The sequence below is a fragment of the Rhinopithecus roxellana genome, chromosome 16 (genome assembly GCF_007565055.1).
Source record: "Rhinopithecus roxellana isolate Shanxi Qingling chromosome 16, ASM756505v1, whole genome shotgun sequence".
Lineage (NCBI taxonomy): Eukaryota > Metazoa > Chordata > Mammalia > Primates > Cercopithecidae > Rhinopithecus > Rhinopithecus roxellana.
In genome coordinates, this window is record NC_044564.1 from 107,105,809 (window position 1) to 107,177,897 (window position 72,089).

A 72,089-nucleotide genomic window follows, 5' to 3' on the forward strand; every position below is an offset into this window, starting at 1 on the left:
GCTAAATATACCCACCTCAGAAAAGTAGAAAAACTTCTAATAAGCAACCTAACAATGCACCTTAAAGAGCTAGAAAAGCAAGAACAAACCAAACCCCAAATTAGTAGAAGGAAATAAATAATAAATATCAGAGCAGAAATAAATAAAATTGGAATAAAACAATACAAAAGACAGATGAAACAAAAATTGGGTATTTTGAAGAGATAGACAAAATTGACAAACCTTAAGCCAGATTAAGAGAAAAAGAGAGAAGACTCAAAGAAATAAAATCATTAATGATAAATGAGACATTATAACTGATAGTGCAGAAATTCAAAGGATCATTAGAGGCCACCATGAGGAACTATTTGCCAGTAAATTAGAAAACGTAGAAAAAATTCCTAGACACATGAAGCCTACCAACATTGAACCGTGAAGAAATCCAAAACCTATACAGACCAATAACAAATAATGAGATTGAAGCCATAATAAAACTCTCCCCCTGCAAAAACCCAGGACCTGATGGCTTCAATGCTGAATTCTAAAGAAGAATTAACACCAGTCCTACATAAACTATTCCAAAAAAAGAAAAAAAAAAAAAAAAAAAAAAAAAGAGGAGAGAATACTTCCAAACTTATTCTATGAGGCCAGTATTACTCTGATACCAAAACCACACAAAGATACATCAAAAAGTGAAAACAATAGGCCAATATTCATGATGCAAAAATCCTCAACAAAATAATAGCAAACCAAATTCAGCAACACGTTTTTAAAAAATCATTCACTGTTACCAATTGGGATTCACGCCAAAGATGAAAGGATGGTTCAACATATGCAGTTCAATCAATCTGGTATACCATATCAAGAAAATGAAGAAGAAAAACAATATGATTACTTCAATGAAATGAAGTGCTGAAAAACCATTTGATAAAATCCATCTCTTTATAAAAACCCTCAACAAACTATGTTCTATGTATGTAGAAGGAACATACATCAACACAATAAAAGCCATATATGACAGTCCCACAGATAGTATCATACTGAAATGGGAAGAACTGATTCTTTAATATCTGGAACACAACAAGGATAACTACCTTAACAACTATTACTCAACAGAGTCCTGAAAGTCTTAGGTAGAGCAATCAGAGAAGTGAATTAAATGAAGGGCATCCAAATTAGAAAGAAAAAGTCAACTTAGCCTTCTTTGCAGAGTACATAATCTTATGTTTGGATAACCCTAAAGACTCCACCAAACAATATTCAAACTAATGAACAAATTCAATAAGTTTACAAAATAAAAAAAATCAGTAACATTTCTATATACCAACAGCAAACAGTCTGCAAAAGAAATCTACTTTGTAGAATTGAAAGAGCTCCAGAATAAAAATTATAAAACACTGATATGAGAAATTCAAAAGGACACAAAAAATGAAAAGATTCCATGTTTATGGATTAGAAGAATCAATATTGTTAAAATTTCCATTCTACTGAAAGAAATATTCAGATTCAATGCAATCTCTAATAAAATACCAATGAATGCCAATGACGTTCTTCACAGAAATAGAAGAAAACAATACCAAAATTTATATGGAACTACAAAAGAGACAGAAAGCCAAAGCTATCCTGAACGAAACTGGAGGAATCATATTACCTGACTTCACAATATACTACAGAGCTATAGTAACCAAAACAGCATGATACTGGCATAAAAATAGACACATAGGCCAAAGAAATAGAATACAGAACCCAGAAACTAATCTATGCATTCACTGTGAACTCATTTTCAACAGAGATGTCAAAAACATATATTGGGAAATGGACAGTGTCTTCAATAAATGTTGCTGAGAAAATTAGATATCCATAAGGCAGCAGAATGAAACTAACCCCTATGTTTCACCATATACAAAAGTCAACTAAGAATGAATGAAAGATTTACATGTAAGACCTCAAACTATAAAACTACTATGAGAAAACATTAGGGAAGCTCTAGAACACTGAACTGGGCAAAGATTTCTTGAGTGATATCTCACAAGCATAGACAACCAAAGCAAAAATTGACAAATGGGATCACATCAAGTTTAAAAGCTCTACATAGCAAAAGAAACAATAAATAAACTGAAGAAACAACCCACAGAATGTGAGAAAATATTTGCAACCCACTCTTCTAAGAAGGGATTTATAACCAGATTAGATAAAGAGCTCAAACTACTCTATAGGAAAAAAACTAATAATCTCATTGAAAAACTGTCTAAAGATCTGAATAGATACTTCTGGAAAAAAAAGACTTACAAATGGTAAACAGGTATATGAAAAGGTATTTAACATCATTGACCATCAGAGGAATGCAAATCAAATCTACAATGTGATATCTCACCCCAGTTAAAATGGCTTTTATCCAAATGACAAGCAATGACAAATGCTGAAGAGAATGTGGAGGAAAGGGAGCCTGTCTACACGGTGGGTGGGAATGTAAGTTAGTACAACCACTATAGAGAACAGTTTGGAAGTTCCCTAGAAAACTAAAAATAGAGCTACCATGTAATCCAGCAACCCCACTGCTAACTATATACCAAAAAGGAAGGAAGTCAGTGTATCGAAGAGAGAGATAGCTGCCTCGCATGTTTATTGCAACATTATTCACAATAAATAAGATTAGGAAGCAAGCTATATGTCCATCTACAGACAAGTGGGTAAAGAAATATGGCACATACACACAATATCATACTACTAAGTCATAAGAAAATGAGATTCTCTCACTTATAACAACATGGATGGAACTGAAGACAAAGTTTGCATGATCTCCTTATTTGTGGGAGTTGAAAATTAAAGAATTGAACTTACGAAGATGGAGAGTAGAATGAAGGCTGCCAGAGGCCGGGAAGGGTAGTGGCAAGGGGTGGGGGAAGTGGGGATGCTTAATGGGTACCAAAAATACAGTTAGATAGAATGAATAATATCTAGTATTTGATAGCACAACAGAATGAGAACAGTCAACAATAATTTATGGTACATTTTAAAATAACTAAAAGAGTATAATTAGATTGTTTTTAACACAAAGAAAGGATAAATGCTTGAGATGATGGATACTTTATTTACCCTGATGTAATTATGACACAGTGTGTGCCATATCAAACTATTTTATATATCCCATAAATATATACACTTACTATGTACCCATAGAAATTAAAAATTAAAAAACAATAAAAGTTATTTTTAAAAATTTTCTCTAAATTATTTTAATATTTTCCTGATAACATTCAGTGGATGAGAAAATTATAGAGTTAAGGGGTATTTGGGAAGATTTGCATTGCATTTCCCAGCACTATCTATCTATCTATCTATCTATCTATCTATCTATCTATCATCTATCTATCTTTTTCTCTGTCTATATACCTCTAGATAAATGTTTCTATATACATGTATTTGTAACTTGATAATTTCAATAAGATATTCCTTCTTATCTCTTTGTTCATTACTCTAACATGCCACCAGGGCAACAAATAATAAAGAGGAGAGAGAATAATTTAAAGATTTCTATTATTTCTGTGTATTTTCTTTATATTATAGGATGTAATGAGAACTGCAATAGCAGTAATGAAATTCTTCATCAAGAAAGGTGATAAAACTTACCTGTCTTTTCAAAAGCTTTCATTTGGTAGTATTCTCTTAGTGTCCATATGAATACATAACTTTAAAAATTATTTTAGTGTAAATATAATTTTAAAGTCATTTTAAGTATTTTTCAGTCTATTTTCTGTTTCAATATCACCTCAATACGTGTATATTTTATTGGTCATACAATATTCCATTTTAAATATTTCCTTATTAAGCTTAACTTGCACCCTCTTGGCATATGTAATTAAATGACAGTGAAAAAGTGGCAACCAGGTATCCTTCAATAAACACCTTTTATGTGCAGAAACCTTTTTTTCCTTCAGAGTATTTTAAATACTCTTTTAGAATGTTTTTAGTATAAAACAAGTGGCGTGATACAACAGTATCATGGATACTGGATAACACAACAATCTAATCCATCTAGTAACATGGGAAATGTGAACCGTGAACCTTTTTTTGCCATTTACACTTTGCTCAAGATGCATATTTTATAAATTATTTTCTGAGTATTTTCATAAGTACTAGCCTTTTCAAAGAAAATGTTTATTTAAATCTTGTAGCAATTCTTAAGAGAACTGCTATATTTCAATGCATGAGTTCATATTAACCAATCTTTTGAATTAAATATTCTAAATCCACAATAACTGTCTACTGACCCAATGACTTAAGCACTGATTATTTATCCAAGAAAATGAGCTTTTAATAAGAACCGTGAAATAAAAATATATTCTCATTTATTTTGGCATTTGGGGAGAAACACTGTAATAACCAAGAGATTTAATTATGAAAAATGACTTCTGTGAAAAAGCAGCCACTACTTTTCATGAAGATAATGTGACTTTTTAAAAGCAGCCCAATATATAGGCTACTGAAACAAGGGTCCCAATGGAAAACTTATGATGATCAAGTACAGTAAATTTTTTAAAATGTAATTCAGTTATCTTCCTTCTAATTAACATGGGAACAACTGTATAGAGTCAAGTCATAAATTGCATCAGTATTAAAGAAGGTCTTCGTTGTCTACTGAACCAAAGATTATTTGGGGTTATATGAATTATAACTTTGTCCACAAAATTCACAATGATGAGGTGCAAACTTCTGAAATATTTTGCTATACTTGATCAATATAGATAATTATTTTATGACCATTCATGAAGGTGATGATCACTCATCAGGGATGATTCTTGACTCAAATGAATGATTCCCCTTTCCATCATTATAAATTCACTGAATAATTGTCAATATTTTTCTTCACTTGAAGCTTGAGAACCCATCAACATTCCAGGTATCTACATAGACTTTTCAAGTTTCATTTCTATTTTCAAAGCTATTAAACATTAACTTTCAACAGCCATTCAAATTACAGCTAGTGTTACCTCCCACACTGCTGGCTGAAATTTAACAGCTGACATAGAACTTAGTATCTTGGCATAAGTGTGAAAGCTATTTTCTATGTAATTACAGAATAAAAACTTCAGTGTAAAAGCTCATTTAAGGTAGCTAATCAAGCTCTGGTACATGTCAGTAATGAACTTAAATTTCAGTGCTTCCAGAAGTAAATGGCAGATTTATTATAGTAGCACACATTTGGCATTGTGTAGGTCCTCTTTGACTTTAAAATGGACTATAAAACAGTCATATCTGCTTTTTCCAATCAGGAACCAGCCTCCTACTACAAGCTGAGTAGGAAGGTGAATGTTCTTGAGTAGGTAGACATTGTGATTCACCTTTGAAAAAATAGCCCTGGGTCCTCCCCATGGTGTTGTGGGTGAGAATGAAGCAAAAGATGCTTTGGTGCTTGGATTTTCACTTTGAATCTTCAAAGAATATTTGAGCTGTCACTGACATGTTTTCACTTCTGTTATCAAAAGTCTACAAACACACACTCGCAAATTATGAATTTTCTGGGTCAGTTCCTCATAATGAAAGGGGAATAGAATCAAGGCTAGTATCAGTGAGAACAAAATAGAATCATTCTATAGCTTAGATTACAAACTTTTTCATTTCTTAAATTTTTTTTTCATCTGTCTTTCTCTCTTTTACCCCTTTTAAATTTTTGCTTTGTTTTGTTTGTCACCAAGTCTTGCTCTATTGCCCAGGCTGGAATACAATGGTATGATCTCAACTCACTGTAACCTCTGCCTCCCTGGTTCAAATGATTATCCTGCCTCAACCTCCCAAATAGCTGGGATTACAGACATGTACCACCACACCCAGCTAATTTTTGTAGTTTTAGTAGAGACTGAGTTTCACCATGTTGGTCAGGCTGGTTTTGAACTCCTGGTCTCAAGTGATCCACCCACCTCGGCCTCCCAAAGTGCTGGGATTATGGGTGTGAGCCACTGCACCCAGCCTCCCTTTTGAATTGTTTTTATGTAAAGCCTAAATATCAAGGCCTTAGATTCCTAATGTCTGGATTCAAACTCTGGTTGCACTGCTATTTAGTCAACTGCACATTTCGTCTATACCTTAGTTTTCCCATCTGGAAAGGGACATAATAAATACATTGACTTCATGGAATTGTTTTGAGTTAATATATGCAAATAAGTTAAAACAGTGTCTGGCACATATCATGCCACATAACTAATGCTATTATTGTTACATAGCATTTTCAGTAAAGTTCCATTTGTGGCTTTCCCTTTATTTAGCACTGGAGAGTATAATAAGAATCAACTTATGAAAGAACTTCTAGTCCCTGAAATGCTGGTCATGAAGATAGCTTTGGAAGAAATATTATTTTAAAAGGGTACTTTCTCCTAAAGCACAAATCCATTGCAGGCCTGAGCTGAAGAAAAAAATATGCAGAAAAGCATTTTCACAGCCAAGGAAGAAGTGATTTAGTAAATCACTAATTTCATTCTCTCAGAACATCTTAGCTGTATAGGCATTACATTAAACCTACCATCAGAATTTATCTATTTAATGAGCAAGATCAAATGCCTTAATTTCCAGATTGCTTTTTGACAGGATATTTAATTGAACCATATCCTGCCATAGAGGTTTTAAGCCGGTGTTCCTGCTCCCCTGTTGTACCATAGTCCTCTTAAAGGTGAACTATCAATTTTTTATCAATTTAAAAAATAAATGGAGATGACAAATTTTGTGTGTGTGTATGTGTGTGTGATGGAAATATCAGGCACAGAGTGGAGGTGGAGGGTATAATTTGCTGGTATTAAGAGTTGTTAGTGTGCTAAAACACTAACAAGCCTGCTGCAAAACTGTTTTTGTTGTTGTTGTTTTAAGAGCAGGCAAGAACACTGCCTTGTGAATACATAAGGGCAGTTAACAGTTCTGCTCAAATGCAGTATGGTGCTAAAAGGCCGCAGAGTGAGTAGTAAGTAAATAGAGATGCTTTTAAAGGCAATGTGAAACACTGTTTTACTGTGGTTGTTATCTCTTGGCAATTATGCTGACATGTTTTAGTGTCTCTTTGAGTTCTTTTTTAAATCCCATTAAGAATGGGAAGTAATGCTCCAGTGTTCAAGGAGTGTGCCAACATAAAAGGGTCAAGAATCTTGGCTATAGCAGGAAACAAATGCACACATATGTGCACACATACACTCATTAAACTTTGAGTCAGATTTGTCTTCCAATTGTAAAACAACTAGCTTTGTGTCTTCAGGCATGGCACTAGATATCTGTAAGCTGAGGCATGATGATCGGTAAGCTATACATGATACCTCCCAGACAGCAAGATCTTTTTAAATAGAATAAATGAGACATTGCATGTGAAAGAGGTTTGTAGATAGCACACACATTTAAAAAGAAGAGATTCCCAGAGATATTAAAACAGAACTCTGCGGGAGTGGGATATAAAACAGATTGTTATGGGAGAACACATGGACATATAGAGGGGAACAACACACGCTGGGGCCTTTTGGAGAGTGGATGGTGGGAGGAGGGAGAGAATCTAGAAAAACAACTAATGGGTAGTGGGCTTAATATCTGGGTGATGAAATAACCTATACAACAAGTTTACCTATGTTACAAACCTGTACTTGTACCCTTGAAGTTATTATGAAAGTTAAAAAAAAAAAAAAAAAAAAACACGTGCAGACTATATGGCTTTAATGGTAAAGGGAAGGCATTAGGGCCTGTTCAGTTGTCATGTTCAAAGCAAACGGGTAGTAGTCATGGAAGCCAAGTATTTGGGGTTGTATGAGTCTCATTTTTATCAAAAGTTGATTGCTGGTAGGTCCAGCCCATGAGCTATTGCAGAAGGTGTAAAAACTACAGGGAAAAATCTGTACCTTGACTAAAGGACAATTGTTCCATGTCCTCTCTCGGGAGGTACAAGCAACTGCATCAAATCAGATGACTGGCCAATGTTCCATTTAAAATAGAATTTCCTAAATGTGAATAAACCAGAATAGGTAATGGATTATTTAAATGAACGTTGAGAACATTATGGCATAGATCAATACCAGCTATTTTTTTAATCAATGATTACTCTGTTCCTAAATGTACCCATTAGCATGTATACAAATGGCCCTAAGAGAAAAAGTTATGTGGCCTTACTTCTGCTTTCCTAATGAAAATGTTAGCACTTAACAAAATAATTTCTCCATATCTGAGAGCAGAAATTTGAAACCCACAAAGAAAAACATACAGCACTGATAAGGTTTTTTTTTTTTTTTTTTCAATCCCTTTCACTTCGTTATTCTAAACCACTCTCAATAGATATGAAAAGGTTGAAAAACCTAAACTTGTGTCCCTTTTTGAGTGATGTCTTATTTAGTTAAGTCTTCCCAATAACATAGTTTTTATGTCTCTAAAATATTATTTAAATTATTTCCATTGAAATATTTTGGGGTGTTAAAAGAAAAACTTCAGCCAAATTAAATTTAAAGGAGTTTAATTGAATATTGAAGGATTTGCAAACTGGGCAGCCTCCTGGGCCAGAATAAGCTCTGAGACTCCACACAGCCATGTGGTAGATGATTTATGGAAAGTAGAAGGAAGGTGATATACAGAAAATGCAAGTGAGGCACAGAAACATCTGGATTTGTTATGGATTGATGTTTCTTATTTGAACACAGTTTGAACAGTTGGCTACATTTGACTGGCCAAAACTTGGTGATTGACACAAGTGTCAACTACGGGTCTGGTTACACTTTCCTTGTTATAGTTCATGATGTACAGAGAAACCTTTAGACCTAATTTAAACATGTAAGGAGGCAGGTTTAGGCTAAACCTGATTTAACAATTCCCCCCATTTTGGTTATCTTCTCAATTTTGAGAGATTGACCAAAACTTCGGACATCGATGTTACTATCACTATCATAAATGTACTTATTTGGCCTTGAAACCCATTGGAAAATAGCAAAACAGTGGGTTTTGTAAGGTAGAAGTAAGGACTTCAGGTTATTTCTTTTTTTGTTTTTTGAAGGATTAAAGTAGAGGGTACTTCTTTATTCTGCAATGTCCTCTTTGCGGGAGAAAAAACACCAGGTCTGTTCTAGGATCTATTTGTTTCGTTAATGTCTTAGCTTGATTATGCCACATTTAGCGTGAGTGACTCCACTTTGATTTGGTCTGGTCTGTTAGGACCTAGTGCATGAGCTCAGTACAAAACAATGATCTCCCATCATTTTGTTTAAAAATTCCCCACTGTTGGTCACGATCTCACTTAGGTGAGAATGTGACCAAAACTTAAGGCCTTAACGCCACTTTCATTTACCAGCATTTTGGGTTTCCAGTCTCAGCATATCATTCATAGTTTATGGTGTGCTCATGGCCACACATGTCTGTCAGCTCTTGTCATTCCAGTTGAAGAGATACCATTTGACATTCTAGAGATGGCTACATGCAAACATTTAAAACGTTTCAGAGAATACAGTGTACCAGGAAAACTATTATGACTATCAGGAGAATAATACCAAGAGTTTGGTGTATGTTTCTTACCCAGGGTCCCCAGGAACCAAACCACCTAAAATTAAAGAAATCAAAGAATGAACTAGATAAGAGACCACTCAATTAACTCAGCAGTCTTTTTGTTAATCTATAACTGAATCCCTATAATCTACATTTGAGGTATTTCTCCATAGGCCACAAGTGTCGGCAGCTCCTCGGATACTTCTCTGTTTAGCTAGTGTGTAATCTAGAACAATTCTATTTCAAAAGAGAATTTAAAGTCTGTCGTGTAACCACAGCCTTTACAGTAGAGTCTGCAATAGAGTCTATAATGAAGGATACATTGCTTTTTTTTTTTTTTTTTTTAACTCCAAACCATGAAAGAAAAGGACCTAACAAATGATGCCTTTCTAGAAGAGTGAAGGCCCCCTGACAATGTTCTCTTTAACCATGATGTGGGCTAGGAGGGGTGAATCCATGTTCTGTTTCTAATTATCTGACAATGTAGATACCATTAAGGTTTCTCACCTACATTGGACCTTCATCTTTCATCTGTCAAGATATAAGGTTATCTACATATAAGGCTGGCTGCAAAATTATTCGCAAATACATGTACACCCCATATGTGTACAAAACAGCCCCTCTTTTCACTTCTATTGTTCATAGAGGCATAAGCAAAGGAAAAAATATTCAAGGATAAGAGTCTCATGATAGTAGAAGTCTTGATCCATGATTTTGGGAAAAGCTGTTCATATTAATAATGCCTTCTTCTGGGGAGAAAATTCCCTGGTTAGCTTCACCTGAAGGGTTCCCGTGAGTGTACAGTTCAAAGAGCGTGGAGGAATCCTTCTCAGTTGTAAGATTATGAACCCAAAGTTCAAGGTCCTGAAGTTTTTGCTGGAGTGTACATGGCAAGGACAGTATCTCTGTTGTTCTCAGACGATTCAGTCCTCAGGTTCTAGATTGTGAACGGGAGGATTGTCCTCAGTCAGTAAACCATTAAAAACTTTTTTTTTTTTTTTTTTTTTACCTGATGAAAATACACAGAAATAGAAAATACAATCCTAGAATTCCTGTAAACCACAAAAGACTCCAAATAGCCAAATCAATCTTAAGCAAAAAGAACAAAGCATGAGGCATCACACTACCTTATTTTTAAAATCTGCTACAAAGTTGTAGTCATCAAAATAGCATGGTGCTGGCATGAAATCAGGCACCTTGGCCAACAAAACAGAATAGATAGCCCAGAAATAAATCCTGCAAATATAGTCAGCTAACTTTTTACAAAGGCATCGAGAATATACAACAGGGAAAGGATAAACTTTTTAATAAATGATTATTGAGGAAACTAGAAATCCACATGCAAAAATAAAATAAGATTGGATGCTTCTCTTACACTATATACAAATATCAACCCAAAATGGATTAAAGAATTAAACATAAGGTCTAAAACCTTAAAACTCCTAGAAGAAAACATAGGAGAAAAACTCTTTGACATTGTCTTTGGCAATATTTTGAATACCAAAGTAAAATATCAGATAACACAAACAAAAATAAATAAGTGGGAAAACATGAAACTAAAAAGTTTCTGCATAGCAAAAGTAGCAATTAACAAAATGAAAATGTTACCTACAGAACAAAAGAAAATATTTGTAAGTCATGATTCCAATAAGGAGTTAATAAGGAACTTACACAACTCAAGAGCAGGAAAACAAACTGATTATAAATGGGCAAAGGACCTAAATAGACCTTTCTCAAAAGAAGACATATAGGCTGGGCATGATGGCTCATGTCTGTAATCCCAGCACTTTGGGAGGCTGAGGCAGGCAGATCCCTTGAGGCCAGGAGTTTGAGACCAGCCTTGCCAACATGGTAAAACCCAATCTCTACTAAAAATACAAAAATTAGCTAGGTATGGTGGTGCAAACCTGTTATCCCAGCTACTAGGGAGGCTGAGACAGGGGAACCTCGACCACAAGGAAGAGGTTGCAGTGAGCTGAGATCATGCCACTGCACTCTAGCTGGGTGACAGCATGAGACTCTGTCTCAGAATTAAAAAAAAAAAAAAAAAAAAAAAAAAAAAAAAAAAAGACATACAAATGGCCAGCAGGCATATGTAAAGATGCTCAATATCATTAATCATCATGAGAATGCAAATGCAAAAATACACAATGAGTTATCACCTCACACTTATTAAGATGGCTATCATCAAAAAGATAAAAGATCCCTGTTGGTAAGGATATGGAAAAAAGGAAACATTTGTATTAATATACTGTTGGTGGGAATGTAAATTGGTATAGCCATTATTTTTAAAAAGTATACTAATTATCAGGGCAATGCAAATCAAAACCACAATGTGATACCACGTTACTCCTGCAAGAGTGGCCATAATAAAAAAATATTAGATGTTGGCATGGATGTGGTGAAAAGGGAACACTTTTACATTGCTGGCGGGGATGTAAACTAGTATAAGCACTCTGGAAAACAGTGTGGAGATTCCTTAAAGAACTGAAAGTAGACTTAACATTTGATCCAGCCATTCCACTACTAGGTGGAAAAGAAGTCATTATACAAAAAAGGTACTGGCACATGCATGTTTATAGCAGCACAATTTGCAATTGCAAAAATATGGAACCAGCCCAAATGCCCATCAATGAGTAGATAAAGAAAATCACACACACACACCATGGAATACTACTCAGCCATGAAAAGGAATAAAATAATGACATTTGCAGCAACCTGGACTGAATTGGAGATCATTATTCTAAATGAAATAACTCAAGGATGAAAAACCAAACATCCTATGTTCTCACTCATAAGTGGGAGCTAAGCTATAGGGACATAAAGGCATAAGAATGATATGATGGACTTTGGGGATTTAGGAGAAACAGTGGGAAGGGGTATGAGGGCTAAAAGACTATACATTGGGTACAGCATACACTGCTCAGGTGGTGGGTGCACCAAAGTCTCAGAAATCACCACTGAAGAACTTATCCATGTAACTGTTACAGGTAGTCAGGCATGAGCAGGGCAAAAGAGGGCTCCCCACCCCAACACCTACCAGAAATGTCAGGTGATTGGGTGATAGTTTGACAATCATCACATTGCCTCTCTGTAAGTGATAATTCTGGCAGCCAGTACCAGGAAGAGAAAAAAAAAAATCTACTTTGTTCCCCAAAAACCTATTGAAATTAAAAAAAAAAATAACAGTACGGAAGTTTTCAAAAAATTAAAATAGAAGTACCATATGATCCAGCAATCTCACTTCTGGGTATATATTCCAAAAAAATTAAAGTCAAGATCTAGAGGAAACATCTGCACTCCCATGTTTATTGCAACATTATTCACAATGGCCAAGATAGGAGAACAATCTAAGTGCTTATCTGTCGACAGATGGGTGGAGAAAGAAAATGTGCTTTGCATATACTTTAAAATTTTTTAAATAGATTTTTTAAAAAGAAATATGGAATGTTTCACTAATTAGAGTGTCATTCTTGATCAGGAGCCATGCTAATCTTCTCTGTATTGTTCCAATTTTAGTACATGTGCTGCCGAAGTAAACACTAGATATGTGTGTGTACATGTATGTGTATACACATACAATGAAAATACATAATTATTCACCCTTCAAAAGAAGAAGTTTCACTATTTGCAAACTTAGCATGAACCTTGAAGACATTATGCTAAGTGAAAATACGCCAGAAACAGGAAGACAAATACTGCAAGATCTCACTTTATGTAGAATCTAAAAACCAAAATGCTAAGCCCATAGTAACAGAGAGTAGAGTGATAGTTACCAGGGGCTGGGCTTCAGGAAAAGGGAAGATATTGGTAAAATATTGCAATCCTTTAATTATAAGACGAATAAGTACTAGAGACTTAATGAACAGCATGGTGACTGCAGTTAATAATAATGTATTGGGTATGTGAAATTTGCTGAGAGTAGGCCTCAAGTGTTATCACTAAACACACACACACACACACATGAATGTTATATCAGGATTAATTGAGGTTAAGAATGACTCTTCCTTTACTCAGGGACAAATACCTTCCAGCACATTGTCCAACAATCTGTTCATCTTAAAACAAAAGCCTAAAACCTTCAATAATCTATTCAGACAAATTTGAGCAAAATGAGAAAAACTAAGGACTTCACAGTTACTATATAAAACTATTAATAATCTGTCAATACTTTGAGGCATTGGTGCTGTATTAGTCTGTTCTCATGCTGCAAATAAAGACATACCTGAGACTGGGTAATTTATAAAGGAAAGAAATTTAATTGACTCACAATTCAACATGGCTGGGGAGGTCTCAGGAAACTTAAATCATGGTAGAAGGGGAAACAAACACGTTCTTCTTTACATGGTGGCAGCAAGGAGATGTCAAGCAAAGAGGGGAAAGCCCCTTATAAAACCATCGGATCAGCTGGGCGTGGTGGCTCAAGCCTGTAATCCCAGCACTTTGGGAGGCTGAGACGGGTGGATCACGAGGTCAGGAGATCGAGACCATCCTGGCTAACACAGTGAAACCCCATCTCTACTAAAAAATACAAAAAACTAGCCTGGCGAGGTGGCGGGCGCCTGTAGTCCCAGCTACTCGGGAGGCTGAGGCAGGAGAATGGTGTAAACCCGGGAGGCGGAGCTTTCAGTGAGCTGAGATCCGGCCACTGCACTCCAGCCTGGGCGACAGAGTGAGACTCAGTCTCAAAAAAAAAAAAAAAAAAAAAAAAAAAAAAAAAAAAAAAAAAATCGGATCTTGTAAGAACACACTATCACGAGAACAGCATGAGGGTAACCACCCCCATAATTCAATTACCTCCCACCAGGTCCTTCCTAGGACATGTGGGGATTATGGGAACTACAATTCAAGATGAGATTTGGATGACACAGCCAAATCAAATCAGCTGTCAAATGTGGTTCACGCTGGACACAATTTAACAGAATGAATGAAGGCTGACTCATAGCCCACTCGAAAAGTAACAGTTAAGAATTATAAATTGAGTAAGCATCTCACATTATACTAACAAATACAAAATGTAGAGGAGTTGTGGAATGAAGAAGGATGAGCTGTTGTTTTGTTTTGATTTGTTTTAATTGTTTGGGTGTTTGGTGTAATCGTTGTTTGCTGTATAACAAATTAGCACAAATCTCAATGACCTTAAAACTATAAAAAAAAAAAAAAAAAAAGTCAACCACTGTTAACTTCCAGAGTCATCTCTACATTTTCTAGAAAAAAAAAAAAAAATCTTGATGCTAGAGATTTTCCTTATTGAATTTCTGACTTACTTGTAAAATACCTCCCAAAACAAAACCTGGCCGAGGGGGAAGAGTAGCCAGAGTAACCCAGCTTCTCCAGTCCAAGGCTGGAGATCTTGGCTCCTGCAGAAGCAAACCAGGAGATTGTGGGAGGGGAGTAAATCTGACAGATGGGCTGATCATTGAGTCTGGTGGATTTACATAAGGAACATCTCTTACGGTTTCAGAAGACCTTGTCCCTGCTGAGATTACTCTAGCCCTCAGAACCTGCATTCTGATCGTTGACGGCAGTGCGATGCTGTACTTGTCCAAACTTTTCTTTCATCTGGATAGGAGGGAGCCATGTCAAATCAGGAATTCTCATTTAAAATCTCTGCCTGGAGATGGAGTTTTTCCTTGCGTCTGTTCAGGCATGGTAGGTATCTCTGCCTAAGCCCCTATGATTCTTCTAAAATCAGGTCAAAGCCTTGCATGTGCCCCTGAGCTGCGGGATCCTGAGTCTACAATATCAGCCCCGATTTCCTCTGGGCCTGGACTTAGCACAGGGACTGGTACTGATTCGTCTGTTTACAACAGACCTTCCTGCCTCTTGCCTTTGTTCTGAGGACAAAGCCACTGAAAACACCTCCTTATCTTTGCTTCCTTTTTTCCTTTTGGAAAGGAACCTGTGTGTACTGTGGCAGGACTAACGGGGTCTTGCTTCCAGTTGTCTCAGGCCATTCACTGAACTAGGCACAGTGACCCTTCCCTCTGATGTGGCTATTCTATAGTCCTTTATGTCCATGGATATGCTTTGCTGCCTTGAGATACCTAGCATCCTCTTTCTCAGCTATTAAAACTACAAGCCGGCCAGGCGCGGTGGATCATGCCTGTAATCCCAGCACTTTGGGAGGCTGAGGTGGGCAGATCACGAGATCAGGAGATCGAGACCATCCTGGCTAACACGGTGAAATCCTGTTTTTACTTCAAAAAAAAAAAAAAAAAATACAAAAAAATTAGCCGGGCGAGGTGGCGGGCGCCTGTAGTCCCAGCTACTCGGGAGGCTGAGGCGGGAGAATGGTGTGAACCCGGGAGGCGGAGCTTGCAGTGAGCCGAGATCACACCACTGCACTCCAGTCTGGGCAACAGAGCAAGACTCCGACTCAAAAAAAAAAAAACACCTACAAGCCTTTTCTAGCTTTGCCTTGTAGCCTGAAGCTTACGCTGCTCCTACTGGCACAGCCTATTCTTTCTGGCTTTCCTATCAGCACCTGACACCTGGGAAGCTTCCACAGCCCAAGTAAACTTACTCTGGGGATGAGACGCAGAGACTAGCAGCCAAGCATTCTAGGGCTAGAGGCAATGTAATGGGTAGGCCTGCACCTGGGGCTTGGGCTGGGGCTCTGTGTCCAAATGAAGAATTATGCCATCGAGAGGCTGTTTTTTAAAGCATGAGTGTCCTGTATCTAGCTCAATCAGCATGCGAGTGGTGTGTGGCATTGCATTTTTTGCTCACTGAAGTCCCTAGACCACACGCAAGACCTTATTGCGATTTTCCAGGTTGCTAATTATTAAGGAGAAGTTGAGTGTTTGTCCTTAAAATTTTCGAAGGATACTTTGACTACAGTAGGAACACCTAAAGCCATTTCTATCAACTCCTTGATAGGCAAGCTGAAGTTGAAGATGTCTCCCTTCTTTGATGAGGCTGAAATGGACAAGCCAAAGCATTCAGTGAGATGGATAACAAAGAGGAGGCCAGCCAGGAAAGGTGATTTTTGGCGAACCTCAGTGGAATTAAAATAGATTACAGTGAAATAGATAAATGGATATATAACAATAACTATAAATAAATACCTACTTATTTTTAAAAGGATAATATAATTTCTACTGTTTTAATCTTTGAATAATGCAAAAATATTTTAATGGTTTGCTGGAAGGGATTATCAACTGATTCTTTGTCATCAGTCCTTTTATCAACAGGGCACAGAATCTTACTCATCTCACAGACCATCCATGTGGGTGTGGCAGAAGGCTCCAGAGTAAAATCTCAGACACAGTGATCTACTGGTTAGGGATGATAGTATTTAGGAAATTCAGTATTCCTGTAGGATAAGAGAGTGTGTATGCAGTTTTTCCACTGATCCCCTTCTTTTATGAGGTGGCTCTGGGCCATATTCTTTCTGTTAGGGCTGATATGGAGAACGATGGCGGATCTTTGGAAGGCTCTGATTGAATGCTAGAGTTCAAGGTTTGACCTCAAGAAGCAGCGTCCTATTAGATGGAGCATACTGGTACCTGCAGGAATAAGATAACAGTAGCGCCTCCCTATTCCCTCACTGTGACAATGAACAGAGTCTCAAGACATTGTCAGATATTTTCTGGGGAGCAAAATCACACTGTTTTGGCAATAGATCAGAAGTTACCAGGAGATGGTGGAGGAAGGGATTGAGGAATTATTGCTTAATGTGTGCAGAGTTTCTGTTCGGGGTGATAAAAATCTTTGGAAAGATAGTGGTGATGGTTGCACAACATTCTGAATATAATTAATGCCACTGAAAAACTGTGATAATGGGAAATTTCATGCTACATGTATATTTATGACAAAATATAAGGGCAGACAAATGTTTGTGGTTGAAATGTAAAAATATTGAAGTGTTGCAGAACCACTCAGATACAGACACCTGCTTCCCTACAGTTTGTCTAGAAGATCCAATTTTTATTAAAGAAAAATTGTTGCTTTTCTAAAGATACCTTAGGAGTGACAACGAGAGTGATTAGTGAATAGTGTATCTCCGCACAAACCTTTTACAAATCATATCTTTGTGTTTGTTTTCTCTTGACTTGTTTAGCACTGCTGTATCTCTGAGGGCTATTATCTGTCCTCCTTCCATACCTCACCTCCCTGACTGCTACCTCCTCTCTCCCTCAGATCCCTGTCCTTATTTAACGGTTTAGACTCTTCTCACTTTATCATACAAAGCAATTTGGGTTTCCCTATTTCCCATCTTGATGTGCACGCAATTCCATTATTGGGAGGTGAAAATATCCTCTGTTCAACATAATTAAACCTGTTTGGGCAGCATTTGGAGTTATATATCACAAAACAAAAATAAAAATAAAAACACACAAAACACCCAATGCAACTGGAGAAAACAAACAAACAAAAAAATGAAACAACAAAAAAAATTTCTTTCAATCACTCCAAATGTATTTCCATTAATGAAGAGTTTCCTGATTTTCTTCATCTATTTTTGAACTTGGTATTAAAATCGTATTGGCCTTTCATCAGTTTTCAAAACAGGAAGATTATATTGTTGATAGTATATGTTTATACACACATACACACACACATAGTTGTGTGTATTATATCACCACATTAGATAGGCATACAACAGTTATTCTAACAGGTTCTTTATAAAGAATATAAAATGTTGAAATTAAGCATTCTATCATTTTTTATTTTCACCCATTCTAGTGCTCATTCTAATAGATTAGCCTTGGCTCATGAGATCTAATTCTCACCTATCCAAATGGTGAACTTTTATCAAAATGACACCTTCTTTCTTTTCTTGCTTTCTCCTGCATCAAGAGCTTCTGCATCATCTTCCTTCCCTACAAAATTTACATGTCAAGCCACATCCTTCTTTTGGTTCTCCTTTGACTTTAGCAGAATTATCTGTTTTAAAAATCCATCCACAAACCTGATCATCTCTTGTGCTTCAATATAACAATTCAGAACACAAGTGATAAAAAACAATTATTTATTTAAAGTGCCAGGGCAGCAAACATACTTATAAAATCTAAGGTACTCAAAAAAATAGTTACAAAATCAGAATAATGAAAATACAGAACATAGTTTTAATGAAGAGTAACACTTTAACCTGATTGTTGAAAATAGAGCTTATTGTGAAAGCCTATTCCCTACCATCCATAGTAAGAGGTCAAGTTTAATTTATGCAATTAATAAATCATGAAATAATGATACAAATAGTATTTTAAGGTGTGGAGGTTAATAATGAATGGAAAAGCTAAAAGTTTAAATAGTTTGGTTACCTCTGAGAAGCATGAGTTGAGAAATAAGTGGTGATGAGACACTTTTTAATGCTTTACTTTTTATTTTTATCAGTTTAATAGAAATATTTGATTCTAAAACTGTTCATATATTATTCTGAAAATCTGAAAATTAAATTTAAAAGTAAGGTGGGCTTCATCAGTGTTCAATGGAGTTTTTATTGTAAAATTTTTTAAAAATAAGTTTGACTACAACACAATCAAGTTTTTTAAAGTTCTACTGACTGTTCAAATCCAATTTACAAAGGGTAGATATTCTGATACAATCCCCTACCGTAAAACATGCAAATACTATTTTAGTTAGAAGGAATGCATTTTTAAAACTATTGTTGAGCTCTCACAAAAATAAAGCAAGTCTTCAATGAACAACAGCAACCACCACAACAAAAATTTTCAACAAACCTAAAGCAAAACTAAAAACCTAGCAACTTGAACTCGAATGGAAAAGGACACACCAAAGCCAGAGCTGCTCTGGAAGTGTTCTGAACCCTTAGTCCTAACAGTTCCCTGGATAGCAATCCCACTAAGGAGTAGGATTTCAGCTTAGCAAACTGGAGAAACTAATGTGAGACCTCTCCACATTAAGTTAGGAATCCAAACTAAGTCTATCTTCAATACTCAAGCAATAGAGACAGAAGAATGTATTGACAGCAGCCAACCATTAGGCAAGAAAAACTACATAATGAATCCATTTACTGGTTTAAGCAAATATTAATACTCAGCCCCTCAGATGCCTTAAAAAAATGCTTGCTAGTTCAGTACACTTATTTATACCTGTAGGTATAAATAAGGAAGACAAATATAGCATCAGTAGTTTGTTTATATAGGTTGTACATCTTTGAAGAAATATAGCATCATTTACATGACAAATGAGAAAGTATATTGACTTATCTTTAAGGCGATCCTAATTCTCATAGTGTACAATTTATTTTTGTTTTACGGAGGGTATGGTGTGCCCTATTAATACCAATAAATTCCCTTGAAATTAGAGAGAGAGGCTGATTGGTTTTTGGTGATTTCATGTGCCTTTCCCCTGTAGAAAGAGACCATTGGGGATTAGAATGAGTGCCACGTTATTACATTTCTATCTCCTTTGTATCCTTAGATTCAATAAATATGATCTCTTTTTCTATTTCCATTGTATCACTATAACCTTATATTTTGAAGAATATTTTGTTTAAATAGAATTCCTCCTTACTCAGTGTATAACACACTTTTTTTTCTTTTTCACCAAAGTCACTTTCGTACCTGTAACACTTGATTGAAATTCTATGTATTTCAGGTGAACTTTTTCCTACAATTCATTTTTATTTACTTTTAGTCTCATAGACTTGCTGTGAGAAATAAAAGGAAGAGAAAATTCACTTATAGCTATTAAATGACTGAACATGTTCATATGTTATGTAGACTTCATGATAAACTTATTAGATAAAAGATACTATCCTCATTAAAATTAGAAAATTCTTGTTCGCTTGTTTAGCACAATACTTACATAAGAAATAATTATTGTTATTATACAGAGTTACAATGTGATACCCTTACGTATAGTTACACTCTTACATTTATTACAGCAGTGTGCTATGTTAAAGATACACAGCTGAATCATAAGAGAAAAAGACATGTGGAAGAGTCCATTTAAGGTCTCATGTTTTCTTCCTCCCATGAGCAGTCACAGACAGCACACACTTCAACCAGCAATAAAAATGTAGCAACAGCTATGGGTTTTTTCTGCCCAAGGAAGCCCATTAGAGACTTGGTGACCAAGGCTTTTATTGGGGTCTGCTCATGTAGGTATTATCTGCCTAGCATGTACCAAAGTTCTAGACTCCCAGAAATAAAGCACATTTTTACCATAAACCACATTGTACAAATAGTTTAGGCACAGTAAGCCACTCTTATTAGTTAGGGTACGTTTTATATCAATGTATGAAACTGTTTACCAGCCAAGTTCCCAGATGCCACCCAAGGGTTAACCTTGCAAGCTGACATTTCTAAACATAGCAGTCTTAGGCTTGCTTTATTAACTTTTCTGCACAGACTTCAATTTCTAGCTAGATCTTTTTGGCCAAAAATCCTTAGGATTCTCTGAATGTCTCATGTGCTTAACCTGTACAGGATGGTATTGTGACATTATGCATGTGGCTTCCAATCCTACCAATTTGAGTAGCTATACAGTATATAACAATCTCCCATTAGCACCTGAGAAAGGTTAGAAAAAAAGCAGAAAACTATAAATATCACAAAGTAATGATGTAAAAATACCCATTAGCCTAAAATCTTTCCTTTATTTATTTTATTTTATTTTTTGAGACAGAGTCTCGCTCTGTCACCAGGCTGGAATGCAGTGGCATGATTTCGGCTCACAGCAACCTCCACTTCCCGGGTTCAAGTGATTCTCCTGTCTTAGCCTCCCAAGTAGCTGGGACTACAGGTGTGCACCACCATGCCCAGCTAATTTTTCTATTTTTAGTAGAGACAGAGTTTCTCCATGTTGGCCAGGATGGTCTCGATCTCTTGATCTCGTGAACTGCCTGCCTCTGCCTCCCAAAGTGCTGGGATTACAGACGTGAGCCACTGTGCCTGGCGCAGCCTAAAATCTTAAGCTTAAACTTCTTAAATGAATATAGGTGAAATAAGATTTTTCAGACTGAAGTAGTTTACAACACTATAGTTGAATTTAGGAACATGAATCAAGAAAAAGAGTGATATGAAAAAGAAAAACCATAAAAACAACTAGGTAGAGTTATTTGCAAACATGGTCATTCTGAATAAATGCTAAACATAGGGTAAATTAAAATAGCGACAAAACTTTAAATGAGTAAAATACCTTACAAAGTTAATGTAGAAACTGAAAAATGATTAAAACACTCTAGAGCCATTTTGTTTCCAGATATAAAAATCAAGAAATTGATTTTCTTCTTTGTAGAGTTATTTAATTTTAAAAATGACTTTATAGTGTTCACTACATTAATAAAAATAAAAACATTGTTCCCAAACCAGAAGCACAAAATGGAGAATGAGGAAAGTTTCACCAAATCAAAAGATAGGTAAAAAATTGAGAATGTTCAAAAAAAAAAAAAAAGGGGAGATAAGCCCTGAAACAAGATAAATATTAAATTTAAAACATTGTAATATATGAATAAAACATTCAAAGCAAATATCACAAACAAAATTTAATAGAAAAACATAAAACATAATTATAATGTATTAAAAATATAACAATAATAATAATATATCAATATACTGCATAAGGTTGACCTCTACCAGTTGCTTTTGGAGGTAAACTAAACTAACAATAAAATAATATTGATGATAATAATAATTATTTTGTATTGGCTCACAAAACTGCTCTATTCAGAAGGTAACACTAATTAAGAGACTAAAAGAAACTGAGGTCCAGTGTCTTTAGCCTCAGTCTTTCCTTTCTACATATTTTTGCTTCTTTGCATGTTGACCTCTTTGTGTCCTAATGAAAATTGCTTTATTCATTCAACCATGCAATATAGCAGTTATACCTTATGTTATTCATAAACTTTGTGGAAAAAAATGTTTATTTCTCACCAAAAAATCATGTGCTCCTCCAACATCCTCAGCCCTCTAGTTGCAGTGGGGCCATATGACTATTTCTGGCCAATGAACTGTGAGGAGAAATAATTACAGTTTAAAGCATGGAGAATTCAGTACACATCCCTCTAACTTTCATTTTCCTTGTTGTGGGAAGCATGATAACTTCATGTTGATGAAGGAAAGCTATGTTGATTGCTGAATGATCATATAAAAAATATTCTCTAGAGAATATCTCACTTTTTTCAACCTATAACTTGAGCAAAAAGTAAATTTTTTTCGTGTTACGTCTATAATGCTTTGTGTGTGCATATTGATTGCCAATGTACCATCTAAACTTATTTCTCTAAATGAACTGTCTTTCCTGATGGTTCTAGTTAACAAGGCACAGTGAAGACACACACTATTTTAACTTGAATAATGTGTTAACCTAGAACAAATCATTATAGCCAGAGAGATTTGGTACTCTGATAGGCCAGATATTTGATATGTGTCCACTCTTGTGAAAATAGAGGTAATCTCTAAATAAAGGCTGAAATGCAGTCCTCCCAGGAGAGAAAGGTCTTGTTATTAGATGGAAAATTAGTAATGGTTGATAATAATAGCAAATGACTACTTTATTTCCCCTAAAATGTTTTTCTCACAGTTACGGGATGAATTGTGTTCCCCCAAAATTCGTATTAAATCTCTAATCCCCAGTACCTCAGAATGTAACTATATTTGGAAATAGGGCCTACAACGGGTAATTAAGTTAAAATGAGGCCAATTAGAGTGGGCCCTAATCCAATCTAAGGACAGCTGTCCTTATAAGAAAAGAAAATTTGAACACACAAAGACATACAGGGATTTGCTTACACAGATGAAAAGTCATGTGAAGACACAGTGAAAAGGCAGCCACCTGCAAGCAAAGAAAAGAGAATTAAGGAGAAACCAAACTCACTGACACCTTGATCTTGGATTTTCAGCCTCCAGAACTGCAAGAAAATAAAACTATGTTATTTAAGCCATGGTATTTCATTATGGCAGCCCTAAGAAACTACTACACTAATACATAAAAATATCAGAATCTCTACTAGTTCTCAAAATACTGCTCAAAACACACTGCCTTCGTCAAAGTAGGCAACTCATGTATCATCCGCTTACTGCAGCACTTCCAAGTTAAGGAACTCTAGTTGATGGATATTTCTCCTCATCAGTTTCAAGGGCTATCCCTGAGAATGCAATAGCTTATAAATGAATGTTAAAATTTACAGGGAAATTCTAGGAATCAAGAATCAGTATTAAGAAATACCATAGCTTTGAAAAGCAGAAAGCAAAATACCTTTAGCATACATAAATAAATTGGCCTACATTCAGTAGCTATGGGAATCTTTCACATATTTCCTTCTTTGAAGGGTCAAATAGGCAAAAGAAGTACTGCTGGAGAATGTTTAGAATGTTAAGACATATATATTAAATTATGAACATTTCCAATATAATGTATTCCAGAAACTGATCACCCATTAAAATAGAGCTTGCTAACTAATACTTATGAGTTACAGATGTGTTCAAATATTGATTCCCTGAGCTCTCTAGGCAGGTAGGTGAACACTCTCATCTCTGTTAATCTTGGTGTAGCATATAATCATTGCAAGTTACTCTGTATGTCACAATGTAAAAATTATTGGGAAGCAATACATAGAGAGCCTCAATAAATTTCCAAAGAGTAATTGTTTAGGTTGTATTGTCTAACTGTAGTATTATAGAAATTAAAATGGCCATCTTTTTTCAATCCTGAATTCTACAAATTTTTGTATTTTAGATTTTCTAAAATTAAGGTGAGTCTTAAACTTGTAGCTGCCACACAGGCACAAGTCATGAGATAATGATCAATTCCTATACATCTGTGAGCTATACATGGTTTTAAAGTAACTCTTAACATAGTCATCTATTCCATTTAAATATTTCTAATAGTAATATATTCATAATAAAATGCTAAAATGTGACTTTATCTCTGTTTCAGTTGTGCCTCCAAGAAAAAATGTACCAGCTTCTCTCAGAATTTCAAAGTGAAGTTGATGGTCAATAAAGCAGGACATGATCATGGAGGTTCTGAACAGTACTGTGGAGATCCTTAACTAACCACAGATATCTAGCTTATGAAATTAATGGAGAAGATGAGATGGAAATTTTAAAGAACTTTCAGAGTGCATAGAATTCCCATGGTGTAAGATGAGGAATGTATTTCTTCTACCTTAGGAGGGGAAAAACGATATTAAAAAATCACACTCAGAATTTCACATGCTGACTCTGCAGCTTCGGGTAGAGGTAAAATCTTAAGGAACTGATTTCTCATTTGAGTCTGAGAATGAATAATCCTGGAATTGACTTAGATGGTGCCCATTAGAATTTCTTGGAGGGATGAAGCTGCCTCAGCAGAAAGAAGCTAGAGGTGAACTGCCAATGCATAGATGGCAACAAAACTGCTTGAGCTACCAATTGGAGGAGATACATTTACTTAATAGTAAGAGGAAGGGAAAGAGGTTGATAAAGAAAGCATCAGCCAACATAAACTTTCAACATCTGCCAAACCCAAAGAAGTCAATACTTGAACACCCCAACAAAACCACGAGGTAAGATCCTACCCACTGATACAGCCTCCACTTTTCCAGTTTTAACCTTATGAGAGAAACCGAAACACTAGAGAATGGGGAATTTGAACACTGTGTTTTCACTCCAAGAGACTTGTTTTAAGTAGACCTAAGGATGGGGAGAAGAGAAGCATGGAATGAATTTTAAATGTAGACTATGACATTAGAATGCTTATTTTTCTTAACTGTTAACAGAAGTGGTTTTTATTGCCTAAAAGGAGGTAAGAAAAGACATGAGACTTGCTCTACATTTCACATAAAAGGAAGAATACAAATAGCTCCCAGAAAATTATTTGAATAGGTGAAAGGAGAGGCATAACAATAAAGTTGATTGTACTTTTTAGAGTATTTGCTTGTACTTTTTAAGTCTGACTTTTCCAGTGTAGTCATATTTGTGATAGTGAATTAACAATACATGCATGTGAATTTAAACCCAAATTTTGACACCTAATTTGTACTTTAAAATGCCTTTTGAAATATTCTAGTAATACAGCACTGAAATTTAAAAAGTATATTTTTTATAAAAAAGGATGCCTGTTAAATGCCATGATTTAAGAAAGTCTGATGTTTATGTGATAATATATATAACTTTGATGGCCAAAGGATTCAAAAGATTCTTTAATCAGAGAATGTAAAGAAAAATTACATTCAAACATGGAGTATGAATCACATTTATTATAATTATTTCCCTCCAAAAGAACCATAATTAAATGGATGGTTCATCTTAAAATTATTGACATTTGAGAATTGAGAAAACATTGATAAAAATTGAAAAAAAATAACAGAAGTATACCACTTGCAAATTACTTTCTCATTAGACAGCAAAAGTACCCATACAGATTATTAGAAAGCAGTCATGATGAATGACAATAATTAATATCAAATCAGAAAGGTTGTAGCTATAGGTGGCACTATAAGAAAAAAGTAACAATTTCAGCATACCATTTAAGGAATAAAGAAGGGGACAATAAAACAAGCAAAAAGTACTTTGGAGGAACACTCAGTAAAGATAAAGGCAGAAATTGAAAAAAAAAAACAAAAACAAAAAAAGAACTGTCAATTAGATAAAATTACCTAAAAAAAAACAACATAATATAAACAATTTTATGTGAATGAACATTAACATATTTAATTTTCTTTTTAGGAAAAGAAATTGATTACCAAACCAGCCTCATAAGTTAAAAAACAAAACTGATAATGAAGGACCATGAGATACATAAAGAAAAAAGGTAAAGCTTTATTTTCTATTTAAAAAAATCTGCACATTGGAGAGACACAGCCTTCAGAGTCACAGAAAGTGTGTTCTCTGAAGAACAAAGGGAAGGTTTGGCTGAAATAGGTAGTTCTCAATCAGGTCAGTTTATGTAGATAAAGAATTCAACCTTATTTCATTCTGATTGGTAGAAACAGTCAAGCCTTGATTGCGTGGTTTCCAAGTGAAAAACTAGAAATCTCTGACAAATGTTTGTTTCTCTGTTAGATGTTTCTTTCCTTCTGTCATTGAGGGGAGATGTGTTCCAGGTGCAGTACAGTTTGTCTTAGCACTGACAATAGAAATGGCTTGGCTTGATTGTAGAAAGAGAGGTCCTGTTACGACATCTTTCCAGGAACATGAGAGTATATGACCACTCCTTTACCCAGCTATGGCAACCAGGTTCTGTTTTAACTCTGAGCATTTCAGTTAGCCATGGGGAGTCCATTTTGTCCCCTGGCCAGGGTGAGCTTTACTCCTTTTTAGTGGAAACTTGTCATAGATAGTGTTGATGATCAGCTTATGTTTTAGTTCCATACTCCTGCCAGAATGATCTGGCTACCTGCACTGGGTCCACCTATTCCCTTGCTGGGACTCATGTGGCTGAGAGATTTGTGGCCAATTTGAACAACTTGGTCAAGTTAAGGTGAGAAGATGGGCAGACACCTACTAGATTTAATTCAGTGTATCTTATTGCTATTCAGTGGCATCTGGTAAGTCTATGGATAAGACCTGGAAGTATGCAGTGAAATTGATGTTGGCAAACTAGTAAAACATTTATTCAAGCCGATAAAACAATTTTAAAGAGGAGCTAGGTGCTTAGGCTTAGTATGAAAAGGATTTAAGAAAACAACTGTGGTCGAGAAAAATTTAAAAGTAGCCATGGTTAAAGATGCAATTAGTAAAAATAATTGGTTATTTTTGTGACATATGACATTAACATAACTATGATTATGGTAAATAACACATCAAGATAAATTCAAATTTAGGAATAGCATACAATTTTGGAACCCATATTAATAATACATTTAGGGTCACGCTCAGTGGCTCATGCCTGTAATCCCAGCACTTTGGGAGGCCAAGGTGGGCAGGTCACAAGGTCAGGAGATTGAGACCATCCTGGCCAACATGGTGAAACCCCATCTCTACTAAAAATATAAAAATTAGCTGGGCATGGTGGCACACACCTGTAGTCCCAGCTACTCAAGAGGCTGAGGCAGGAGAATTGCTTGAACCTGGGAGGTGGAGGTTTCAGTGAGCCAAGATCACGCTACTGTACTCCAGCCTGGTGACAGAGCAATATTTTGTCTGAAAAAAAAAATTATATAAATATAACTTGAAGAAAGGTACGTATCTTTTTGCTATTTGACTGTTCCCTGTATGATTTAAGCACAATGAATAAGCTTAGTATGTCTCTCCTGGATTTTGGGATATTTCTGTTATGACTAAGTTAATGTCCAAAAGACTTGATTTTGGAATTTAGTTTTGGGAAGCTTGTCAGACATCACAAATTTAAAGGTACAAAACACAAGAAATTATCTTGACGAAACACAAAATGGAATGTTTTTGAGGCCAGTTACCTCAAAGGTAAAGAAAAACTTTTGACAATTTTCTATTAGCAAATTAATGCTTCAAGAAAACGCTTTTGTTTTGACACACGGGCACACACCCTGACCCTGCATCAATGTGCTTTTGATATTAATGTTCAATCTTTAGAAAAACTTATAAATAATTTTCTTTCCATTTTAGCCAACTTGACCACACACAAAATTTATTTCATCAGATTAATTTTTCACAAACCTTCTACAACTTGCTCAAACCTTTAGTTTTATCTTATACTTCTGTGTTGTTGTTTCTGTGTGTGTGTTTGGCGTTCTACCTTAGGACAAAAATGTACTTTACTTTCCTCTCATCATTTTGACCACACAAAGTTCTCCCTCATGTATAAGAAAAAAAATGACTCTCTCTCTCTTTTTTTTTAACTTGGTTTACCAAAAATGGCTCCTACTTTCCTTAATATGTTGTGTCAAGTGAACTGTTTTTAGTTACTTATATGAACTGCAATTTTTTAACTGCTATTTGTAGATTAAAACCATTTCATGAATTTTTAGCTTCAACTTTTTATTAACAGTTATAAATATATTTAATACCATATAAAAATACCATATAAAAAATTTCTATGCCATATAAAAATAAGATATCAAAATAAACTTAATGTTATCTTTAATAATTAGTGTTTCAATATTTAAACTTACTTAAAAATGACTGACATTTCATGATTATCTATTAATTTAACATACTTTAAGATTTTAAATTACTAAAAATAATTTTGAAACTATGACATGAGTAATTTTTCTAATTCCATCTCCAATTGTCCTGGGTCTCATGTACCCACCTGGCACCCACAGATGATAATGAAGGGCAGGTCCAGTCAGCGTCCTGAATTTACATACCAGGCTTAGAGCTTAGGATAGAGGACAGATCTATCATCTACGAAGATGATACCTGTAGGACCCAACCCCTCTCAGCATGCTCAGGAAGTATAGCTGGGTCAGGGATGACTGGGCCATATTTGGCTTGACTCTACCTTGCAGCTGGTTGTCCAGGCACGTCGGACATGTCCCCAGGTCCCAACATGGCCACTTGTCTAGGCCCCGGAGTTCACGGGCTTATTCAAAGACAAACTCAGTAGGAGCCTAGCAGCTATCCTTTATAGCTTTAATTCACAGATAATCAAGCAAGTACCAAAAATAGTACAGGAACAACTGTTTTATGACCTTAAAACATCTATCAAAAACAGCCTAAGCTCATATAACGAGTAAGTCCAGGCAAAAATGCCTGAATTATATTTACTTAACACTGGCAATATTGAGAACATTCTAATTTAAAGTCGTTTTATTTACCAAAGATCACTAAAGTCATTTGAGCTTAAAGGCATTTGAGTTAGTTTCTATTTTTCTGATGAAATATTTAAGTGTTTACATTTTCTTTAAGCCAATTAGAGTTCTTTTGTATAGTTCAATAGTAAAATATCACATACACAAAACACATATAAATATATAGACATGCAGGTACAAAGAAGCAGATCATATAGCTTTACAAGATTTTTCATTTGCCAGTTTTCATGTAGCTTTTTTTGTCCTTGTAGAGCAAAGTAACTCAAAACTTGTATTTCCAAAAACATGATTTCTTAGGTGAAATTTTACATTTCGAAGGTACAAACCTTAGATCCAAACACATTATTTGCTGAGACAGTCAAGGAAAAGGTCCAATCAAGACAAGATTGCCAGGAAAACTATCTTAAACAAAGTTAAGGTATTTTATGTAAACATGAAAACAATATATTCTCCATGTTAAAAGTTTCTCGTTCTTTAGGTGCAGGGAGGGAGATGTCCTTGCAATTGGAGATTACTTTTATAGATGAAAATGTTTCTTACCAAGACTTTCCAAACAGCCAGCTAAATTCCAGAAAGTACGGGAGACCAATTTAGTTAGATAGTGGGTCTTTTTTTTTTTTTTTTTTTTTTTTGGAGTGCAGTGGCCCGATCTCAGCTCACGGCAAGCTCCGCCTCCCAGGTTTATGCCATTCTCCCGCCTCAACCTCCCAAGTAGCTGGGACTACAGGTGCCTGCCACCTCGCCCGGCTAGTTTTTTGTATTTTTTAGTAGAGACAGGGTTTCACCTTGTTCGCCAGAACGGTCTCGATCTGCTGACCTCGTGGTGGTCCGCCCATCTCGGCCTCCTAAAGTGCTGGGATTACAGGCTTGAGCCACCGCGCCCGGCCAATAGCGGGTCTTTTAAACTTGGTTTATTTCTTGATTATATTACTGATTTCAGGGTTCAGCCCTTTAACAGGGTGAAGAATTTTTTATGTCTGGACTTAGCATGGATAGCTCTGCAAAAGAAGTAAGCCTATTTTAGCTGCGGGCCTATATATCCATATATATATACAGCATACATATATACACACACACATGTATTTATATATAAATACAATATATACATATATACATATGTATTTATATGTGTGTGTGTGTGTATAAATAAACATGTATATAAATATCTGAGATGGAGTCTTGCTCTGCTGCCAAGGCTGGAGTGCAGTGTCACAATCTCGGCTCACTGCAACCTCTGCCTTCCGGGTTCAAGTGATTCTCCTGCCTCAACCTCCTGAGTAGCTGGGACTACAGGCGCCCGCCACCACACCTGGCTGATTTTTATATTTTTAGTAGAAACGGGGTTTCACCATGTTGGCCAGGCTGGCCAAGAGCTCCTGAACTCGTGATCCACCTGCCTTGGCCTCCCAAAGTGCTGGGATTACAGGCACGAGCCATCATGCCTGGCCCTATATTTTATAAATACTTTATCTAGCTTTTTTTAAAAAAGCAAAAGTATCTTTTCAAGTGAATCATCTTAACCATTATGACAAAACTAAAGATGAACTAGGCATCTCCAAAGATGTATAAAGTAGTCCTTACAAGATCTAGAACCACCCAAAGGGAGTTCAAAGAGAAAAAAGTCTTAGTAGTTTCAAAGGGATGTAACTCACGACTGTCCAGCCATACTGTTTAGGGCCCTGCTTCTTAGCAGAGCACCTATATTTAAAGACCCAAAAACCCCACATGCACCTCAGATGGAAAAGACTGGAAGTCAAAAGTTTCCATTGGAAAGGGAGAAGATCAATAACAAAAGGGTACACCAAAAGGTCAAGAGTCATTCAAACAGTTTTAAAAAATAGGTTTGATTGCTTGATCAGAAATCAAACCCGTGCCACAGCCAGGAAAGCACAGAATTTTAGCCAACAGACCACAGGATGGATTGCTATTTTGTCAATCCTTCAGGGCACTCAAAGCAGACAATTGGAGATTTATTTTAATTGCAACTTGATCCAGCTGCCTCTTCATGGAAAGCGAAGAGTATAATTTTCTAGGTTTAGAATAAATGTTTACGGATGTTTCCTGAAGAGAGTTGGAAGAGGCAATCCCAAAAATCCCCTGAAAAACAAATGTACTCCCAGGAATAGACTTACCTTATGAAGGCAGTCCCTTTGAGTGCGACTGAAGAGCAAGTGTCCTTGCAAAACTGAAGTGTGAGCATACCCTAGAAAGCATGAGTGTACCCCAGGGTGTGAGTGTACACAACAAAGTGTGGGTATACTCCACCAATAGGTAACCTGTGGAACTGGGTGGGAAGAATCACTAAAAAAATAAAGTGCCAGAAACCTCATGCTAAGATCAGAAGATCTTGGGTCCAAGGGGCCTTACCTCTTTTCTCCCCGGTGCAGCCAGGAAGATAAGTGAGCTCAAGAGGCTCTTGCAGGTGCAAATGCATTGGTCCAGAGAGTGTTGGGAAGAATCCCATCCTCATCACCAAGAAATGTTAAGAAAAAACCATGAGATCTGTGGAGGAAAAAGATAAAGTTTTAGTTTCTATAAAAGCTAATCTGCAGATTGGGAAGAAACATTCCTCAGTGCAAGTGAAAGTGTGCTCTCCAAAGAATAAAGGAAAGGTCTGGGTTAAATAAGGAAAGTTCTTGCCTTCATTCCCAACCAGGTGCATTCATGCAAACGAAGAACTCAAATGTATTCTCCTCTAATTTATCTAAATAGTCAGGCTCTGATAACCTGGTTTCTAAGCCCCAAACCGTAAGTCAGTGTAAGATGTTTCTGTCAAAGGTCCTGTGTGTGGGAGTGGAGGTGTTTCTGGCTGTAGTTTATCTTGCTGCAGACAAAAGGAAGTGGTTTGGCTTGACTGTGCAAAGGGAGGTCCTGTAACACTTTTACATCTTTCTGAGAACAGAGTACATGAGAAGTCCCTCACCTCGCTATGGCTGCCTACTTCTGTTTGAATTTTGAGCACCTCAGTTAGCCATAGGGAGTCCATTTTGTCTTTTGGCTGAGGACACACTTTAACACAAGTAATCATGGAAGAATTTTAAAGTGTTATTATCTATAGATTATCTAGTAAAGTTATTATCTTAACATTAGGTATAAAACCAATTTGATAATAAATTTTGTTTTTTAGGTCAATTCTGTTTTCTGCCACGATGGAGTAACACTGACCCTTCCCAACTAAACTACTAAAAGCAAACTAAACAAAATATGTGAAGCAATAATTTGCAGATATTGGACAGGAGGAAATGCAGAAGTGTAACTTGTATGAGAAGAAAACAAACGTGGTGAGTCCCATCATGTTTTAGCTCACTTCCTGGAGCATTTCCAGGATGGGGTGCAGGCAAAGAAAACCCAAACAGAGCCTGAAAAAAAAAAAAAAAAAAAAGTGTTAAGAATTTAGGTTGGCCAAAAAGGCCTCAGTTTGCTGAGCAGATTACCAGAAATGACAAATCTATAGGTCTAGCTCGAATGAAGGGAGAGAGCGCGCCCAGGAGAGTTCCCCATTAGTCTCAAGCTAAGTACTGAGCTTGAGTACTTAAGGAAACTTAAGTTCTATGAAGAAACTTGCCAGAATCCAGGAGAAAATAAACCCTAAAAGGCTGTTTTAATGGGTAAAGATAATCATTTTAACAATTATATGTAAAAAACAAATAAACAGTCAGAGGCAGTGGCTCATTCCTGTAATCCTAGCACTTTGGGAGGTCAAGGAATTGGAATTCAGATTGTCTGAGCTCAGGAGTTTGAGACTAGCCTGGGCAACATGGTGAAATCCTATCTTTAAAATAAAATTAAAATTAAAATTAAAAAAATTGGCTGAGCCTGGTGGTGTACACCTGTAGTCTGAGCTAGTCTGGCGGCTGAGGCAGGAGAATTGCTTGAGCCCAGGAGGCAGCTAAAAAAATTATTAAACTAAAACTCACGCCTGTAATCTTAGCACTTTGGGAGGTCAAGGCCTATGGATCACCTGAGGTCAGGAGTTCGAGACCAACCTGACCAACATGGAGAAACCCCATTTCTACTAAAAAATACAAAATTACTCGGGTGTCGTGGCACATGATTGTAATCACAGCTATTTGGGAGGCTGACTCAGGAGAACTGCTTGAACCTGGGAGGCGGAGGTTGCAGTGAGCCAAGATTGTGCCATTGTACTCCAGCATGAGCAACAAGAGTGAAACTCCATGAAAAAGGAAAAAAAAAATCTAAAACAAACTATAAAAAACAACACATTAAACATCAAAATTTTTAAAAAAAAATTCTCAAAGATAAATATTACAAAAATGATAAGGCAAGTCACAGACTGGGAAACAATATTTGCTAAACATATATCCAACAAAGGACTTTCATTTAAAAAACATAAACTCTTCAACTCAATTATTAGGAAAAAAAATAAAAGTTTTCAAAAAATCTAACAAATGCTTCAACAAAAGAGGAATAGGAGTGAGCAACACACCTATAAAAAATTATCCAGTAAACACAAATGAAAACCACAATCAGATGCTACTACAAACATCTCACATACACCCTTGCAAGTGTTAGCAAGTACCTGGAACAACTGCAATTCTTATACGCTGATGATGGGAATCTAAATCAATACAACCACTTTGTAAAAACAAGTTAGAATTTAATGTAAAGGCCGGGCGCGGTGGCTCAAGCCTGTAATCCCAGCACTTTGGGTTTGGGAGGCCGAGGCGGGCGGATCACGAGGTCAGGAGATCGAGACCATCCTGGCTGACACGGTGAAACCCCGTCTCTACTAAAAAATACAAAAAACTAGCCGGGCGAGGTGGCGGGAGCCTGTAGTCCCAGCTACTCGGGAGGCTGAGGCAGGAGAATGGCGTAAACACAGGAAGCAGAGCTTGCAGTGAGCCGAGATCGTGCCACTGCACTCCAGCCTGGGCGACAGAGCGAGACTCTGTCTCAAAAAAAAAAAAAAAAAAAAAAGAAGTTAATGTAAAAGTTAAACATACACCTATGCTATAACCCAGTATTCACCGGAGAGAAATGACAGCATATGCCGACACACCAACTTGCATACATATATTCACAGAAGCTTATTCATAATAAATAGCCAAAAACTCAACAAAACAAAATTCTTTCAGTAGTACAAATTGTAATATATCTATGGAATGAAATACTACTAATCAGCAATGAAAACAATAAAATATGGACAACATGGATAAATCTCAAAATAACTATGTTGTGTTAAAAGTAATTTAAAATGCATAATAATATTTATGTAAAACTTTAGAAAGTGCAAGCTAATCTATAGTAACAGAAAGGAGAGCAAGGGTTGCCTGCAGAGAAGGGGGAAGAGAGAAAGTGAGGGATTGCAAATGAACGAGATGATGTGTGGATGCTATCTTAATTGTGGTGATGATTTCACAAGTGTATATGTGTGTCAAAATGCATTTTGTTTTTGAGACAGGGTCTTGCTCTGTCACCCAGGATGGAATGCAGTGGCACAATCTCGGCTCACTGCAACCTCAACCTCAGCCTTCCCAGCTAAAGCGATACCCCTACCTCAGCCTGCCAAGTAGTTGGAACTACAGTCATACTCCACCATGCCAGTATAAATCTTGTACTTTTTGTAAAGATGGGGTTTTGCTATGTTTCCCAGGTTCGTTTTGAACTCCTGGGCTCAAGCAATCTGCTGAGATTACAAGCATGAGTTAACGCACCCAGCCAAAACTCTTCCAAAGAAATAAATTATTCTATTATTTCTATATAAATTTCGTAAAAGTAAAGGATAGACAAATGGACAATTCCACTACCCATTTTGCAAAACAGTGTAACTCTATTCCACAACCATGTATCATTATAAAAATATGAGCTCATTTCAGTTGTGAATATAATTGCAAATATTCCAAAATAAAATACTAGCTCTTAGTTATTAAAAAATAATAAGTGACTTTTTATCAAGCAGAATTTATTTCAGGAATACCAGAATGGTTTAGTAAAGCAGTAGTGTAATAGAAAAAAATGATGCTGAGAGGACATTAGAAAAAATGAAATTTCTCTTAATATTCTTTAAATATTTTCTTAAGGAAAATAAATTCGAATCTCAAACTAACATTCCAACAATCATATAAAACCAGAATTATTAAAGCCATTCACTTTAAAGTGCAGAACAAGATAAAAATATATTGTTAGTTCACACGATTCTATAATTTATTAGCACTACAATATTTAACTCTTAAGGAAAAAAGTAAAACTCACTTTTTATGGTGCAGTATACTTTAAAAAAGAAATTAATCCAATTAAAAATCATTTTGGTTTTTTTCTTAGAAGTAATAAAACAGTTTTATACAAATTAAATTTTCCAGTATTAACGTTCATGGTGTTTTACAGCTTGTCATGAGAAAAACTAATACCAGACCAGCCCTCCCATCACAAACAACTAGAAAACTGAATAAAATATATGAAACATTTATTTTCAGATACTGGATAGCAGTACAACTGTGGTGCCTAAGAAAGAAAACAAACAAAATTAGCCTTTATGATATTGGAGGCTTTGTACCTGGAAGCCCTTTTACTCTTTGTTTATTGAGGTCTTTGTTTTGTTGAAACTGAGTCTCACTTTGTCGCCCAGGCTGGAAAGCAGTGGCATGATCTCTGCTTACTGCAACCTCCGCCTCCCAGGTTCAAGCGATTCTCTCGTACCTCAGCCTTCCCAGCGGTGTACCACCGCTCCTGGCTAATTTTTGTATTTTTAGTAGAGACAGACTGAGTTTCACCCTGTTAGCCAGGCTGGTCTGAAACTCCTGACCTCCAGCGATTCACCTGCCTAGGCCTCCCAAAGTGCTGGAATTACAGGCGTGAGCCACCTCGCCCTGCTGGAAGCCCTTTTCAGACACCAATACATGAAAGACAGAGAAAGGGACAGACAATTGAGTTTGGGAGGAGTTGCTGAGGATTCAGAGAGGGGAAAACTGAAGAGAGGAGGTTCAGAGATCTTTAAATGGTCCCTTTGTTGATAAACTTAGGGATTTCACTCACGAAGGGCACATTTTGTTCAAGGTAAATTGTAACACAAATTGAAAACTTCCTTATATACCAATGAAAGTCTGTTAGGATATTTAACAGACAATCACAACAGAAAAAAAAATCAAAATTCTAGGAGTCAATTCTACCTGAGTAACACAGAATCTTTTCGAAGAAATACAGTATATATTTTTGTGGAATATGAAAGATTATTTGAATAAATGAAGTAAATGAAAACATGTGTCATGTTTGTTTTTTTTATCCCAATGTGTGAGGCCAATAGAAGTGATGTTAAAATACAATATTTTGTTTCGTTAAATAAAAGCTGATTTCTAAAATTAAAGATGTCCTTTTTTTTCTTTCCAGGTTGTTTTTCATATTTAACCAATGTCTTCTAAAGACATAATAGTTTTCATCAACGTATCTAACAGTTATTCTTTGTAGAGTATCTGTTTTTTTTTAACAAGATACAAATATATTCAACAATCATTATCCTAGAATTTAAAATACAAATTGAAAAGGCTAAGGCTTAGAAATCACAAAAATTTTGACAACTCATGGAAATTATGAGTGTATATTTCGATAATTCTGGAGCTAATATATGATTTTATACGTGAGTTTAATTTAAAAGAAAGATAAAGGCTATCTTGAAACACAAAATGAGAGACAGAGAAAATTCCTTATAATATACAATTACTACTATTCCTACCTCCTTTCCTTATTTGACATCAATTTTTTACCTAGAAACCAGTGAAGTCTGTTGGGTGAGTCTCTCACATATATCCACATCTTAAAATTCATCAATCCAATAATATCAGTCAACCTTGTAAAATAGCTCTAGCTTCATCACTCAAATATGTTTCTAATTTGAAACTTCAAGCAGAGAAGAGAAATAATTTATTGATCTCAGGTCACATAAGATGCTTAGCAGCTAATAATAAGATAGCATTACAAAAAAAACCTAATAGTTTATTAAAGATAGGTAAAATTGTATATTAGATTTCAGTATAGTTACCACATATTTAGAATGTGTCTATGACAAGATATTAGCACTGAAATGAGTCAGTTGAATTACTTTTTAAGAGTACTAGCAAAGTGCTAAGACCTAGCAAATGAGGTAAAAATGAGGTCGGTGGTGAGGTATCAAAAGACATCAACTCCTATCGAGAAGAAATAAAAACATATGTAATTTCAAGATCAAAGAGGGGGAAAACCCTAGACCTTAGTGGACACACACATAAACAGCTGAACATCAAAAGCAACAGAGGAACAGAGCAGCAAAGAGCAGCGGAGAGTGGTGGGGTGTCATGGCAGAGAAGGAGGGAAGAGGCATCTGAACATAAGCCGAGAACAGTCAGACTCCAGAGGAAGATCACCTTCGCACTCCATTCCCACCTTCCGGCTCCCCATCCATTTCACTGAGGGCCACCTCCACCACTCAATAAAACCTTGCACTCATTCTTGGAGCCCACGAGTGATCCGATTCTTTCAGTATGCTGGGCAAGAGCTCAGGATACAGAAACCAGTCACACTGTCCCTCTGCCCTTGCTATCAATAAGGAAGAGGGCTCATTGAGCTGATTAACATTCACACCATCTGCAGATGGCAGAGTTGAAAGAGCTTTGTAACACTGGGGTTGCAGGCACCCTTCCCTACACATTACCACAAGACTAGAGCCCAGAAGACTGGCCTCTGCACCTGCCCACCTGCTTTTTCCCAGCACAGGTTTGAGTTGCTGGGTGATGGAGCACGTGAGCCACACCCCTGTCACATGCCTGAGAGGGGAATCAGGGAATTTTCCTGTTTCAGTATGGACTGAGTTTGAGCCTTCCTAGTTGAGGGAAAAAAATTATTAAAACTACTTAAAAGCTCCACCTTGAGATCCGGCCACTGCACTCCACCCCGGGTGACAGAGCGAGACTCTGTCTCAAAAAAAAAAAAAAAAAAAAAAAACTCCACCTTTTGAGACTTTGAGCAGAAATCTCTACCATACCTAAGTGCTCAGGATTCAAAATGTGACAAAGATGTTGAATAAACATTTCTGTGTCCAAGCAATCCAATTAAGTGTCGGGGGAAATTAAGTTTTGAAAACATGGAAAGTGAAAGCAAGAATCATTGATGATAAAGGAGGGTGATGAGGCTTACCTGAATGGCCTTCCAGGTATAAGATTTACAAAAGTAAAGCCTAGAACATGAGACGTAGAGTTCTGGGACATAGAGTAGCTTGGTGTACCAAGGAACTGAAAGAACCTCCCTCTGCTGGAGCATAAAAAGGACATGAATTCTACGTAATCAAACATAAAAGAGAATTTGTGTAATGAGTCATATTACACAGAACCTCATGGACTGCATTGGGATGTTCAGGCGTGAAGGTCTTTGAGCAAAGGAACTGATTTGATCCAAGTTACTTTTTACCACTATAAAACTTAAATTCAAAGTTCACCATTTTTAAAAGTAAAAAAGGAAACAGGAGGGAAGGAGGGAAGACCAGTCTATTGATGAAGTCTATATCTCAATACAATACAGTCAATTTCCACTCCTTTTCTTTCTCTCTATATAGATATTTTTAAAAACAAAGTTTATGATATGTATGCATATATATATCACATGTAACATTTTATATACACACGTAACATTTCATATAAATATATAAAACATTTCAAACACATACACGTTTGGTTTTGTTGTTGTTGTTGTTAGAAGGAAACAAATCAACAACCATAATTTATATACCGATGGTGTATGAAAGATGCCAGTACAGCTGGAGGAGAGGAGAAAGTTATATGTAGGAGAATGGTGGGGTAGTGGTATATGTTGTTACAGAATTCATCGGGTTCAGAGAGTTGTAAGAAATGGTCTAATACCTTGAAGTAGAGATTGTAGATTGTAGAAAATGTGATCATACTTTGTCCATTTTTTTTTTTGAAACCGAAAGGAGCCATTACTCATAATTACACTGGGAAGAAGAAGAATAAATATATTTAAACTAGAATGAAATACCCTAGCTATATTAGAATATCTCTTATTGCTTTTAGTAAGTGTGATGGGGATAATTTCTTTAATAATTTACAGTAGATAAAGGAGCTAAGCCTATTGCCTATGGCATCATAGTAGACCCTTCTCAAGGGTAACAAAGGTTTAGCACCTCCCCAAAGTCCATCCCTGAGTGAAGATTAGAAGACTTAATTTGGAGTAGAGGACAGAAACTGGAAGGAAGGTGGAAAGTTTGAACAAGATGAAGGGTAATGGGAAAACTTTAAGTTTAGAAAAACTTGACAGGTAGCCTCAGAGTCCAATCATTCCCTCTGGGAGAATGTGATTTGGCAGAGCTGAATGTTACACCCATGGGATGGTTCCTCAGAAGCTATTTCTTGAACGAGACATGAATTATGGAGTCCATTATCATCATAGGTTTTGTAGAAGTTATGCCCCAGACTTTAGAATCTTATTTAAACTAAGAGAGATTCCTTTGGAAAAACAGAGTTGCCACTGTATACTTAGGCCTTTGTGCCCTTCCACAGCTTTTACTATAATATATCCCATCAGCAATTTTTTCCCCAATTCATTCCACAGGGTAAACTAGGTGATCTTTGTTCTATGATATGACTGGCTGTAGCATACACAAAAGCCCCAGAAGATGGACTTGGAAAACAAACTGGGAAAGACGCAGTGTGTAGAGTGACTATGTTCCTATCCACAGAATGCACAAGACTATGGAAGACAGTGTGATCCAGTACTTACTGGCTATAGAGGCCACAAAGAGATAGACTTGGGACGCAAGCCAAGTAATGAACTACAAATATCTCATATTCTTGATAATCTCAAAGTCGTGGCTATTTGACAGCAGATACAGTCTTGCTTTTTATATACTATTCTTGCCAGGTATATGGGAGAGGCTGGGTATATTTTGGCTGTCTTCCCCTCAGTAGTCATAACTGTCCAAGAACAGTATTACTAATATAATATCCTTACAGCCTTTGTAACTTAAAAACGTAATGAGGAGAGAAGATTTTCTAAGAGGCCAACTATTATTTTCAAGACTTAATGTAACTATTGGAAACATGATATGAGCTCTCAAGATTCCGCAGCAGGGCAGAAGTATTAAAAGTGCACAAGTCCAACTCTCTTCCAGTCAAGTCTGAGACAATGACATACGGCACCAAATGACAAAGAGAAATGGATGTTCATTCCTTTGAGCAAAACCTGGCAGCAATGTAGTGACTTAATGGCATGAGAAGCTTGGAGGCTTATCATGCAATAACCAGTCATCACAGGATAGTAATCAGGGGTGAAAAGAGAAGAGAAAGATCCATTTGACTGCTTTTCTGGGCTGGCACTTCACCTGTTATTTTCTACCTACTATCGAGCATAACATTCTCAGACAAGCTGATATGAGTAAATATTGGATCAATGTTGATGGTTGGGGAAGGAGAAACATAAATTCAAAGGGAGGCTCACCTGATTTACTGGGATCCTTATGTTTCTAATGATATAATAGAAAGTTAATGGGTTTTGGGGTCACAACTCTCTATACATGGATTCCAGCTTTTGTCACTACTCAGATGAGACTTGTCATGTGACTTACAAACCTCAATTTCCTCATACACATAGTGGATCTAATATCTATCTCGCAGGGTTTCTGTGCAAATTAAATAAGGAAGAACAGTTAAAGAATTGTTATTCTGCACGGTGCTTAGAAGTCATTTACTATGGAGCTAGAGGAGTACTGCAAATCCTGTATAAGTTGCTCACAAGAGCGCAATAAAGTGATGTGAACTTAAGTCCTACACAAGAACAGCTAGGAAGAGCTAGGAAGAGCCATTTCCAAGTTACATTTTAAGATCACTCTGACAGCTGATTAAATAGCAGAATGAAGAAGTGGAGAAATAAAACCTTTGAGACCAGTGAGCAGGGTACAACAATAATCTAAGTATGAGATTCTTATGGCTTAGAATAGGGAGGTTGCAGTGTGGTTAAAAAAAATAGTGGACAGATGAGTTGCCTCTTGTGAAACATGGCATCAGTCTGATCTGGTGATAAATCAGAATTGAGAGGTGAGTAAAACAGTCAAGGAACATAAATTTTGGGGGGCAGAGGATTATTTTTGAAAATTTAAGATTTATAAATACAAGCAATAAAGCATATTTTAAAATCTCTTGCAGTTTATATGGAAATGGAAATGCTCATTCAACTTGGTCAATCACATACTTTGCTACTCTAAAAGGTATTGCAATAGTTTAGAACGTCTTAGTTAATTGAACTTTTATTTGCCTTATTATAGATATCACCTGATATATACATAAAGCAGTCAGAATTCTCAATTCAAGTATAATTTTACGAACATGAAATATCAAACATAAATGCTATCTGTCATTGTAACCTCTTTCAAATCTCATTACTCCTTACAATCATTCAAATTCCAATGGCCTTTTTGTGTTTTGTAATTTAATAAGCCATACTAAAATGTGTATCCTAATTATACACTTCAGCTAACTCATGAGCACATATACTACAAGCATTCATTTCACAGTCAGACAATTATTTACTACAGCCTTCAATTTATATCCAAAGATCTACAGTTTAAGGAAAGCAGTTCTTTGCAATGTCTAATATTAATGATGCATGAGAATGCTTACAGAGGGCTGAACTAATAAAATCCATTTCAAATCAGTCCATTAAGTATGTTTCCTTGGTTGGAATTGGCAAACCAACCACTAGAAGGCAACGAAACAGAAAAAGGACGTAAAACATCTCGAAACAACTGTTATTCTTTTGAAATATCACTTTTTTTGTAGCATTAACTTGTGTGCTTTACCGTGTGACTTTTATTAACACATTTTTCCTAGTGTATCACGAGCTATTTTAATGTTATGTATTTATTGCAATTTTATAGCACCACTACAAGCCTATAGAATACTTGCAGAATATGTACTTCTTAAGTATATTTTTCTTAAACAGATGTTTTCACATACATATGTAATTATATATATCAGGTATATATTCATATATATAACATAGAAATTATAAGATGCATTATAGATATAAATCATATTACTTTCAAACACGCACACCTAAATCTAGAATTCAAAATTAATATTTTTTGCTCAGTTTTTAAAAATATTCCCCTACTGGGCCGGGCGTGGTGGCTCATGCCTGTAATTCCAGCACTTTGGGAGGCTGAGGCTGGTGGATCACCTGAGATCAGGAGTTCGAGATCAGCCTGGCGATTATGGTGAAAACATCGCTACTAAAAATACAAAAATTAGCCACGTTTTGTGGTGGGTGCCTGTAATCCTAGCTACTTGGGAGGCTGAGGCAGGAGAATAGCTTGAACCCAGGAGGCAGAGGTTGCAGTGAGCCAAGATCGCACTATTGCACTCTATCCTGGGCGACAAGAGTGAAACTCTGTCTCAAAAAAAAAAAAAAATATATATATATATATATAAAATAAAATGAAATACTCCCCTAGGATGGCTTTGATATGAAGAAAGTTAAAATTATCTATTCCAACAATTATGTTTTATAATTGAATAAAACATAATTCAAAAGAGTTAAATGATTTATCCAATATTGCGTACTAATCAACTGACCAATCCCATGTTACAATACCTGGTGATCTTTCAGTCTTTTTCTGCACATGTTCCATTCTTTCCAGCCTCCTTTATTTGCTCTTTACTGTTTACACAGTGAAATGTGTAGCAAAAATAGGTATCTTAAGAGACAAATGGGATACAAGGATTTCTTCCCATAGTCAATGTATTTAAGAGTGTTGATTTTTAGAAAGAAACATGGAGGTAGTTTATATCACCCAAATTTACAAGTAAATTGAAATCATAAAAATTTACCCAGAAACCACAGTATTCATTTATTTAATTGCACTTACTATGTGACAGGCACTATGACTTTTTCTGGATATATAAGACCAACAAAAGAGAAATGCTCACTATAAAGCTTATATGGGACTGAGGGAGACTCAAGCTAAATTTCTCTTAAATTTTCTGTATTTATAATCAATATTGGTAAGTGAAGAAAAATCATTTAATGGATATTGACATAGAAAATTAGGATCAATTGGGAAGGAAATCTTTCTTTCTACAGATTGGTTAGAGAGGACCTCTCCCTGATAAAGTGCTTTTAGGTGGGGCTAAGAACAATAGAGCCCTGTAAAGAATTGGGTGAAGTGGGAGCAGTGGGAAGGGCTTGAGTTACAGGCTTGAGGAGGGAAAGTCTCAGGCATGTTTGACGACCTACTGATGTCCAGTGCATTTGAACAGTAGTAAGCAGGGGAGAGATAATCACCCAAAGAGGTAGAGAACTCGCATGGGCCTGAGTAGTTTCTGTAGAACACCAGTTTCTTCCTCTTTCCCCAGGCTTAGATGAAGCTATCATTACCTCCCTAATTTCCCCACCTATTGTCTATGATTAACCACATCATGGGCAAGTCATATTTATACAGTCATTTGCATTTCAAAATTACGTTCGCACATTTGTCATTTTATTTAGTCCTCGTATGAACCTACTAAGGCAGCCAGATCAGGATTTAAAAGCAGCATTTACACAGGAGTTAACTGAAGTCTAGTGTATAATGTTGTAGTACTGTGTTGTGTTACGCATTTTATAATATAGGTCTTGTCAGCACTTTCTAATTTTGTGTTTTGTTTTCATTTTCAAATCTAACTACCTTATGTTCTAGTATGCAGAGTTTTCTACCTTGTGGAGAATCCTTAGTGTTGTCAAATATCTTTTGCATGCAGTTTGCAACTGCCACATTTGCTTGTGTCAGCTATTTTTGTCACTCTGACTCACACGAAAAAAGCCATTTTTATCTGTAGTAACCCCTTTAGGCTCCATAAAATTTCCATAGTTTTATTTTGGAAAGAAAAATTGTGAAATATTCAGTCATATTCTTAGCTATTTTCTTAGACTCTTCAGGGTGTACGTCCAGAGGGACCTCCCAACATAGGGGAATTGCTCACATGGGGCCACTGAAAGATAAAACCCATGGTTCTATGTTGAATAGGAGTGGTGAGAGAGGGCATCCCTGTCTTGTGCCAGTTTTCAAAGGGAATTTTTCCAGTTTTTGCCCATTCAGTATGATATTAGCTGTGGGTTTGTCATAAATAGCTCTTATTATTTTGAGGTACGTTCCATCAATACCGAATTTATTGAGCGTTTTTAGCATGAAGGGCTGTTGAATTTTGTCAAAAGCCTTTTCTGCATCTATTGAGACAATCATGTGGTTCTTGTCTTTGGTTCTGTTTATATGCTGGATTACGTTTATTGATTTGCGAATGTTGAACCAGCCTTGCATCCCATGGATGAAGCCCACTTGATCATGGTGGATAAGCTTTTTGATGTGCTGCTGAATCCGGTTTGCCAGTATTTTATTGAGAATTTTTGCATCAATGTTCATCAGGGATATTGGTCTAAAATTCTCTTTTTTTGTTGTGTCTCTGCCAGGCTTTGGTATCAGGATGATGTTGGCCTCATAAAATGAGTTAGGGAGGATTCCCTCTTTTTCTATTGATTGGAATAGTTTCAGAAGGAAGTTCTGGCTAGGGAAATCAGGCAAGAGAAAGAAATCAAGGGTATCCAGTTAGGAAAAGAAGAAGTCAAATTGTCCCTGTTTGCAGATGACATGATTGTATATTTAGAAAACCCCATCGTCTCAGCCCAAAATCTCCTTAAGCTGATAAGCAACTTCAGCAAAGTCTCAGGATACAAAATTAATGTGCAAAAATCACATGCATTCTTATACACCAGTAACAGACAAGCAGAGAGCCAAATCAGCAATGAACTTCCATTCACAATTGCTTCAAAGAGAATAAAATACCTAGGAATCCAGCTTACAAGGGATGTAAAGGACCTCTTCAAGGAGAACTACAAACCACTGCTCAGTGAAATCAAAGAGGACACAAACAAATGGAAGAACATACCATGCTCATGGATAGGAAGAATCAATATCGTGAAAATGGCCATACTGCCCAAGGTTATTTATAGATTCAATGCCATCCCCATCAAGCTACCAATGAGTTTCTTCACAGAATTGGAAAAAACTGCTTTAAAGTTCATATGGAACCAAAAAAGAGCCCGCATTGCCAAGACAATCCTAAGTCAAAAGGACAAAGCTGGAGGCGTCACGCTACCTGACTTCAAACTATACTACAAGGCTACAGTAACCAAAACAGCATGGTACTGGTACCAAAACAGAGATATAGACCAATGGAACAGAACAGAGTCCTCAGAAATAATACCGCACATCTACAGCCATCTGATCTTTGACAAACCTGAGAGAAACAAGAAATGGGGAAAGGATTCCCTATTTAATAAATGGTGCTGGGAAAATTGGCTAGCCATAAGTAGAAAGTTGAAACTGGATCCTTTCCTTACCCCTTATACGAAGATTAATTCAAGATGGATTAGAGACTTAAATGTTAGACCTAATACCATAAAAACCCTAGAAGAAAATCTAGGTAGTACCATTCAGGACATAGGCATGGGCAAGGACTTCATGTCTAAAACACCAAAAGCAACAGCAGCAAAAGCAAAAATTGACAAATGGGATCTAATTAAACTAAAGAGCTTTTGCACAGCAAAAGAAACTACCATCAGAGTGAACAGGCAACCTACAGAATGGGAGAAAATTTTTGCAACCTACTCATCTGACAAAGGGCTAATATCCAGAATCTACAAAGAACTCAAACAAATATACGAGAAAAAAACAAACAACCCCATCAAAAAGTGGGGAAAGGATATAAACAGACATTTCTCAAAAGAAGATAGTCATACAGCCAACAGACACATGAAAAAATGCTCATCATCACTCGCCATCAGAGAAATGCAAATCAAAACCACAATGAGATACCATCTCACACCAGTTAGAATGGCAATCATTAAGAAGTCAGGAAACAACAGGTGTTGGAGAGGATGTGGAGAAATAGGAACACTTTTACACTGTTGGTGGGATTGTAAACTAGTTCAACCATTATGGAAAACAGTATGGCAATTCCTCAAGGATCTAGAACTAGATGTACCATATGACCCAGCCATCCCACTACTGGGTATATACCCAAAGGATTATAAATTATTCTACTACAAAGACACATGTACACGTATGTTTATTGCGGCACTATTCACAATAGCAAAGATTTGGAATCAACCCAAATGTCCATCTGTGACAGACTGGATTAAGAAAATGTGGCACACATACACCATGGAATACTATGCAGCCATAAAAAAGGATGAGTTTGCGTCCTTTGTAGGGACATGGATGCAGCTGGAAACCATCATTCTTAGCAAACTATCACAAGAACAGAAAACCAAACACCGCATGTTCTCACTCATAGGTGGGAACTGAACAATGAGATCACTTGGACTCGGGAAGGGGAACATCACGCACTGGGGCCTATCATGGGGAGGGGGGAGGGGGGAGGAGGGAGGGATTGCATTGGGGAGTTATACATGATATAAATGATGAATTGATGGGTGCTGACGAGTTGATGGGTGCAGCACACCAACATGGCATAAGTATACATATGTAACAAACCTGCACGTTATGCACATGTACCCTAGAACTTAAAGTATAATAAAAAAATAAAAATAAAAATAAAAAATAAAAAATAAAAAAAAAAAAAAAAAAAAAAAAAACCCATGGTTCCCAGTCTGGCACTGTGGGAGAACTTTGTGCTAACACTGCATTCTTTCCATAATAAGCTCTGCAAGAAGATACCAAGTAGCAAAGTCCAGAAATTGCTCTGATATATCATAGGGCCTGATATTAACTTGAAGAGTAAACTCTATAATAGTCCAGTAACATAGAACAGAAGAACTTTCTGACCTTCCCTATGGTGTTATAATATACTTGGATTTGCTAAGAAAGAGGAGGTTATTTTCCCTTAGATTTTTATTCTTTGAATTCTAATATTTTCCATAAGGTGGAAGTGGAACTCTGAAATGTATAAATGTACTTTCTAAATGGGACTAGTTCCTACACAATTGTTCATGTATGAATTGAAGTCATTTTGAGCACCTTCTCTTGTGAATACTATTCTAGGTGCAAAGATTACAAATAAAGATTAATAAAGAAGAAAAATAAGCAGATATTGTCCTCATGGTGCTAGAAGAGATAGATAATTAAAACATGCAAGTTATACAGCCTAACAAGCAACACAAATTAGAATATGATAAATGCTACAACAGTGGTACACACATGGTAATTTTTACCAAATAAGAATTGCCCTTGACCCAGACTAAAGGAATAAAGTAGGATGTCTTAAAGGAGACGATGACTGAACTGAAACTAGAAAGACAAGTAATACGTTAAAATTAAGTTTCAGAAATTAAAGCACTTGATAGATTTCATATTAGGAGATCTTATTATGAATAAGCAAGAGACATTATATAAGGAGTAAAATTTCAGGAATTAGATTACCTGAGGACGAGTTAATGACATATTGGTATTATATCAGTATCAATTACTGTCTAAAATAATACTCTGTTGTATCTTTTGCACTTTTTGCAGACTTTCAGGCACAAAAATATCCTCGCCTACATTTGTATGCCACCATCTCTATCAAATTTTAGAGTAACTAACTTTATAGCAAACAGCTTCTAGGTTTATTTTACCCTATCAAAGCTTCAAAAAAAGAGGTATCTTCGTAGTTTTTTAAAAATATATATATTGTAGACTAAACTTGTTGCTGTATAAATTTTCTCAATTTGCTTTTGAAGGCAAAACCCAGATAGTGGCTTATTGGCTCCAAAGAGCTCAGAGCCTAATTATCCCCTCTTCTCTATAAAACCCATGAAACTTTTACTGTGCTGTAACTGCTATTCTTTGTTATTTTTGTTAATAAAGACAAAACAAAACAAAATAACCTTCCTGGAACTGGTTACACATTGAGATCTCATCAAGTTCCACAACAGTGAACCTCAATTTTGTAACTACTGCATATTTCTTTTATTTTGATATAATTGCACCATGTTTTTGCATATCTTCCAATAATGTCCTAAATTATGCTTAAAATACCATACTAAGTAGACTGGTAAAATCGTAAGCTACTAGAGGCTTTGGATTTTTTTTTTTTAAGTCTTTTTTTAAACTTTTAGAAAAATAAATTGAACTTGAAGAAAGTAAAAAGTATGTGGTTAGTACAGTATTTTAAATCAACCGCATTATTTGTAGAATTATAATAACACATAAAGTAGATCTGGAAGTAATCTAATCAGCTTCACACTGCAAAAATACAAAACAAAAGCAAAACAACAACAACAACAACAACAAAGAAACCTAATACGGTATCTTTGAAGAGGAACACGATAGTGATATGTTTTATCTGTTTAATGGAAAGCTAACAGATAGAATTCATTTTGGAAAAGTGATAATGGCTTTTCATATATATATATATCTTTGGTCAAATCTTATAAGTAAACGACCTGGTAACTGTTAATATACTTCCTTTTATAAATGAATAAATGATAAAAAGTAGCTAACATTGTTTAAGCAATAATATACAACAGACACTGTGTTGCTTAATATGTAAATATATTGTCATTTTAGTTCTATAATAAAGTAGTAAGGTAAGTTCTCATCAATATCCCTGGAAATTCATGACACAGAAAAGTAATTCACTTGCGTATGGACATGACTATAACTAGTGGCAAAGTTAAGTACTCAAAAATAATGGGTTATATTGCTTTCTTAATATGTTATATAGGTTATACTAACTCTTAACTGTATCCCTAAGTAAACATTTATACATTGTTATATTTTTCATCTTGTATAATAAAATTTCATTTTTATGCTTTTGATAGACGACTACTTTGCAAGGACTTTCAGTTTTTAAACTTTTCTTTTTCTTTTTCAGATGGAGTTTTTCTTGTCACCCAGGCTGGAGTGCAATGTCACAATCTCGGCTCACTTTAACCTCCGCCTTCCAGGTTCAAGTGATTCTCCTGTCTCAGCCTCCAGAGTACCTGAGATTATAGACACTCACCACCATGCCCAGCAAATTCAGCTAATTTTTGTATTTTTAGTAGAGATGACGTTTCATTATGTTGACCAGGCTGGTCTTGAACTCCTGATCTCAGATGATCCACATGCCTTGGCCTCCCAATGTACTGGGATTACAGGCGTGAGCCACTGCACCTGGCCAACTTTTTAAATTTTACTAATCTCTAGCTCCTTAGTAGATACAAGTATAAGAATATAGAAACACAATAGCATCTTTACTTAAACAGTCACTGTATTAGTTTGTTAGAGCTGCTGTAACAAAATACCACAAACCGGGTAGCTTTAAAACCACCTTTGCAAAATTATGACTGAAACGGTGAAAGAGAGTTAACCTAACCAACCATCTTGCTTCTAACCTTTAAGCTGTCCTTGTTCATTTCTGGGCGTAGGCTGAACTAACTTTGGGAGGAACTTAGTTTATAGCTTAAAACAAGGATGATAACAACCCTTTCCCAAAACAACCCTCCTTCTTGCCTGGAGACTAGACTGCCTTTGTAGGGCTAACATTAGCCACAAGACTAGAAATTAAGATTTAGGAGTCATGCAGCTAGAAGCTACAAGATTCTCACCCTCCCTAAACTGCTCCTAAAATCAGTACCTGAGATATTTTGCAAACCCTGCACTTGATGGATCAGTTAACCCCACCCACATGTACTAACTGGCTCATCTGATCTTGTAGCCCCCACCCAGGAATTGACTCAGTGCAAGAGGACAGCTTCAATTCCTTATGACTTCATCCCCTACCTAATCAATGAGGACACCTGGCTCACCGGCTTCCTTCCACCCACCAACTTGTCCTTAAAAACTCTGATCCCCAAATACTTGGAGAGACTGATTTGAGTAATAATAAAACTTTAGTCTCCTGCACAGTCAACTCTGTGTGAATTATTCTTTCTCTACTGCAACTCCCCTTTCTTGTTAAGTCAGCTCTGTCTAGGCAGTGGGCAAGGTGTACTTGGGAGGTTACAAATTGAATACGAGAAGTTCATTATCTCACAATTTGGGGGGCTAGAAGTCCAACACCAAGGTGCCAGCAGAGTTGATTTCTTAAGAGGTTTCTTTCCTTGGTGTGTAGGTGGCTGTCATCTTTTCCCTTATTCATGTGATCTCTGTGAATGTTTGTGTCTTAATCTCTTCTTTTAGGGACACCCGCCATATTGGACTAGGACCAAACCTTAATCACCTCCTTAAAGACTCTATCTTCTGGCCAGGTGGGGTGTCTCATGCCTATAGTTCCAGTACTTTGGGAGAGCGAGAAGGGCAGATCACTTGAGGCCAGAGGAGTTCAAGACCAGCCTGGCCAACACGGTGAAAACCCATCTCTACTAAAAACATAAAAATTAGCTGGGCGTGATGGTGCTCACCTGTAATCCCAGTTACTCAGGAGGCTGAGGCATGAGAATCGCTTGAACCCAGGAGGCAGAGGTCGTGGTGAGCAGAGATCATGCACTGCACTCCAGTCTGGGCAATGCACCGAGACTCTGTCTCAAAAAAAATAAATAAATAAAAATAAAAAAAGATTATCTTCAAATAAAGTCACCTTCTGAGGTAGTAGGGGTTAGGACTTCAACAAATGAAACGGTGGGAGGCACAATTTAGCCAATAACAGTCACTAAATTTGATTCTGTTTTGTGTTAAAGATTCATTGACTTTAGCATAGAATCAAAGTCACTGAACATGTGCATGACTCCATGGGGCGCCATTTTCATATAGTAAAATGTACACATTTCTGGTCAGTCATACAGTCGTTTTCCTGGAAAAGATCTTAGAACTGCCACAGCCACTTTTCAGGCAAAACACTTTTTATTAATTTTATATAGCTATGACAATATAAATCTTTCAGTAAAGCTAATGATTAAGCTTTGTATGGTTCTTTTGTTAAAGCTAGTAATTAAGCTTTAATTTGCTGAATTATAAATGGATTGCGTTTGTTTGCTAGAGGTCAGTTCCTTCGTACTGAAACAAAGTTATGAGAGCCAAAAATATGTATTTCACAAAACCAAATTGTTTTGATGCTTTGAAAGTAGATTTCAGGATTTTACCAAGCACCATAATTCCAAAAATAATATGTTTATCTTAAATTAATGATTAATGAAATTGAACAATACTGACATTTTAAAACTAGTATTATTTAAATTAATATGTCTGTGACTATTAACCTTTAGAGAGTGTTTCAGACACAGAAAGAACAGAATAAAAAACATGATGAACACTACAAAATTAAATAATGTAATTCACATACATAGTATTTTACACAAATAGTATAAATATATTAATTTCACAAATAATGATTCCACAACAAATGTTATTTTCATTTTCATCCCAGAAAATTTAGAAAGCACAAAATGTTTAAAGATAGTGAATATTACAAATGATATTTGTGAAGACTCTGCATTCTATAATGTTCCTATGAAAAGTGAATTATGTTCTATCAGACAGTTGACTTGACTGAACCCAAACTCTAATCTATACCTCCTTTTTGTTAGGCAGAAGCTGAAACATACTCCATTTTCTTTTTCAGCTTCTAGTTACTACATTTACCTAAATCTCCTGTGTTCTCCCAAGCATTTATACATTGACAGATAACCACATAGTTGAGTAAATTTCAAATGTAGACTTTGGGGCCTGTCCTTTCTGTGATTTCGTCCTTTCCAGAATTTCCCACCAAGCTTTTTGTCTCTTCTTTTAGGCACAAACTCCATCCTCTGACCTCAAGCCAAGTATATATGTGCAAATGTGTATATATGTATACCAAAGTGATGGGTCAGCAACTCCAGGAAACCTCATCCAGTTATCCAGCTTTGGAAGAGCAACTCTGGATGCCACCTTTCATCTTAGTTTCAAATTCTCTAACCCTAAGAGCCAGAAATAATTAATATTTGAATACCACTGCTCCAAATAGAAACCACAAAACAAGAAATGTAAAATTAATACTTTATGTTGATAACAAAAATTAAAAATGCATTGTCCACGCATGATTTAAATAACATGAATTTAAGGAAAAGCAGAGCCTAGGTTTTTCATATAAGACTCAGGTCCACGTTAGGTTGCTTAAATAATCTCTGAAATCACTGTCACTTTCAATAACATAAAACTTCCAAGTGTTATACATCTTTTTATCACTTAAAATGTTATTTCTTGGGATATCTAAAGCTCTAGCTATCTTTAGCATTCATTCCACAACTGAGCTGAGTGTCCAAAACAAAACCACGTACAAAATATATTGTGCATATCATAGAGGCAACTACAGATGAGATTTTGCAGTTGTACCATATCTTCTACTTATGATATATGTAAAATTTTCTCTAGGGGCAGGATTCCTTTAAACTGGGAAACGTTAGTAAGGTCTTAATTTATTGGTTTGGTTTTCCCCATGTGATCTTATTTGTCACATAGGCCTGACCATATTTCTTTCTTTTCTGGTTCTAAAAAAGAATGTCAGCATAGGTTTCTTGTATTTAAAAGTCACTATACTATACAGGCATACAATGTGTACTGAACAAATAAGGGTAACTCCATCACATCAAGTGTTAATTATTTATTATATGTACCCCATACATATGTACAACTATTATGTTTACATAATAATTTAAAATAAAAACTAAAAGAAAAATAAAATGCCACTATAAGTAATACAGTTTTGTATAGTAATCTTTCAGTGGAAAAAGTAAAGTATTATCAAATACAATTGTATTATTTTATTGCAGCACTGAAAATAAAACAAAATCAAATACCACTTCCACTCAATTACTTAGAGTAGCATAGTTCCTTCTTTATGAATTTCCTTCCAGCTTAAAACACAATCAAAAACGGTTTGGACCACGCAGATTATCTAAGAGTGTCTTATTTGTCCTGTTCTGCCTAGCATTGGCAATTATTCTCCTCTGGCAAGTAATTTTTAATGAATTTTCAATGTCAAGTGTTTATCTGATTCTTAAAGAAGACATAAGTAAAGCCAGGAAGAAATATATCAATCATGTCGTTTAGAAATAAGTGGGAATGAAAAAGCGCTTTAAGTGAAGTTTGTCTTTTTTCTTATACTGGGAGATAACTGATGAGTTTGAGAAGATAAGATGAACAAATTATTCTAGAAATACTTAGGTAGAATTTAAGGTATGAGAAAACATTATTTTCCTCATTTTACTTCACCTCAGCCTAATCTTGTCTACCTCCACAAATCATTCTGCTGTATCTTGCCTCTTTTCTTGAGTGACTGTGGAAGACACTCAAGGATGGCTTATCCATCTCATTTCCAACCCTCTTGCCATCTTCTCTTCTGCATATTAGAGGATAGAAACTAAATCTCCCTTTCCTTTTCTACTCTTTCTTACAGCTCATGTTCTACATGCAGCCAGCTTCTACCAAACAAAGGACCATATGTGATATTATGTAGGGGTAAGGGATCACTGAGAAGTGTCCCTGAAGTGATTCTTAAAGCTTTTGTACAGAAAGGCACACATTCCTCACACTTATATTTTATTAACCTATATTTTATTGACCAGAGCAAGTCATATGCGTAGCCTTAATTTGTTGCATAAAATACACTTTCACCAAGGACAAGCAGCAAATACTGGAGAACGATGACATAGACATAGTACTTTAAACAGGAGAATGGCATCATCTTATTTATATCAGGGAATGGATTGCAGAGAGACAAGTATGGAAATCAGTTAGTAAATTATTTCAGAAGTCAATGCAAGATACAACCTTAGCTTCTGTAGGGCAGCTGGAGGTGGAAATAATTTAACGCATTCTGGGAAATGTTTTGGTGGTAAAATCAACATGACTTGTTGATGCATTACACGTGGAGGATCAAGGAAAGGGTTAACTCAAAGATGACTCCTAAATTTTTACTTCACCAGCTATGATCAACATTAACCCAAGAAAACACAGGATCCAGGAAATATAATTCACTTCCTCATTTCACTATGAAATGAAATGCTTTCCACAATTACCACAGAAAATGTGCCAAGAGAAGATGCAACTGCATACTGTTTACAGTAACCAGGGCTAAATATATTTTACAAAGATATTATAATGCTGATAACAAAATTTAAGAAAGTACCCAAATGGAAAAAAAAAAAAAAAAAAAAAAAAAACTTAGGCGATAAATTTAAGATAGAGTTACCTGAAAAAGTCTAAATTTATATTAGCAAATTAGACTCCAAAGACACGTAAAATACTAATGTACAATGATTAGTATCTAATTCAAAAATGTGATTTAAAAATTATAAAATCTCTAATATGATAACTATATACGAGGGTCGAAGAGAGGATAAATCACATCACCTCGTACCCCTTTCTCCTATGAGTAGGTTTACCAAAGGTTTTGTTCTAGTAATTTCTTCCCAAAATGTTTGCCTAATAAGGCAGTTCGAATAGAACAATGAGATTCAACTACTTTTCACTCAAATTTTCCCAATTCAGGTCTCCAGTGAGTAATTTGTATCTCAGTGATCATCAGTCTAATTGACTCTCAGTTTAATGGCCCCCAAGCTTCTCCACAAAGATTAATTACCTTAGGGTACTTCCACAGACAAGGCAATAGTGTTTTTGGATTGTTCTACTTAAAGTTTCTTCCTTCTTATTTATTGTCAATAGCAAATGGGAGAGCTAGAGATAAATACATATCGTAAACATAGAAGGCAACAAATAACTACTTAAAACTAGTTGAAGCTTTTATTTATGCTATTTGTTTATTTACATGCTCACTCATTCACATTTATTTCTTCACACACTCAACAAATATTTACAGTGTTTCTAATATGTTCTAAACACTGATAGGGTTTGGAAGGAAAATTTCTGAGAAAAAGAATCTTATTACTCTAAAACTCTTTACATCTAAACGTAGAAATGTATTTAAGGAAAAAAAGTAAGGCTCAAGTTAACTCAAAACAAATATTCACAAAATACTATTAATAGATAGATGAAGTGTGACAATGTAGCCAAGTATTTGGTTGATAATGTATGCGAATCACATTAAGTCCAATATGGATAAGATTCAAAAACAGAACACAGAGAACTTGTTCAATTTGTCATTGTGTCAGTGTAATCAGGAAACAATTGGCACATACTTAAATCATGATAATTCAGGAGGATTTAATAAAGAGATTAATTAAAAAGTTCTAAGGAAGATGAAGGGTAAGCTCAAGGTATACTGAAGCCTCTAATTCAATTAGGGACAGTGTGGTTGTTACCACTCCTAGGTCTAAGAGATACGGAAAGGGGGCTCTTAGAACAGTCTTGGAGAAGGGATTGCAGAGGGAGGCAAGACCAACAGCCTAAGACTAACAGAGAGAGGATCAGGAAAAATAAGACCCAGATTTCACATTCCTTTTTCCTTTCAACCTCCCATTCTTCTTGCTAGCCAGACCCAACTAGAAGCTAAAGCAAAAGTTGATGTAATCACTACAAATCTATTCTTCCAAGGCAAAGAAGAGAACTGAGAAGATCAGGAAGGAAAAAGAAAATGGATGATATCAACCAGTCATCTCAAGTACAATGCAAATTCGTAAAAAATTAAATGTATAACAAATACTATAATTATACTATCAGAGTTATGAGCCATACCACACCATTAAAAACTCAGTGTTTACATTATAATACATTAATAACTCTAATACGCACATATTAGCTCTCCAGAAATTGTCTCAGAGGTTACTGAGGCTTTCTTCAATGTCTACAGTGTATTTTTCCTCTCTCTCAGATTGGCGAATATGTGTTGGTTTATTTTATAAGTTTGCCGACTTACTGCCATTATTGCCGTTCTGCTGTTAAGACTACCCAACAATTTTTTTTATCACACATATTGAAATTTTTGGTTTTGAAATTTGTGTGTTTTATTTTTATATATTTATATATTCCATCCATTTGCTGAGATTTCTTACTCTTTTATTCATTATGAGGACTTTTTTTCTTCCTACTAAGCTCTTTTGACTGCTTTGCCAAAATTAAGTATTGCCATAAATTTTATTATTTTTTAAATATTAAAACTGTTGGCAAACTAGATAAAAAGTAAATGTTACCTACTTTTTAAAAAATTTTGAATATGGCCGGGTACGGTGGCTCAAGCCTGTAATCCCAGCATTTTGGGAGGCCCAGGCGGGTGGATCACAAGGTCAGGAGATCGAGACCATCCTGGCTAACATGGTGAAACTCCGTCTCTACTAAAAATACAAAAAATTAGGCAGGCGTGGTGGTGGGCGCCTGTAGTCCCAGCTACTCAGGAGGTTGAGGCAGGAGAATGGCGTGAACCTGGAAGGCGGAGCTTGCAGTGAGCCGAGACAGTGCCACTGCACTCCAGCCTGGGCAACAGAGCGAGACTCCATCTCAAAAAAAAAAAAAAAAAAAAAATTAATGCATGGCTAATAGCAGAATTTGGACATATTTCTGATTTTACTATTGTTTATTAAATAGAATAATTTAAATCACTTTTAATTAAAGTTAACAAAGGTAGCTTTTAAGGGAAGAGGATGGTTGGAAGAGTATGCTTCAACTTCTGATAGAATTGACGGAGAACAGATACTGTTCATGAAAGAATTCACTTTGAAAATAAAAGATTCATTGAATTCTGAAGTATAACAGAAAAAGTATATTCTACCTTTGGATAGACTGGATTGCTTTTATTTAAAGTTAACAAAATAGCTTGTAGGGAAGAGGAAGGGTAGGAGGAAAGCACTTACAAACTTCTAATAGAGCGATTGCATTTCTTAGAATGAGATGACATTGGGTTATTTAGTGAATACATATAACATGTATTTAAATATAATGTTAATTGATAAGGTACAAGAAAGTGAAAGAAATAAATGACAAAATACCCACTGTATCTTTATCTATACTGTAAAAAGAATCCAAGCTAAATATCTAAATTGATATACTCATGCAAAATATTATTATACAGACATTTTCAAAAAGGTAATGTGAATATAAAGACACATGAACAATTTGCATAAAATATGCAACAAAAAGTTGAAAAAGCAGGATATAGAGTTGCTTCTACAGCATGGCTACATATGTAAATTTAAGTCTCAAGATGAATACAAACTGGAAGAAAAATTGAAATAATTTTTGTATTTGTTGAGAATACAGATTGTGGCTAAAATTGTATCCTTTTTTAGGGTTCTATAAATATTATAATGTTGATTATATAATCAAAACATCTATTTTAACCTACTTTTGATTTTATTTAAAAATAAAACCATTTTGGCGAAGTAAAATCTATTAAGTTCTAGACTGTTATATTCAAACTTCAAATTTAACTGAGAATTATAGTCATAACAGAAACTTTAATTTAGAAAGTGATGATATCTACTTTATTTGACGAATTCAGTATTGCTGTAGAGACCTGCCAAATGCAACTTGAAGTAATTCAAGAGCCAAAAATAGTATCCGTTATTTATCTCTTTATTCATCTATTTGCTTATGGAACAATCATTATATTTTTACTTTTTGTCAAGTATTGAGATGTGTATTGGAATGAGTAAAACATATTCCTTCCCCTCAAGATCTTCAAATACTGGAACAGGAAGACTTACAAAGAGACACAAAGACAAATCTTTAGTAGAGATTTGCTTCATACAGATGATATCTCTAGTTGGCCTAGAAAGACGTGAAGGAGAACAGATGCTGCTCATGGAAGAATTCACCTTGAAAATAAAGGATTAATTGAATTCTGAAGGATGACATAAAAAGTATCAAACATGGAAAGGGGGAAAGCAGAGGGTAGTGAATTTCTTAGTCAGAATTAACATTTGAAAAACTGAAGGTTGCGGCCAGGATGTAGCTTGTAAGCACTGGAGCATAAGTACACCTATACAGTGACGTGCTATAAAACTGGAAACAGAGGTAAGAAAGTGAATCGTGAAAAATCCTGTATGTTATTAATATTAAACCTTTAAACTTTATAAATTATTTACCATTACATATATACATTAAAATTATATTCAATAATATTACATTCTATAATAGCTTCTTCATAACATCATTAAATAAAACCCTGGGATAATCTCAGTTGAATCATATTCAAATAGGACAAATTCTAAAATATCTCTATAATTTGACAAATCTAATGTTTAGTTTTTGTTCCAAGATGGCTGAATAGGAACAGCTACAGTCTACAGCTCGCAGCATGAGCGACACAGAAGACAGGTGATTTCTGCATTTCCAACTGAGGTACTGGGTTCATCTCACTGGGGCTTGTCGGACAGTGGGTACAGGACAGTGGGTGCAGCACACCGAGTGTGTGCTGAAGCAGGGTGAGTCATCGCCTCACGCAGGAAGTGCAAGAGGTCAGGGATTTCCCTTTCCTAGCCAAGCCAAGCTGTGATAGATGGCACCTGGAAAATCGGGTCACTCCCACCCTAATACTGCGCTTTTCCAAAGGTCTTAGCAAACGGCACACCAGGAAACTATATCCCACTCCTGGCTCGGAGGGTCCCATGCCCACGGAGCCTCACCCATTGCTAGCACAGCAGTCTGAGATTGAACTGCAAGGCAGCAGCGAGGCTGGGGGAGGGGCGCCTGCTATTGCTGAGTAGGAAAACAAAGCAGCTGGGAAGGTTGAACTGGGGAAGGTTGAACTGAGTGGAGCCCACTGCAGCTCAAGGAGGCATGCCTGCCTCTGTAGACTACACCTCTAGGGGCAGGGCATGGCTGAATAAAAGGCAGCAGAAACCTCTGCAGACTTAAATGTCCCTGTCTGACAGCTTTGAAGAGAGTAGTGGTTCTCCCAGCACAGAGTTTGAGATCTGAGAATGGACAGACTGCCTCCTCAAGTGGGTCCCTGACCCCCAAGGACCCTAACTGGGAGGCAACCTCCAGTAGGGGCAGACTGACACTTCAAAGGGCTGGGTACCCCTCTGAGACAAACTTCCAGAGGAACAATCAGGCAGCAACATTTGCTGTTCAGCAATATTTGCTGTTCTGCAGCCTCCGCTGCTGATACGCAGGGAAACAGGGTCTGGAGGGGACCTCCAGCAAATTCCAACAGAACTGCAGCTAAGGGTCCTGACTGTTAGAAGGAAAACTAACAAACAGAAAGGACATCCACACCAAAACCCCATCTGTATGTCACCATGATCAAAGACCAAAGGTAGATAAACCACAAAGATGGGGAAAAACCAGAGCAGAAAAGCTGAAAATTCTAAAAATCAGAGCACTTCTCCCCCTCCAAAGGAATGCAGCTCCTCACCAGCAATGGAACTAAGCTGGATGGAGAATGACTTTGACGAGCTGAGAGAAGAAGGCTTGAGATGATCAAACTTCTCCGAGCTAAATGAGGAAGTTCAAACCCATCGCAAAGAAGCTAAAAACCTTGAGAAAAGATTAGATGAATGGCTAACTAGAATAACCAGTGTAGAGAAGTCCTTAAATGACCTGATGGAGCTGAAAACCATGGCACAAGAACTACATGATGAATGCACAAGCTTCAGTAGCCAATTCGATCAACTTGAATAAAGGGTATCTGATTGAAGATCAAATGAATGAAATGAAACGAAAAGAGAAGTTTAGAGAAAAAAGAGTAAAAAGAAATGAACAGAGTCCCAAGAAATATGGGACTATGTGAAAAGATGAAATCTACATCTGATTGGTTTACCGGAAAGTGACAAGGAGAATGGAACCAAGTTGGAAAACACTCTGCAGGATATGATCCAGGAGAACTTCTCCAACCTAGCAAGACAGGCCAACATTCAAATTCAGGAAATACAGAGAACGCCACAAAGATACTCCTCGAGAAGAGCAACTCCAAGACACATAATTGTCAGATTCACCAAAGTGGAAATGAAGGAAAAAATGTTAACGGCAGCCAGAGAGAAAGATCAGGTTACCCATGAAGGGAAGCCCATCAGACTAACAGCAGATCTCTCGGCAGAAAGTCTACAAACCAGAAGAGAGTGGGGGCCAATATTCGACATTCTTAAAGAAAAGAATTTTCAACCCAGAATTTCATATCCAGCCAAACTAAGCTTCATAAGTCAAGAAGAAATAAAATCCTTTATAGACAAGCAAATGCTGAGAGATTTTGTCACCACCAGGCCTGACCTACAAGAGCTCCTGAAGGAAGCACTACACATGGAAAGGAACAACTGGTACCAGCCTCTGCAAAAACATTCCAAACTGTAAAGATCATCGATGCTAGGAAGAAACTGCATCAACAAGCAAAATAACCAGCTAACATCATAATGACATGATCAAATTCACATATAACAATATTAACTTTAAATGTAAATGAGCCAAATGCTCCAATTAAAAGACACAGACTGGCAAATTGGATAAAACCTCAAGACCCATCAATGTGCTGTATTCAGGAGACCCATCGCACATGCAGAGACACACATAGGCTCAAAATAAAGGGATGGAGGAAGATCTACTAAGCAAATGGAAAATACAAAAAGGCAGGGGTTGCAATCCTAGTCTCTGATAAAACAGACTTTAAAACAACAAAGATCAAAAGAGACAAAGAAGGCCATTACATAATGGTAAAGGAATCAATTCAACAAGAAGAGCTAACTATCCTAAATATATATACACCCAATACAGGAGCACCCAGATTCATAAAGCAAGTCCTTAGAGACTTACAAAGAGACTTAGACTCCCACACAATCATAATGGGAGACTTTAACACCCCACTGTCAACATGAGACAGATCAATGAGACAGAAATTTCACAAGGATATCCAGGAATTGAACTCAGCTCTGCACCTAGCAGACCTAATAGACATCTACAGAACTCTCCATCCCAAATCAACAGAATATACATTTTTCTCAGCACCACACCACACTTATTCCAAAATTGATCACATAGTTGGAAGTAAAGCGCTCCTCAGCAAATGTAAAAGAACAGAAATTATAACAAACTGTCTCTCAGACCATAGTGCAATCAAAGTAGAATTCAGGGTTGAGAAACTCAATCAAAACTGCTCAACTACATGGAAACTGAACAACCTGTGCCTGAATGATTATAGGATACATAACGAAATGAAGGCAGAAATAAAGATGTCCTTTGAAACCAATGAGAACAAAGATACAACATACCAGAATCTCTGGGACACATTTAAAGCAGTGTGTAGAGGGAAATTTATAGCACTATATGCCCACAAGAGAAAGCAGGAAAGATCTAAAATTGACACCCTAACATCACAATTAAAAGAACTAGAGAAGTAAGAGCAAACACATTCAAAAGCTAGCAGAAGACAAGAAATAACTAAGATCAGAGCAGAACTGAAGGAGATACAGACACAAAAATCCCTTCAAAAAATCAATGAATCCAGGAGCTCGTTTTTTTGAAAAGATCAACAAAATTGACAGACCGCTAGCAAGACTAATAAAGAAGAAAAGAGAGAGGAATCAAATAGACGCAATAAAAAATGATAAAGGGGATATCACCACCGACCCCCCAGAAATACAAACTACCATCAGAGAATACTATAAACACCTCTACACAAATCAACTAGAAAATCTAGAAGAAATGGATAAATTCCTGGACACATACACCCTCCCAAGACTAAACCAGGAAGAAGTTGAATCTCTGAATAGACCAATAACAGGCTCTGAAATTGAGGCAATAGTTAATAGCGTACCAACAAAAAAAGTCCAGGACCAGACAGATTCACAGCCGAATTCTACCAGAGGTACAAGGAGGAGCTGGTACCATTCCTTCTGAAATTATTCCAATCAATAGAAAAAGAGGGAATCCTCCCTAACTCATTTTATGAGGCCAGTATCATCCTGATACTAAAGCCTGGCAGAGACATAACAAAAAAAGAATTTTAGACCAATATCCCTGATGTACATCGATGCGAAAATCCTCAATAAAATTCTAGCAAACTGAATCCAGCAGCACATCAAAAAGCTTATCCACCATGATCACGTGGGCTTCATCTCTGGGATGCAAGGCTGGTTCAACATATGCAAATCAATAAACATAATTCAGCATATAAACAGAACCAAAAACAAAAACCATATGATTATCTCAATAGATGCACCATGTGTTCTCACCCATAGGTGGGAATTGAACAATGAGAACGCTTGGACTCAGGAAGGGGAACATCACACACTGGGGCCTGTTGTAGGGTGGAGAGAGTGGGGAGGGATAGCATTAGGAGATATACCTAATGTAAATGACGAGTTAATGGGTGCAGCACACCAACATGGCACATGTATACATATGTAACAAATTGCATGTTGTGCACATGTACCCTAGAACTTAAAGTATAATAAAAAAAAAAATCTCTGTTATTCAGTTCAGTGTCTTAAATTTATTCATTAAAATAATGCTGACATTTAAAAATATTTAACATTGCAAGACATGTTATCAAACCATTCCAGATGGAAAATAATAATAATTTTATGTACTACAAATGGGAAATGCAAATAAAAGCAATTGAATTTCCATGAGCCAAATCATTAATAAAATCCTGCAAGCAAGTTATATTTGAATATATTATTTTAATTATGCTGATTGTCTTAGATTTGTAGCTGTTCCCTAACAAAAAGAGCAATATGTATGACATCCTTCAATAATTATAAATATGCTAATTATTGCTAACATTTATTAAATGGTTCCTGTTGCTAGGCCTAATACTAAGCATATATTTCTCATCTCATCTCATTCTCACAATAACCACATAATATAGATACTATCACTATCTATGTTTTAAAGGGAAACCATCTGAGACTTAGAAGGTCTGGATAGCTGTCCAAAGTATCTTAGTTATGTGTTAGAGCTATGATTTAAACTCAAGTCTCTGTTTTCAGAGGCTAAGATAAGGAAAAACTTGGGATCAGCTCACTTTATATCTGTGGTGACCTATTTCAGGTTTCTAAAATAAAGTAATTTACTAAGTTGGGAAAAATTAAAAGTTAGCAGTGAATTTTTTCATGGGAAATAATTTCTTTTCCCCCTTAACAAATCAATGTTTACTCTGAAACATGAAAATTTATCAGATTTATCATGGTATGCCTAACTGTGGGCTGTTACTAACAAACGTAAAATTATCAGGACAGAGTGTTTGACTTGATAACCTGAAGTGATCAAAATTCCACAGGTTAATATTTATGGTGCCTATATTAGTATTTCCATTTGTTAGTTCTCAATTGATGGATACTAATTCCAGCAAAGGGGAAAAAAGAAATTCTTACAGCTACTGTTTGTTTCCCTGGAACAATATTGCCTTTGGTCACATTACTTTACATGATGAAGTGTCTACGAAGATTTATCTATATAAAATTAAGATTCCTTAATTTTTTTTATTCAAAGCAATTTTAATTACAAATTAAAGAATGTCTTCAATGAAGAAATAGATTAATTGCATATTCTGACTTGCTTTTAGAATCAAAATATTTCTTTCGTAATAATAAACATAAGAAAGTTGCTTCCTCAATGTAGCTTACTTCTTTATAGATACAGATTCAATACTTCTCACAACAATAAAAAAAATTAAAGTTTTAAAACCAGCAAAAATGTATAGAAGGTCCTAAGAATATGAAGATGATACATATCTGGGAGAATAAAAATCAAAACTAAACTCCACCTACTGACATTGAACCAATGAAACCAGGCTGTAGAAATATATTTTTTCTTGTCTCAGAGCCTAATGAAAACATTTCCTTTGACAAAATCATATAGAGATAGCGATTGCTTATCTCTCTCCAACAGCAGAATTTAGAATTTTTTTAAAGTGAATTTTTCTTCTGCCATTTGCTTCTTTTACAGATTGTCATTCTTATACTTTGTTTGCTTATTGTGCATAAAGACTAGATGCATAGTTTACAATGTATTTGCAACACTAATAAAAAGTGAAAAAAGCTATATACTTCGGGAAAATTATTTTAATGCTCACCAAATATGTGTTGGTGAGTGCATAAACTTTAAATATTCTTGGGCCATGAATAATACATTTCAGAAAACAATCAGAAATCTAAACCAGACTAAACATTAAGTTTGGAGATAAAAGTTACAGTCAGAAAATGGAAGAGATTATAACCAATCAGTTTTCTTTTCCTCCTCATCCATCCCATATCCCATGAGATATCACTTCAAAGCAGTCCTGTCAGCACCCTTAACTCTCTTGCCACATACCCTGTATACATAACCAATGAACACCTCAGCTACTCTTCTACTTTACTTTACAATTCTGGTCACTGTCATAGAAATTCACATAATTGGTTGGATAGGTGTTTCTTTACATTTATGGTATTAAATCCATAATACTTCAGTTAAATCCTTTGATACTTCTTGAAAATTTTCTTTTTTTCTTGACTGCACTTAGTAATTTCCAACCACCATTTTCCTCAGAGACATCGTCAAACTTCTCACACTTTCTTCAAACTGCTTCTCTAGTTCCTTATACGCTCAGAATGTCCTGGCCTCTTGTTAAATTAATATTTGAGTACATTTTGTGCAATGTCCTATTTTCTTGCCAACAAAACTATTTGCAGCATCATATGTTTGCATATTTTCCCTCATTTAATTACTTCTTCCAGGCCTGTGAATAGCAATGGCAGCATGTCTTCCTGGATTTGGACATTTATAGTTAAAATATGCTACTGCTAGAAGACTTGGAGGGTCTTGTGAAGTCCTGTGGTAGGAGAGAAATGATTTGCCATTGTGCTGCCATTACAAAACAAAACAAACCAGAAGAAAACATAGTGTCAAGAGGCCCTATCATCCTTTTCCTACCTATAACTTCCTTTTCTCTATAACAGAGATCTTAGCATTTCCTGAAAATGTACATGACCTCCCAAGATTTTATCCAGGAACTGCAGAGATGAAAGCCTCAACTCTAGTAGGACAAGTGCCACATTCATAAAACAGGCTCAGATCTAAAGAGGTTTTGTTTTGGTTTTGCTTTGGTTTTTATTCCACCCTTGTTTGAACTGCATTTCAACTTATGGCCCCAAGCCATGGTAGTAAAACAAGTTCAGATCTAAAGAGGTTTTGTTTTGGTTTGGTTTTGGTTTTTATTCCACCTTGCTGGAACTGCATTTCAACTCATGGCCCAAAGGCATGGGGTAGGGATACAAGTGAGTATCCCTAGAAACTATCAATTCAGGTAATGGATTCTGAACAATAGCAATGAATTCTGAACACCCTCCAGGGTAATTAGGGAACTGATATGTGGAAAAGGAATGAGATTGGTCCATGAGCAATATAGCATAGAACCACTATCATCTAGTGGGAAAAAATGCATTAAAGAAAATAAATTGCTGCTGAAGAATTTGAAAGTTCTGTGCAGTGAGGCAGAAATTAGCAGTAAAGAAACTGGGAGAAAATAACATGCATGAAGCCAATGTTAAAGGTGTTGGAATTAAGGCAATGGAAGGAGACTGGCGATATTTTCTGTAGTGTTGGACATAAGCACAGGTGATTTTTAATGGGGTCTTCTGACTTCACTCTCACAGGAAAATGGAGATTGTTTGATTTACTTGAAAGTAACCAACTTAATTGCTTCCTTTCTTTTACGTTTTGAATTCTTGAAGATGGCTTAGATATGTCAGGCTTTCAATTATATAAGTGTTCTTTCTGATATAAAGAGAGATTGAGAGATGGCCAGAGTCCTACTCCTTAGTCAGCTTTCTGCTGCCACTGCAAAGCTCATCCATAATGCAAGAATATTCTTCTCCCAAATCAATAAAGTTTATTACTACAGGTATTAGGTACCATCCCTTGTGTAGACTTTCTGGCCATGATAAGTTGGATTGGATTATTTGAGTTATGAAACAGATTTTTTCTCTCTGGCCTATGACCTATGTTTATTAAGTAAACAAATATTTATTGAGTACTTAATAAAGTATTTAGAAGGTACAGACACTACCCAATTTATGACGGTTCAACTTATGATTTTTCAACTTTATGATGGTATAAAATCTATGTGTCCAGTAGAAGCCTTACTTCAGTACTCAATGAATTACATCAGACATTCAACACTTTATCATAAAATAGGCTCTGTGTTGGGTGATTTTACCCAACTGCAGGCTAATGTAAGTGTTCCGAGAAAGTTTAAAGTAGGTTAGGCTAAGCTATGATGTTTGATAGGTTAGATGTATTAAATTAATTTTTGACTTATAGTATTTTTAACTTACCACGGATTTATTGGAACATAAGCAGAAGATCACCTGTAGTTATAAAGCACATGTAAAGTACTTGTGGGTACTTATAAAGAAGCTATACACAATCCCTGACTTCATTAAGTTCATGGATGTCTTCATTGGCTTGGACAGTCATAGCAATATACTGTAGACTGAGTAGTTTAAACAACAGAAGTTTATTTTCTCATATTTCTGTAGGTTGGGAGTTCGAGCTGAGGGTGCCAGCATGGCTGATTTTTGGTGAATGCTCTCTTTCTGATTTGCTGATGGTGGAGAGAAGAGGAGAGAACAAATAAGCACTCTTTTATCTCTTCTTCAAAGTGCACTAATCTCATCATGAGGACCTTACCCGTATGACATCATCTAAACCTAATGGTCTCCCAAAGGCCCCATCTCTAAATACCACCTCACTGGAGATTAGGGTATCAGCATATGATTCTTGGGGTGGGGAGTGACGTAGTTCAGTTCATAGCAACAGACAAGCAGAGAATAGAAATAGTTCATTGTTAAGATGGATGAGCTAACTCCTTCTCGTTCTAGAACAGTAAGACCAGAATGAAAATAGAGAAGCGGCATCTGAGGAGCAGCTTAGTGACAGTTGCAGTGATGCCGAGTTCTTAAGTGTGAAAAGAAACAACTATATGCTCTTAAAGTCAGTAATTGAAGGCTGGATGATAGGAATTAGTAGGGGAAATATTCTGTCCCAAATGTACAATTAAACTGTATGGTTTCCAATGATAATTATCAGTAGTTTCCATGTGATACGCTTACCGCATATTTGATATAATATGAAAATATATCTCCCTGTAGGTAACTAAGTGGTAGCACTATTGATCTAGAATTGTAGGATCCAGGAAGATTAAAGTTCTCTGTTCTCAGGAACCTGTTAATAGTGAAAGAGGGGAATGTCAATCTTCACTCAAATGAAACCCAAAGAATAAATTTCCTTTCCAGAAAATAGGAGGAAACAAACGAACAAAAAGAAGCCTATTCCCATAGAAGATGTAGTTTTTTTTGTTTTTTTTTTAAGAGAGGGAATTGGGTAGATACCTGAGAAGGTAGTATAATGGAAAAGGAGAGGAGCACTCAAGGAAGAAAACTCAGATCAGAAGCAGAAAGAGTCTGTAAAGAGGATCTTGTTTGTTATAGCTGAGTCTGGACGTTCTTTCCTTGAGATTTTATGTATTTCTTTTCCCAGCTTCTAATATCATTCCCAGCATGATAACAGCATGCTGATTTTTTGTTTTTTTTTTTTTTTTTTTTTTTGCAGAGAAACACACTATCCAATTGTTAGATAGTTCCCCTGTCAGAGTTATTTACATCCTCTGGCTCTATGGAATAAGAGGAGGTAATGAGGGAGATGCATAAATTCACTAAAACGCCAACCTTTATTCTTCTGTACATGTCCAACCTGTTGGATTATCTATGTAGAGAGACACATTGTCTCAATGTAGTGGAGAATTGAGTTCAGAGTAGTAAACAGATGGACAGGTGTGTTCTGTCCAGTTTTCCCTTCAGGGCCTTACAAAGAAACTGGATAAGAGAGCAGACAACTTTGGGTGGATAATATGACATCCTTGGTGATCATTGGCATCCGTGATCCAGGAAGTCCCCAGGAAAATGAAGGCAGAAAAAATCATGTCTAAGGTTTCTTGATTTTTCTGTGAGTGAAAACCCCCTTTAGGAAGATAAAGAGAAGGAACTGATAAAAACACTGATAAAAAGAAAATGATTTAAAAGTGATTAAGATTAATGTGAAAACTGCAGGAAGCATGAGAGCTCACAGTTGGGTTCAGAGCTTATTTGGATTCTACATTGCTTTCAGGTTACTCTGACACTCATGCTTTCAAACTCACAGGTGAGCCTTTTCTACTCACATCATGTCTTCATGTTCCTGTGCTCTTTTTGTCTAAGATAGAATTTGAAACAGAAGCAAAGAAAAACAATACAGGTTAACACTCCACTTGTTGAGAATATCACTGCTAAACTGCTTACTGAGTACTTGGGTTACACATGCATTATGAGAGTCACAGGTTTGTAGAAAAAGAGAAAAATCAAGCCTAATTAAAGGATTTTAGGGTGAATGGGAATAAGGATTTACTAACCAGATCCTTATAAAAGTTTCTTTCTTCCAGCTACTAGAAAATGTGATACCTAAGTTCAAGTTCCAAAAAAGACACAGTCAATTCAGAATGGGAATGCTGTGATTAAGAGTTCAGCCTGTTAGAGGAAAGATGCATGGTGGTAGAGATAGTTCTAGAAGCAGAGTTGCTGGGTAGATGGTAGAAATGCTATAATCAGAATCAAGGGTTCCAACAGTCCTATCTAGTTGAGTAAAAAACAGAGGGAGAACTAACTGCCTCTCTTCCAACTCCTTTCTCCTACACTCACTACTGCCCTTTCCCTGTCTGCAGTGATTAGGACTGAGAGACGCAAGAAGAAAATAGGTCCGAGAACTGACGGCACAATTCTAGACTTAGTGAATGCAGAACTCAGTGAAGCATCTGACCAGTTCACATGTAACCCAGCCTCTCACATAGTATTTTAACCTCTGCTCAGAGGCATGGAACATGGAAAATACTTCCAAATAAGGCACAGACTTTCAATAATTCTTGCTTGACCATGAGAAAAGCCACTGGATAAAGGAAGAATCAAAATCTGAGGACTCTGGGTTCTTATGAGTAGGTTCAGGCCAGGCCAAGAACAGGGCTAACTCATAGACCCAGTCCTTCCTTCTCTGATGATAACCTCAAGTTCTCTCTTTTCAATATTTTTATGTTTGTCATTTTAGTTTAGTTTCATTTTATACTATTTTATTTTCCTGTCTGTTGCCTTTTAAATAAATGACCATTGTTTACAAGAAAAGCGGGAGGAGAGTTGGCCAAACCAGAAATATCTATCTCCTGAAGACATGATTTTTTAGCTAGCTATTGAATCATCCCAGTCCTTTTTCTTTCTTTTTTTTTTCTTCACCTGGATTTTATAGTACTGAATTTATTATTAAAAATACAAAGTTCTTAGCATTGACAACAAACAGACATTCTTAAAACTATTTTAAGAGTTTGATATTTCTCAAGAGGATACATATGAATTTATAAACATTCTGAAATCACGATCCAAATCAACCCACTTGATGGAAAGATTTACTTTAAAAAAAAAAAAAGTAACTGAAATTTTGTTGTCTATCCCCACAGTAGCTAGAATTTCTAAATAAGTCAGTAGGAATTCCTCATGCATTTTTCAATAGTTTTGTATGTTTTTTCTTCTTTTGTAGGCAAACATTTTTCAATCCTGTCAATCTTTTGTGGTGAGAGATGGCTTATTTCATAGATAAATTGTTATTATAACTCACAGTGGAATTCAAAATAATCCAAAACAGAGTAGTAGGACAATCCCCTGGAGAACATGGGAGCCAAATAAATCACATTTTGTAGCATTACTCACCTCACTATAGGAAGATAGGAACATTTTTATCTAGGTAAAATACCAGAGGCATTCATGAGGAAGGATATAATTCAAAAGAGCAAGATGGGCCGGGCGCGGTGGCTCAAGCCTGTAATCCCAGCACTTTGGGAGGCCGAGACGGGCGGATCACGAGGTCAGGAGATCGAGACCATCCTGGCTAACGCTGAAACCCCGTCTCTACTAAAAAATACAAAAAACTAGCCGGGCGAGGTGGCGGGCGCCTGTAGTCCCAGCTACTCGGGAGGCTGAGGCAGGAGAATGGCGTAAACCCGGGAGGCGGAGCTTGCAGTGAGCTGAGGTCCGGCCACTGCACTCCAGCCTGGGCGACAGAGCGAGACTCCGTCTCGAAAAAAAAAAAAAAAAAAAAAAAAAAAAGAGCAAGATGGGAACTAAGAAAAGTGGGTAAAAAGAGATGAACAGGATGGTTTGGGTTGACAATGTGGTGTCCTCAAGGAAATCAAATTGAGAAAAAATATGGTTTCTCCTGGGTAGTTATGTTATAAACCTTGACATAACCGATTACATCACAGATATTCAAAATCACCTTTAAAAAGACATACAAGGAGCAAGCAGAGAAATATGATACTGGAGAAGACCATTCTCCCAGGTGATAGAGGATACATGGTTCATCCCAAAGGATAAGACCATGGCTGTAAAAGGAACCACTTCCAGTGGAGTTGAGGATACAGGTACATCCTGAGAAGTTTGCATTGACCTTGCTAATTTGCCACTGCTGTCTAAGGGATTCTTAGAAATCAGGCAAACTTTTTTCTTTCCCATAATCTCCCTGAAGGATCTTAAAGCAATTGGCCTTAAAAGATGAAATACATATTTTTTACATTTGTCTTCCCCAATAATTGATTTTGAATATTATGTTTTAAACAAAATGCCTCCAGGACATAGACTTTTTTACAGCACCTTATATAAACAAGACAGGAGAAGTTAGAGGATGTGTACCTGCACACACACACACACACACGCACACACACAGATATTAGAAAGACAGATGTGCTCAATTGAGAAACAGGAATCTAAATTTTTAAGAATTAGCTTGAGAATATACTAAAAACGAACAAATTTTTCTTTCACTTTGAGAATGGAAAGATATAGGAAAGCATGAAAAGAAATACAGGTAAATCCAAAGACGGATTTTCATAAATGAGAAGATTCTCATAAATGAGAAGATAGAAAATTGTAGAAATTCATGCTGAACAGACTTTTTCCCTGCAAAGTAGGAGACAAAGGGTCTGTTACAATGAGGGAATTATATTTGGAGCCAAACAGAAACACACCGTAGTATTGGTTTGTTCATGGACATTGTGTACTGTCTTTTGCCTTTTAAATTTCCACACAACTCTCCACTTTTGACTTTGAGCTCAGGATTGTGAGTGCTTTGGTCAAAGGATTTTAGACGTGTTGCGAGCAGATACGTAGAAATCATTTGCATTATTAGACATCATTCTTTGATCCTCTGTCATAGCTGTGAGAGGAATTCTCCAGCTGGCCTACTTGACCAAGAATGAACTAACTTGTGGAACCAACCTAGACCCATAGATATCAAACATAAAGTGGAGTCACCCCATCTGACCCAAACATCTGTGAGAATAAATTAATTGTTGTTTTAAGTCACAAAATTTTGAGGTAGTTTCTTACACAACATTACTAAGCAGTATGTCCTGATGCATGTGTCAAAGATCTAGTCACATTTATAGAACACACAAGTCTAATAGCCACAACATATAAGTTATACCATTTTCTCCAATAGAATTTGAAAGTCTAGGTACAGATATAGAACTGGGCATTATTGAATTGACAAAAAAGTCCAATTATAAAAAGATAAAGCAATTGCAGATAATGGCAGAAACTGAAGTGATATATGAAAAAAAAACTTAAGATTGATAAGAAGGGAATAAATCCAAGAGAGTTCTGATGGTACCACGACCACCAGAACTGTTTAAGACACCAGAGTTCTTGGCGTGAACAGATAAGAAAATAAAGAAATAAGATTATTGGCTGGGCGAGGTGGCTCACGCCTGTAATCCCAGCACTTTGGGAGGGATCACAAGGTCAGGAGATCGAGACCATCCTGGCTAACATGGTGAAACCCCGTCTCTACTGAAAAAAAAAAAAAAAAAAAAAAATTAGCTGGGCGTGGTGGTGGGCACCTGTAGTCCCAGCTACTCAGGAGGCTGAGGGAGGAAAATGGCGTGAACCCGGGAGGTGGAGCTTGCAGTGAGAGGAAATCATGCCACAGCACTCCAGCCTGGGTGACAGAGCGAGATTCCGTCTTCAAGTTAAGGGCATGAATTATGAGAAAATAAAATTCATGATGTGGAAATATACTGAGATGACAAGTTTTAAAGGATAGTCACAAGAACGATGGAGTTGTTAATTGTTGGTGTTGTGAGAAAATGGAAAGTCTAAGTGATAAGCTGTGTTAGAACATACA

At 36.2% G+C, this 72,089-nt stretch overlaps 1 long non-coding RNA gene and 1 other non-coding gene across 2 annotated transcripts; both read right to left on the reverse strand.

Annotated features, from left to right (window-relative positions):
* Window positions 1-12,904: 12,904 nt before the first annotated feature.
* On the reverse strand, window positions 12,905-13,011 carry LOC115894136. The gene has a single exon (XR_004054171.1). It is a non-coding gene; the product is annotated as a U6 spliceosomal RNA (small nuclear RNA).
* Window positions 13,012-22,270: 9,259 nt separating this feature from the next.
* LOC115893906 lies at window positions 22,271-31,542 on the reverse strand. The gene is made up of 3 exons (XR_004053920.1): window positions 31,466-31,542; window positions 23,175-23,217; window positions 22,271-22,393 (listed from the first exon to the last, which is right to left on the reverse strand). It is a non-coding gene; the product is annotated as an uncharacterized LOC115893906 (long non-coding RNA).
* Window positions 31,543-72,089: the final 40,547 nt, after the last annotated feature.